Source organism: Gorilla gorilla, chromosome 4 (genome assembly GCF_029281585.2).
Source record: "Gorilla gorilla gorilla isolate KB3781 chromosome 4, NHGRI_mGorGor1-v2.1_pri, whole genome shotgun sequence".
Taxonomy (NCBI): Eukaryota; Metazoa; Chordata; class Mammalia; order Primates; family Hominidae; genus Gorilla; species Gorilla gorilla.
The window spans coordinates 35444400-35516488 of record NC_073228.2 but is presented as its reverse complement, the minus strand read 5'-3'; the positions used below and the strand labels follow the sequence as shown (position 1 = coordinate 35516488).

General features: G+C 44.8%; 1 protein-coding gene across 1 annotated transcript; it reads left to right on the top strand.

Annotated features, from left to right (window-relative positions):
- The first annotated feature begins 46007 nt into the window (after positions 1 to 46007).
- On the top strand, positions 46008 to 48268 carry NOG (noggin). Its single transcript, XM_019026567.4, has one exon. The coding sequence runs from the start codon at positions 46882 to 46884 to the stop codon at positions 47578 to 47580; it is 699 nt and encodes a 232-aa protein (XP_018882112.2). The 5' UTR covers positions 46008 to 46881; the 3' UTR covers positions 47581 to 48268.
- Positions 48269 to 72089: the final 23821 nt, after the last annotated feature.

Here is a 72089-nt window from a genome sequence, read left to right as displayed (position 1 = left end):
TCAGGATCCTAAGCCAAAGCCAATGAGCTTTCACACATGGAGATAAGCTGAAAGAACCCATGCTTTATTTGGGGCATGGCCTATGGAGACTCCAAGAAACTTAAAATTTTTTCTCATTTGTCACCAGAAAAATGTGGCCCAAGGTCACCCAGCTCATTAGCAGCAGAGCCAAGACTTAAACTCAGGCCTTCTGACACCTTCTTATCCAAAATTATTTTTACTACCCCAGAAGAAGGTGTGTGGTAGAGGCCAACATAACATGAAGAAGGGAGCAGACAGCATACAGTCATCATCCTCATGGACTGGATGGTCACTGGGATTCTGAGATAAGTAAAGGACAAAGAGAGGCACATACATGCATTCCCTGGATTCTGGGGAAACCTGTGTGTCAGGCTAAAGGGGGCAGAGAAGTGAGTGTTTTGAGTTGTATGTAAGCCAGGCATAAGTGTCTCTCTTGAAGGGCAAGGGAAGTGGGGTGCTGAAGAAGAAACAGTACAGACCTGGGGTCAAGAATATAGGTATGAACCCTGGGCCAGCTGTTTGCTAGTTCTATGACCAGTGGCAAGTTATTTAACCTCTCTGGGTCTCAGTTTTGTAATCTGTTCAGTCAGTCGATTGAACCACAATCAGACTTCTGAACAAGGTTCCTCAGTCCAGCACCAATTAGGTGGACTGTCATAAAAGAAGACCTGGGCCCATCAGATTTTTTCTGTCTAGTATTTGAACAATAGAAATACCAGGAGAGTAAAGCATTTAGCAACAGAGAGCCAGAGATCATGAGACAGAAAGAAACCAGAGGGACCATGATGCATCACAAACAAAGTGAAATCATGAGTCAGAAATGATGGGCCAGGTGTGGTGGCTCACACTTGTAACCCAGCACTTTGGGAGGCTGAGGCAGGCGGATCATGAGGTCAGGAGAGAGGGACCATCCTGGCCAACATGGGGAAACCCCATCTCTACTAAAAATACAAAAAATTAGCAGGGTGCGATGACACGTGCCTGTAATCCCAACTACTCGGGAGGCTGAGGCAGGAGAATCACTTGAACCTGGGACGTGGAGGTTGCAGTGAGTGGCGATCACACCACTGCACTCCAACCCAGGTGACAGAGCGAGACTCAGTCTAAAAAACAAAAAGAAATGATGAAGTTGAGGCCAGGTGTGGTGGCTCAAGTCTATAATCCCAGCACTTTGGGAGGCGGATGTGGGTAGATCACTTGAGTCCAGGAGTTAGAGATCAGCCTAGACAACATGGCAAAACCCCGTATCTACTAAAAAGACAAAAATTAGCTGGGTGTGGTAGCACGTGCCCATAGTCCCAGGTATTTGGGGGGCTGAGGCAGGATGATCACCTGAGCCTTGGGAGGTCGAGGCTGCAAGGAGCCGTGATCACACCACTGCACTCCAGCCTGGGCAACAGAGTGAGACCCTGTCTCAAAAATACAAAATAAAAGATGAGGTCAAGAACATAAAGGACAGAGGCTGAGGAAATCAGTCAGTACGAAGAGAAGACCAAGCCATTGGGAAGAGATGAGTCATCAAAATGGTGGACAACCAGAGTCAAGATCCAAGACCAACTCCTGAGACCAACATTCCTGGAACCAGCCAGGATCCAAATGACGTTGAATTCCACTTCTGTCTCTGTATGGCTCAGATTCTGCTGGACTTCTTCATCTTACCAAGGCCAGCTAAATAGCTTTCCCTGAGTTCCCATGCACATGTAAACTTATGACAAACCTATGAGTAACTTAGATGAATCTCTGTTTGCATCCAAACAAGTCTGATTAAGTCAACCTGTTTGCTTTATTTAACATATAACCTGGATTTCCTAGGATCAGCTCAATTCCATTAATTTGTCCTAATTCTTGAAGGGCAAGCATTAAAACTATGAAAAAATGTGATTTAATTTTCACACTTTTTTATGACTTTTGCTGTAAGTAAATTCACAAATAAGAATGGCCTGGGTTTGGGCTTAGGTAATATGGTTCTCTAAATGATGTACCAAGCAGTTGGCTAGGCTCTGTGGGGTGAAAGGATGGGGAGAAAGTGCATACAGCTAGACAAATCTCCCTCCTTCCACTCAAAAATGCTTTCAGTTGAGATCACTCAACAGAACCCTAGCAAAAAAAAATCATAAAAAGAACCAATGTAAGCTCCATAAGGGCAGAGATCATGTTTGTCTTATTTGTTATTTATCACCAGTACCTGGCATCAAGCATGAACTTAAACAGCACTCCAAAAATATTAACTGAAGGAAAAAAAGAAGGAAGAAAGAAAGGGAGAGAAGGAGGAAAGAAGTGTAGAAGCCATGAAAATTTGCCTCTCAGATCTACTACTACCAAGTGCATAATTGACTGATGGCTCCAGCTGCCGAGCTCCAAATGCAGCACTGTGTGTAGAGACCACACATCTCACAGCTGCTCTCAGTCAAAGGGGAAGCATGGCAGTGATACTTGGGCATATAGTTCCTGCAAAACATGGGACTCTTTTAATATGGACTTTGGTTCAAGGACTTTCCTTTGGCCTAGCTGAAACTTTTTTAGAAGTGCATTGCTGTCTGAGACTCTATGTATCCAACCCTCTCTCCTCTCCCTTCAAAGGTGTCAGACCTGCATCATGGTCTAATGGCTCTTCCAGTCTCCTCTGGCTCCCTAACCTTCCGTTACTTACAGTAAATTCTCCCAGTAGGTCTAAACCTGTCTTGGCATCTGCATCTCAGAGTACCTAGCCAATATAAGGTGGGAAGGATTAAGAGAAGGAGGGGGGTTGCTGAGTGTGGCTTTGTTTGAAACTAGCCCATCTCAAAGTTCCTGAGCTTGGAGTTGGGAGGAAGGTTTTTTGGTTCTGTCCCTGTTGTATGGCTAAAGAAAGAATGACCTGCTTGATACATACACCCAGATATACCCTCTGCCCTCATCTATATGCTCTGTGACCATGTAGGCTGACCTTTCTGGCCTGTGTCTTCTGGGCTTTTCTACTGGCTGGCTTCAGGTTGGGTTTGGCTCATGGAAGGCACTAATAGGAGATTGTCCATCAGGGAGAGATTGTGAGCAGGACATTTCTTCGTCACCTTTCCCTGCTTCACCCCTGTGTATCTGCCAATATTCACATTTTCTCGTGACTACAGCTCCCACCAAATGATTGCCTTTGTATTGTTCCAGGTGAGATTTCAGCAACCGCTTGGTAGAAAAGAGAGTTGATCGTATTGTTAGGTTAATTACATTAATGGTCAATTAATGGCCTCCCTATGGCTATCTTTTGCCTGTGACTTCATAGTCCTTTCCTACTCTGTATGTTGCCTTGGCTATGTGGGAAAACAGCTCCACAAAACAAAAACAAAAACACTTGCATGTTTCTACTTCTACCATGAGATGGTGATAGCCTCACAATATGACTGAAAGAGACTGCTGGAGGATCATAAGGAGAGTCCGGTTTTCTCAACCAAGGCTTCATGTACCAGCCTATAGCTAGCCAAGTCCCAAGCATATGAGAATGCTCAACCAAGAACAGCAGAGCCACCTTCCAGACCCACAGGTGACTACAGAACAAAAGTGACCCCAACTGAGACCACAAGGACTATTTGGTAAACCCTCAATTCATGAGCGATAAGAAATATATATTGTTGGCTGAGTGTAGTGGCTCATGCCTGTAATTCCAGCACTTTGGGAGGCCAAGGAGGGTGGATCCCTTGAGGCCAGGAGTTCAAGACCCGCCTGGCCAACATGATGAAACCCCGTCTCTACTAAAAATATGAAAATTAGCTGGTGTGTGGTGGAAACACCTGTAATTCCAACTAGTTGGGAGGCTGAGGCACAAGAATCACTTGAATCCAGGAGGCAGAAGTTGCAGTGAGCCTAAATCATACCACTGCACTCCAGCCTGAGCAACAGAGAGGGACTCTGCCTTAAAAAAAAAAAAAAAAAGTAAAGAACTATGTATTGTTTTAAGCACTGAGCTTTGGGGTGACTTTCTACCAACATCATTGTGGCAGCAGGTAACCGATACAACATTTCAATTAGTTTTCATTTCAGGGAGAAAGTAAAGCCTGCCCAGCCAAGTTGGCTTTGTGGTAAGGAGGAAAGGGAACCTGGTAAGGGAGGAGTTGGCAAGAAGTCCCTGTTTTATGACATTAAGGGACAAGTTTCCACTCCCTCAAAGAAAGACCAACAGCCCAAAGACCTGGTCCTGATAAACTTCCTCGGCCCAAACCAGATCTAAGTCAAGTATTAGGGGGCCTAAGAAAGTCACTCTCTAGGGAGGAGACAGGAACACAACTTTGAGGCTCCTGGGCAGAGATGCACTGAAGGTCAAGTTTCAAATGAGGTTGTTCTGAGAATTCTGTCAATGCAAGAGCAATACCCATGGGACTAGGCACTGGTAAGAAAAGCCAGAGTGGATACAGATTCTACCCCACTGGCTGAGGATCTCAGACAAACCTTTCCACGTGGTCAGTAGGCTGAGGAGGGGGAAAAGCCTTGTGTATTAGTCCATTCTCACACTGCTATGAAGACATACCTAAGACATAAATTAAGAGGTTTAATTGGCTCACAGGTCTACAGGCTGTACAGAAAGCATGGCTGGGAAGGCCTCAGTAAACTTACAATCACGGTGGAAGGCAAAGGGGAAGCAGGCACATCTTCACATGGCAGCAGGAGAGAGAGAGAATGAAGGAGGAAGTGCTACTCATTTTAAATAACCAGGTCCCATGAGAACTCTATCACGAGAACAGCAAAGGGGAAGTCCATTCCCATGATTTAATCGTCTTCCACCAGGTCCCTCCTCCAACACCAGCGATTACAATTTCACATGAGATTTGGGTGGAGACACAGAGCCAAATCATGTCACCCTGGGACTGAAAATCTCTGAGCAGAATTAGATCCAGAGAAGTGGCTACAGATCAAATCCAACCATAGGCATGGATAAGACAGGAATGATCACACCTCCCTGTGAGTTTTCCTGGAGATGCCCTCTCTCCCAGAGATGGTAATTTATCATCTATAAATACTACTGGGAAGTATATTCAGAGATTTAAAAAAATAAGGCTAGAAAAGAAGTTCTCACTAAAGTCAAGAGGGACTATATATGCATCTAGCTGGAAGGGTAAAGCCACAAGTTAAGGCTCTCTGTTGCTTCAAATAGCCTTTAAATGTGGTGTCTTAAACAACACCATTTTATTATATCTCATGTGTTTGTGGGTCAGGAATTTGGGCAGGGCACAGCTGGCTGGTTATTCTGTTCCACATAGTGTCAACAAAGAATTCACCTGGGTGGATGGACAGAAGACAGCTTCACTCTCACTTCTAACATCTGCACTGGGATTGCCAGAAGGCTAGGCTCAGCCTGCAGTATCAGGCAGGGTAACCAAACTTCTTATGCAGCCGCTTAGGGATCTCACGGAGAGTGTCTCAAGAGGTTTAGTTCAAAGCTTCAAGGCTTCATATGATCATGCTTTTGAAATTCCAGAATGTCACTTCCACACCTGTTCTTTCTGCCAAGCAAGTCACTTAGACCAGCTCAGATTCAGGAAATAGGAAATAAGATTCCACTGCTCAATGGGAGGAGGAACGAAGAATTTGCAGCCACCTTTTGTCTACCTCACCATATCAATCAACAGTCAACACAATTAGTTTTAACATTCCAGAGGATGCACACAACAATCCCGAAAACTGAGAGAAAATATTAGCATTGCAATATATATTTATTTTCTCTTAAAAATGAATTAATTGAGCTTTATGTTATTTAATGTCTAAGTTGTCACTTGTGGTCTTCCTTGGTCCATATGACAGAGGAAACGTAGCACAAACAGCATGCAAGGTGTATTGAGGGTTCAGTGGGGCTCTCAAAATACAGATGACTGACAGCCATTCCTTTCCTGGTTTGCCTGATTTCAGTGCATTTCTATGTGTATTGCAGTTTACATGTACCCAGTTAAGTAGATTAATGTTTTATATTACCTAATTTTAACCAAACTCATCACAAAATCAACAAACGGTTTTTAAAAGAATTTTTGCAAAGAAAGTATGGACGAAGGATAATACTGATAACACAAGCACAAGTGACAACAAAAAAAGGGAAAAAGACAATCCTGCTTTTCCTACTTCTAGTGAGCTCTCCATCAACTAAATCATCAAATATGATAAGAAAATTGTCCAACAAATCAAATTATTAAGACTATTTGAGGCTGGGCGTGGTGGCTTACTCCTGTAATATCAGCACTTTGGGAGGCCATAGCGGGCAGATCACTTAAGACCAGGAGTTCGAGACCAGCTTGGCCAACATGGCAAAACTTGTCTCCGCTAAAAATACAAAAAATAGTGGGTGTGGTGATACACACCTGTAGTCCCAGCTACTCCAGAGGCTGAAGCAAGATAATTGCTTGAACCTGGGAAGCAGAGCTTCCAGTGAGCCACGATCACACCACTGCACTCCAGCCTGGATGAAAAAGAGAGACTCTATCACAAATAAAATAAAATAAAATCTACTTGAAAAATGGGCGGCTACAAATCCACTTGCATTTACAATTAACCTTACTCTAAAGGTTGATTGTGTAGCTGCTGATGTGTATTTGGCTAGTACAGTTAGGGAGACTTTTAAAAGACTATTTCATTTTTATCTCATGCTTTAAAATTTCTTGCTTCTGAATATATTTTATAATTGCATAATTTATTGACACAACAGCTTTTATTTATATATATTATTCACCAGTACATCAATAAATGAACAAATATTGTGGGTACCTCATCAAAATTACTTTACCAATGAAAGGTATGATCAAAAATATTTGAAAACCACTGTTGGAAATAGCAGACAGATAGCAAAGGCAGTGGCCAAAAGGGCAGGTGAGGAAGGCATAGAGCACATGAATTGTGACCTGGAAATATCATTTCCTGGTGGGAACATCTGAATGTCTGTGAGTGTCCATAGCTCCTGATTGGTAATGAGTCATGGCCCCCAGTGCCTCCCCAGCCAGTCATGTGTTACCATAATTTCTATTGTAGTCTCCTTCTCAACTCTTTTCAGCCCCAACCCCAGAATAAGAGCTCCAAGCCAAGGATTAGGGACAGCTAATCTCTACATCATAAGCATCTATTGCAGAGCCCTTTCCACAAAGATACTCTGTCATTTACCTAGCCCTTGGATGCAAATGTCCATTGGGGCCACCCAATTCAAGTCATTCTCATTAGCACCGCCTAAAGGGGTTGCTTTTAAATGAAGCTTTCCACAATGAAGAAACGTTGAAAAACCCCCAAACGAAGCATGAACAGAAAAACTATTTCCCCATGGTTAAAAGGGATCACTAAATTGATACAATATCTCTGGAGGGATGTTGGACAGTATGTATCAACATGTAAACTGTGCAGACCTTTGGCCTGTAATCTCACTTCTAGGAATTTACACCAAAGAGATAATTGGACAAGTGCAAAATGATGTGCAGCAGATAAGGAAGATTACATTACATGAACATTTAACAAATATGAACTCAAAAATATATGACGGCAACATAGAGAGGAAAAGAAATCATTTAAGTAGGCTGGGCACAGTGGCATGTGCCTGTAATCCCAGTTACTCAAGAGGCTGAGGCAGGAGGATTGCTTGAGCCCAGGAGTTTTAGACGAGATTGGGCAACATAGTGAGACCCAGGCTCAAAGTTTTGAAAATAGTAATAGTAAAAATAAATAAAAGGGACAAAGAGAAATCATTTAAGTAGTGTGTGTGTCATTCTGAAATACTTCCACCCAATAAGCCTAAGTCCAAGGCAAGCTTGATGTGGGAGACAATGAATCTCTTGATCTCTCAAACTGGCCTCAGTTCCCAACTGCCTCTCATAGAATAAGTATCTCTTCCTGCTGCGTGTGAGGCTAGTGTTTAAAGATACATGACCTATAACATAATCCCTACGTGCAAGCCAAGCAGAAAATCAATATGTTCCAATGCTCGAGGAGACACAGGATAAAGTGACCTTCTGAAAAATGCTGTGCTGGTCCCCAGTGTGGCATAACCTAAGGAACTCCACTGTGTTTACAGAGAGGCTTATCACAGCACTGCTATCAAAACCGAGCGAAAATTTGGGAACCCTCTAAGTGTGCATCAGTAGTTCAGTACGGTTTCTTGATGTGCAATACTTCCATTTAATGGAATATTATGCAGCCATTAAAAATGATAGTGTAGTTCCGTATTTGTTAGAATGTAAAGATTAACACAGCATGTCATCAACTAATAAAAAGATTATGTAAATGGACACACAGTATGATCCCATTTTTATTAAATTATAGCCATATATCTCTATGTATGAATAATCTATGTAAATATATCCTTAGAAAAATGCCTAGGTGAAGCTCAGCAAAATCTTAGTAGTAGAAATCTCTGGGTAATCGTATTTTGAGTGATTTGAGGGTTTTTTTCTGATTTAAAAAAAAAATCAATAAACATTTAAAATAAACAATAAAGCTACCTTTAAAACTCATTCTATGGTTAGTTCCACTCTCATATAAGCAAATGGTTCCCAACCTTCTCCCCCACTGACCCTTGGTTATTGCTGCCTGGGGTTTGGCCATTCAATCATTTCAGAACTCACCAGAGAGAATACAAAAACTATGATACACATTTGCCAAATTTGATTCTATAGCTGTATGTTCCTTTGTCTTTTCTCTCTTTTGTCTTCACCAAATTAGTCTGTTGGATATTTTTCACTTCAAGAGGGAACAAATCTGTTGTAACTTACTTAGTGCAACTCAGGATAGCACCATATCTGCTCCTCTCTAGCACTCCCACATGATTCTCAGAAATAATAACCCATCAGAAGGTGCTTGGAGTGGTGAGCTACTGGTGAACATCCAGCTACATCTGCACCTCCATCTCCAGGAGACTTTGTCCCTTAGGGCTCAGCTTAGGTGCTGCCTCCTTCTGGAAGTCTCTGATCTCCCTTCACTCCTGAGTTAGCTGCCTTTTCCCATGTTCCCCCGGTGCCAGTGTTCCTTCCTAGCATTGTAGTCTAATCCTAGTACTGTATCATATCACTGTGTATTATTGTTGCCTGTTTATTTGTTTGTTCTTCCAATTGGACTGTGAAATCCTTGAGGGCAAGAGATTTCACCTTCTTCATTTTAATATCCCCAGCCCTGGCACAAGCTTAGCACACAGTGGGCATTTAATATATATATGTATGCTGAACAAATTAATGAGAAGGAATAAAGGTGGGACCACAGACCATTATCATGCATGGGTTTCATAAAATGACTGTTCATAATTTCTTTCCCAGTTTCTGTCTTCTCCCCCTCAGAAACACAGTTTTGATTTGCCTGAGGATGGGCCACAAGCCATGACCTTTATTTGAGATAGAACTCTCAGACTAATTTAGGATTAAAGAAGAAGGATGAGGAGACTATATTGGTCCGTCAAAGCGGGAAATCACGATGAACCTGGCTCCAGGCATGCCTAGGTCCAGGAATTCAAGCACAATCCTCAAGAACCTCTCTCACCTTTTTCCCCATTGCTTGGTACTGATGCTTTTTCCGCATATTGCCTTATTCTCTCCTATTCTGCAAATAGGTCATCACCAAATTGTAAAAAAGATGGCCACCTGCCATCCCCAATTCATATCCTCCTAGCTCTCTGTCATAAAAGGCACCACTTTCTCCTTCAAATCCAAAGTCCCTAAGAAAAAGAGGAAAAAAGGCTTGGTGTGGTAGCTCACGGCTGTAATCATAGCATTTTGGGAGACCAAGGTGGGAAGATTACTTGAGGCCAGGAGTTCAAGACCAGCCTGGGCAACATAGCAAGATCCTCTCTCTACAAAAAATTTAAAAATTAGCCAGGTGTGGTGGCACACCTGTAGTCTCAGCTACTCAGGAGGCTAAGGTAGGAGCACGGCTTGAGCCCAAGAGTTCGAGGCTGCAGTGAGCTATCATTGTACCACTACACTCCAGACTGGACGACAGAGAGACTATCTCAAAAAAAGAAAAAAAGTTCCAGGAGAAGATTCTGATGGGTCTGACTGCGGTTAAATGTCCATTCCTGACAGTGAAACGCAGTCCTGTGATTGGCAGGTCATGACCATGTCCCACCCTTACACTCAGGAGCATGAGAAACTGATTGGCTGTACCACCGAGTCCCATGATTGGGAAGTGGGAACAATGTCTTAAAGCAGGGTATGGGGGTTGCTGGACAGAAAAAAATAATAGATGTCTCTCCGAAACACTCTGGGAAAGTAACCCATACAAGAATTCCCATTGCTGCCTGGAAAATTCAGTCTCAATCTTTGCGGTAGGGGGAAAAAAAAATCATGTGACCGATCAGTCTCTCCTTCTGCCTGCTCATAACCCTCTTCAAAGATGATTTTGTTTCTCTCTTATTCATGTCCCTACCAAAATGACGCTGGGTGGTCAAACTTTCAAGACCCCTCAGAACCTGCAGCCAGACTCTGACAAGCAAACCCAGGCCCCACCCTTGGCTCATGAAGCCTCCTACCACAGGGCCTCAGTTAGCTACTGGCTGTGCTGTGCCAGTCCCAATCAAATGCAAGCCCGAGGGCCATTCCCAAGGCCAGCACCACGCTGCTCCAGGGGGTACCTCCTGCCAAGGTGTTATCGGCAGGCCTCTGTTCCCAAACGCCACATTGGGAAGACTGGTACGTCTTGTCTCAGCCTGGCTTTGACAGGCTGGGCCCCTGGCCTAGCTGGTGGCTGCAGATCAACGGCACTTTGTCAGCCCAACACACCTCCAAGAAGCTGAAGTGCATACTGAATGGAGGCGTCTGCAGACCTTCTGGCCTCGGCAGCCCCTCTGCGTGTTTGGGTAAAGAAATATGCAGCTTGAGCTGTGGTCATTGCTGCCTGAGCCGCTGAGCTGCAATCAACATCAACACCACAAGGACACAATATTTTCTCCCGATTTACAACACGTTCATTTATTTTGGAATTTCTGTGCCAGCTGAGGCTACAGGGCGGTGACAGTGGAAAAATTGTCCTGGGGCCAAGCAAAAGAGAGTGTTGCAACCAAGCTCCTGTTCTGAAAAAGGGTGCTCGAAAGCAGCAAAAAGCAAGCAGGGCTAAGAGAATGACCTTCCACAAATAGCAGCCCACAGGACATGGGTGCCAGTCTGAGAAACAACTAATTTGGAGGTCCACTATTGCTCCTACACCAGGGTCTGAAGATGGGCCACTGGAATCCAGGGTTCCTAAGAAACTACTGAACCCCTTGGAGTTTCCATTATACAAGATGATCTGCTTTCTTTCTCAAAGCTCCCCAGGGAGTCAGAGATCCTGTGACTTCGAAGCTCCCCCTCAAACTCCCCCAAAGTAGCCTTTATTGGAAAACACCACAAACAAGTGAAAATGATAGGATTTGGAGTGAGAAAAACTTGCATTTGAATTGTTCACACTGCTACTTACTTACTGAGTGTTCTTAACTCTCTCAGCTTCAGTTTCCACATCTGTTTTTAAAGTGGACATAATAATATCTAACTATCAAAGTTGTTACAGGAAATAGAGTAATTTACCGAAGTACACAGTACAATGCCCAACTCTTTGTGGGCACTCTGTACATGAAACTTCCGACTCCTTTGTTTTCTTGTTTTTTACTGGGTCATTTAGATGTTCTCTACTAGGCTTTATTGTGTACATATAAAATAGATCAGGATGCTGCCAGTATGGAAAGTCTATTTGTTGGGCTCCCTGGGACTGAAAACTTCTCTCGATTTAAGGATACTCCATGAAAGGAGGAAGTGATAGAGAAGGGAGGCAATGAAAGGGAGGGGATGGATGTGCAATTACCAGTATTCCCAACGAGAGGCCCTAGGAGGGGCCCACTCCAGTCATAATTACAAGAGGACTCAACAGACAGGCTAGTCTGTTCCAGATACAAGAAGGAACCTTCAACTGTCATCTGGAACCGGCTTCCACGAGATAATCTACTTCTCCAAGACAATAACAAGCTGTACAACTTAAGGCAAAAAGAAAGGGAACCCCAAGTGCATTCTTCTTATCCTACTGAGAAGAAATCTGATGTCTGCCCATGGGAAGTGACCACTCGAGGTGTCACAACTAGCATGAAGCAGAGCAGTGTTCTGGAACCAAGTCTGACCGATTGCAATCTGGTTGTCTCATAAAAAAAAAGAATTTTAACAAGGGTAACAAAACACAATCAATTCACATTTTATGTTCTATAAAGTCACCTGAATTAGCAAGTACTGAATCATTGCACCTAAACAAAATACAAGATTAGGTTCCTGCAAGCCTCTGGTCACAAGATCTCCATCATCCCATCAATTTATAATGTTGTTTTATGAGTGTTTCTGTTTAAAGACACCATGATGGTTAATTTTATGTGTCAACTTGACTGGGCTAAAAAATGCCCATATAGGTGGTAAAATATTAAATCTGGGTGTGTCTGTGTGGATATTTCTGGAAGAGATTAGCATTTGAATTGGTAGACTGAGTAAAGATTATTGTTCTCACCAATGTGGGTGGACATTACCAGTCTGTTGAGGGCTCAAATAGAACAAAAAGGCAGAGGAAGGGCAAATTTAGTCTCTCTGCTTGAGCTGAGACAGCCATCTTTTCATATTGTCAGCCATCAATCCTCCTGATTTTCAGACTTTTAGACTCAGATCAAGACTAACACCATCATCCCGACTCCACCCCCAACCCCCAATTCTCAGGCCTTCTGCCTTCTGAATCAGACTCACCACTGGGTTTCCTGGTTGTTCAGCTTGCAGATGGCAGATCATGGGACTTCTCGGTCTCCATAACTGCATGATCCAATTCCTATAATAAATCTTTATAGGATTATAAATATAAATATATATATATACACACACACATGAACACACACATACATATGTGAAGAATAGGATTTATCTGAAGGACAGGAGATATATATATTATATATATATGTATTCCAACATATGTATATTATCCAATATATAATATTTGTTTTATTTCTCTGGAGAACCCTGACGAATACAGATTTTGTTCGGTACTGAGAATGGTTCTAGAGGAACAAAATTTTAAGGATAAGTTTTCTGAATTGGTTCTGGGGTTTCTGAAATGGACTCTCCAATCTGATTAGATTTAAAGACACTGATGACTATGTTTCCAATGTAAAATGAGCACTGATAATCCATGGAGTGAATTATTTAGAAACACAAAAAAGTCTGCATGGGATACTTCTAATCACCTATTTACAAGAAGCAAGGTGCAGAGCTTCCAGATAGCTGAACACATGGAGGTTCCTGGAGGGTGGCATGCCCAGGGAGGGCATGGAAGCTCCACGCCTTTTCCCCTATACCTTGCCCTACACATCTCTTCATCTGTATCCTTTGCAATGTTCTTTATAATGAACCAGTAAACTCTTTAGGAACAAAGCCATCAAGAAAAAAGAGAGAAATTGAAAGCAGCCCTACTATATAGTTAGACCATCAAGACAGAATTGAATTCATTGCCATCAGAGTCTGATTATCTGAATCTAAGTGAGACTTTATCCCAAGGGGAGTCTGACAAACTTTCAGGTTTCTGATCATAAGACTGCTATCTCCAAGGGAGTAATAAAGTTTACAAAACAGAATAAGATCTCAGAGACTTTTAATCTCCTCAAGATTAGGAATGCAAGGGAAGCTTCATTTAGAAAGGCCTGAAGCTTTGAAGCAATTGTGATTCCTCATATATTATTCAAATAAAATAAGTACCAAGTTTTAAAAAATACAAAAGAAGAAGTAAGGTGCTAGTAACTCTATATGTGATACTTTCAAACATTTTTTGAAAGCCAAGGAGTATAATGATCTTGGTGGGTTGCTCCTAATGTCACTGGGCAAAGTGGTGAAAGAAAAGTATGAGCTTAAGGATATGAATTCAAAGCCCAAGCATTGCATAAATGACCTAAGAGCTTCTGGGTATGCCCTGAAAGAAAGTCTTATCTCCTGTAGCCATAGGGCTGAAATTTCTGAAAATCAAATGCAGAACCTCATCTTGCAATTTGCTGAATTACAATGCAAGTTGAACTCCCAGCATCACAGGGTGTCCACTGTTAAAGTGATGGCATTCATTGGGGGAAAAAATGGAATCCTTTAAGTTGAAATGGGGATATGTGGGAAGACCTTGATGAACATGGGGACATTAAGTCCCTAAATGAGTCTTCTTTGCCAGTAGAAAGGTTCTCCTCACCAGCAGTGGAAGTGGTCTGTCCACTCCCAATAGCTACAGCCTTTCCATCTCTATCTGAGGGGTTAATCCTGCGTTACCTTAGGAAATGATAATAACCTCTCCTGAGGCAGCTACCATGCAAGATGATGCTAGCTCTCCTCAGAACCTTTCCCCATCACTCTTCTTTTCTTCTAGACCTATAACCAGACTCATGTCCCAGCAGGGGACATACTTTGCCCCTAAAGGCAAAGTATGAAGCTGTGAGGAGGTGTGCTACACTCCAAAGGAACTACAGTCATGCCCCACATAACATTTTGGTCAACCATGGACCACATATACAATGGTGGTCCCATAAGATTATGATAAAGCTGAAGAATTTCTATCACCTAGTGACACCTTAATGTTGCCATCTTAATGTCTTGACATCATAGAGCAATGCATTGCTCACATGTCTGTGGTGATGCTGGGGTAAACAAGTCTACTGTGCTGCCAGTTGTATAAAAGTATAGCATATAACAATCATGTACAGTACATCATAGTTAATAATGATAGTAAACAATTATGTTACTGGTTTATGTATTTATTATACTAAACTTTTTATCATTATTTTAGAGTGTGCCCCTTCTACTTATAAAAAAGATAGTTAACTGTAAAACAACCTCAGGTAGATCTTTCAGAAGTATTCCAGAAGAAGTCATTGTTATCACAGATGACAGCTCCATGTGTGTTATTGCCCCTGAAGGCCTTCCAATCGGACAAGATGCAGAGATGGAAGACAGCAATATTGATGATCCTGACCCTGAGAAGGCCTAGGCTAATGTGTGTATATGTGTCTTAGTTTTTAATTAAAAAGCTTAAAAAGTAAAAAAAAATAAAAATATTTAAAAATTTTAAAAATAGAAAAGACCTTATATAATAAGGATATAAAAAAAGAACTGTTTTTGTACGGTTGTAAAATGTTTGTGCTTTAAGTTAAGAGTTATTAAAGACTGGGCACAGTGGCTTACGCCTGTAATCCCAGCACTTTGGGAAGCAGAGGCAGGTAGATCACCTAAGGTCAAGAGTTCAAGACCAGCCTGGCAAAACCTCCTCTCTACTAAAAACACAAAAATTAGCTGGTCATGGTGGCAGGTGCCTGTAATCCCAGCTACTCAGGAGGCTGAGGCAGGAGGTACTTGATCCCAGGAGGCAGAGGTTTCAATGAACTGGGATCATGCCACTGCACTCCAGCTTGAGTGACAGGGCAAGACTCTGTCTCAAAAAAAAAAAAAAAGAAAGAAAAAAGTTATTAGAAATGTGTCAAAAAGTTGAAAGAAAACTAAAAGTTTACAAAGTAAAAAAGTTATAATAAGCTAAATTAATTTATTATTGAAGAAAAAAGTATAAATTTAGTGTAACGTAAGTTTACAGTGTTTATAAAGTCCATAGTAGTGTATAGTAAATGTCCTTGGCCTTCACATTCATTTACTACTCACTCACAGACTCATCCAGAGCCATTTCTAGTCCTGCAAGCTCTACTTATGGTAAGGGCCCTATACAGGTGTACCTTTTTTTTGTCTTTTCTACCATATTTTACTGTACTTTTTGTTTAGATATGTTTAGACACATGAGTACTTAACATCGTGTTATAATTGCCTACAGTTTTCAGGACAGTAACATGCTGTACAGGTGTGTAGTCTAGGAGCAATAGGCTGTACCATATAGAATTTTGTGTAAATACACTCTACGATGTTCACACAATGACAAAATCTCCTAAAATGCATTTCTCAGAACGTGTCCCCATCATTAAGCAACACATAACTGTACTTGAGTTTTCCAATTTATGCAATCAGAAATCTGGGGAACATGTGTAAGAATGGGTATTAAGGGTGTGGGATAATGATGGAAGAAACAAAGTTAGATGAAGCTGAATTGATTGATATGAACTCACCAAGCAGTGATTCTGCATTTAATGTTGCAGCTCAAGAAGTTAGAAAGAGCTCTAATAATTTGGTTGGTTGGCTGAAACCTGGATCAAAAGATGGGCTACCATGAGCAAATTGGAAATTTCCAGCCTCCTGTGGTTTAATGTAGAGGAAGGGATTCAAAGAATTAGGGAGACTGGAATGTTAGAGTAGATTTGTCATTTAAGACCTGCTTACCCACACCAGTAGAGTCCAGAAGACATAAATTTCACCAATACTTTGAGAAGTAAATTTCTGAGGGGAGCCCCAGCATCCTTGAAGAGCTTCATGATCACTATTCTCTGAGACCAGACCTTACAGTAGGAACTGTAGCCATTCAGTTGGAAAATCTAAATGCAATTTGTGTAATTGGATCCAAGTGTGGCACTCAACTGCCAAAGGCAAGATGGACATAGTTACCAACATGGATAGCAGAGTAGATGCAACAATCAGGATAGTCTGACTCATGCAGACCCATGGTATTCGCTGGTTCATCATGGTGTTCCTAGAAGTGAAATAAATAAGAAGCCTACAATGCTCTTACTTGATCCATATAAGCAGAAAGGCTCTAGGTCAAGTGAACAAAAGTGTAACTCAGTGTAACTCAAATCATAAAAACAAAGTCACAGCCCCTCAATCAATTCCCAGACTTGAGCTAGTTTACAAACACAAAACTTCTTGAGTGAAGAGGAGGTAGAGACCCGTCAAAGAAAAGCCTAGTTCACCACTGAACACACACACTGTTAATCTTACTCCCAGCCTTCCCACAGTGGGCTCACAGCCTTTTATCAGGGTAACTGTGCACTGGGGGAAAGGAAATGATCAGTTCTTTTGGGAGCGATTAGACACTGGCTCTGAACTGACACTGATTCCAGGAAACCCAAAACATCACTGTGATTCTCCAGTTAGAGTAGGAGCTTATGGAGGTCAGGCTATTAATGGAGTTTTAGCTCAGGTTCATCTTACAGTGGGTCCAGTGAGTCCATTGGGCCCCAAAATCCATCCTGTTGTTATATCCACAGTTTCAGATGCATAATGGGAATAGACACACTTAGCACCTGGCAGAATCCCTACATTGGTTCCCTGACCTCTGCAGTGAGGGCTAGTATCATGGGAATGAACAAATGGAGGCCACTAAAACTGCTTCTACCTAGGAAAATAGTAAATCAAATGCAATACTACATCCTTGGAAGTATTGTAGAGATTAGTACTAACATCAAGGACTTGACAGATGCAGGAATAGTGATTCCCACCACATCTCCATTTCACCCTCCCTACTCAGCCTGTGCAGAAGACAGATGATCTTGGAGAAAGATAGTGGATTACTGTAAGCTTAACCAAGTGGTGACTTCAGTTGCAGGTGCTGTGCCAGATGTGGTTTTACTCCTTGAGCAAATTCAAATTAACACATCCCCTATTACCTGGCAGTTATTGATCTGGCAAATGCCTCTCTCTCTATCCCTGTCTATAAGGACCACCAAAAGTAGTTTCCTTTCAGCTGGCAAGGCCAGCAGTACACCTTCACTGTTCTATCTCAGGTGTATCAACTCTGCAGCCCTATGACATAACTTAGTTCTCGGGGATCTTGATCACCTTTCCCTTCCACAAGATATCACGCTGACCCATTATATTGATGACATTATGTTGATTGGCTCTAGTGAACAAGAAGTAGCAACTACTCTAGTTTATTGGTAAGAAATTTTTGCAGCAGAGTTTGGGAAATAAATTCAAAAAACTTCAGGGCCTTCCACCCCAGTGAAATTTCTTGGGGTCCAGTTATGTGGGGCATGTCAAGATACCCCTTCCAAAGTGAAGGATAAGGTGTTGTATCTGGCCCCTCCTACAGACAAGAAAGAGCATGCCTAGTGGGCCTCTTTGAATGTTGAAGGCAACATATTCCTCATTTGGATGTGTTACTCTGGCCCATTTACTAGTGACCTGAAAAATTTCTAGTTTTGAGTGGAACTCAGAGCAAGAGAAGGCTCTGCAACAGGTCCAGATTGCTGGGCAAACTGCTCTGACACTTGAGGGTATATGATCCAGCAGATCCAATGGTGCTTAAAAGTATCAGTGGCAGATAGGAATGCTGTTTGGAGCCTTTAGCAAGCCCTCATTGGTGAATTGAAGTGCAGGCTTCTAGGATTTTGGAGCAAAGCTCAGCCATTATCCACAGATAACTACTCACCTTTTAAGAGATAGTTCTTGACCTACTACTGAGCCTTAGTAGAAAGTGAGTGCTTAACCATGGGCCACCAAGTTACCATATAACCTGAGTTGCCCATCATGAACTGCGTGTTAGCTGATCCACAAAACCATAAAGTTGGGCATGCACTGCAATACTTCACCATCAAATGGAGGTAATACATACATGATCAGGCCTGAGAAGGCCTTGAAGGAACGGGTAGTTTACATGAAGGAATTCCCCAAATGCTCATGATCCCCACTCCTGCTACACTCCTGTCTCTCTACCAGGCTGCCCCTACAGCCTCATGAGGAGTTCCCTATAATCTGTTGACTGGGGAAGAAAAAACTTGGGCCTGCTTTACAGCTGGTTCTGCACAATATGCAAACACCACTCAAAAGCTGTCAACTTTGGGTGGTGCTTGCATGTTGTGCAGACCATACAGCAGCACTACAGTCCATCTTTGGGACACACCTGAAGGACTGTGATGAAGGGAAATTCTGCCAGTGCACCTAGTTGTGCACTTTACTTGGAAGGAGAAATGGCCTTACACGCAGTAATATACTCATTCGTGGACTATAGCCAATGGTTTGGCTGTATAGTCAGGGACTTGGAAGAAACATGATTGAAAAATTGGTGACGAAAAAATTGGGGGAAGAGGTATGTAGATAGACCTCTCTGAAAGAGCAAAACATGAGGATATTTGTATCCCACATGAATGCACACCAAAGGGTGGGCTTAGCAAAGGAGGATTTAAATAATCAAGTAGATAGGATGACCCATTCTGTGATACCAGCCACCTCTGTCATTGCCCAATAGGCTTATGACCAAAATAGCCATGGTGGTAGAGATGGAGCTTATGCATGGGCTCAGCAACATAGACTTCCACTCATCAAGGCTGACCTGCCTGTGGCCATCACTGTTGTTCAATCTGGCAGAAATAGAGGCTAACACGGAACCCCAAGATATGGCACTATTTCCTGGAGTGATCAGCGAGCTATCCAGCATCAGGTTGATTACACTGGACTGCTTCCATCATGGAAGAGGCAGGTTTTTGTCCTTACTGGAATAAACACTTACTCTGGTTACGACTTTGTCTTCTCTGCATGCAATTCTTCTGCCAAAACTACCATCTGTGGGCTTACAGAATGCCTTACACACTGTCATAGTATTCCACACAGCATTGCTTCTTATCAAGGATTCCACACAGCATTGCTTCTGATCAAAGAATTTACTTCACAGCAAAAGAAGTTTGGCAATGGGCCTAGGCTCATGGAATTCACTGGTCTTACCATCTTTCCCACCATCTTAAGCAGTTTGCTTGATTGAACAAGGGAATGACATTTTGAAGACTCAATTACAGTGCCAACCAGGTAGTAGTACTTTGCAGGGATAGAACAACGTTCTTCAGAAAGCTGTCTATGCTTTGAATCAATGTCTGATATATGGTGCTGTTAGTTGATAGCCAGGATTCATGAGTCCAAGAATCAAGGAGTGAAAATGGGAGTAGCACCACTCACTATTACCCAGAGTGACTACCTAACAAAATTTTTGCTTCCCGTTCCCACACCTTTTATGCCTTGCTGGCCTAGAGGTCTTAGTTCCAGAGACAGGAATACTTTCACCAGGAGACACAACAGTGATTCCATTGAACTTGAAGTTGAAACTGCCTGCCACCTGGCCACTTTGGGCTCCTCATGCCTCTGAGTCAACAGGCAAAGAAAGTAGTTATGGTGTTGGCTGAATGGTGAATTTGCTCTCTCTGCTTGTACTGAGACATCCATCTTCTCTTGCCCTTGGTCATCATCACTCCTGGTTCTCCAGCTTTCAGGCAGACTCAGACTCGGGCCTTCAGTCTCAGACTGAATTACAGCAGATCATGGGACTCCTTGGCTTTCATAACTACATGAGTCAATTCCTATACTAAATCTCTATCTATCTATCTATCTGTCTATCTATCTATCTATCTATCTATCTATCTATCTATCTATCTATCTAAGCTAGCTAGCTTGCTATCCTATTGGTTCCATTTCTCTGGAGAACATTGACCAATACAGACACCTTGTTTAATATATTGTTGACTCATTAACATTGAGCTCATGGCCAAAAACACTATAATTCATGCCTGAATGAAGTTTATCTAACAGATTTGTTTTCTTTGCAAGGTACATCACACTTTCCTGTGCCTTCAGCATTATGCCTGAAGGCCATTTCAAACAGCAAAATCACCAACAACAGCTAATGCAAAAAAACGTGGTAATAGATAGACCATGAAAGAAACACTTGTTTACAATACGAGCACTGAAACAAGAACATAAAGTATCACCTAGTTCGACCTCAGTTGAAACACGCATATCAGACAACTCAATTTTTTGCCATTCTGCATAGGTCAGTGAGTGGCCACAAAAGCACTGTGGGTGTTGTCTTTGGGACTGCAAATAAATTTTAGCAATGGGAAATTCACAAATAGGAAATCTGCAAATAATGAGGATAGACTGTAACTTGTCATCCATACCAAGACACTTTTATGACTGAAGAGTTGCTATTAACAATTACACCAGGACAACTGGCATAAACTGGACTTTCTCAAGCAAATGGGGATGTATGACACCCTAATTTTAGCTTTTGAGATTCCTTTAAGAATCTGATGAAAGCCATGAGCACACACATTTTTTATAGACAATTCCAAGGGATTCATAGACCCCAAGTTTCCTTAGGCTACACATGTCAGCCTTAAAGAACAGTTTTAAAAAATAATATACAAACTGAAATATGGTAAAAGTATGCCTAAAACTTGAGGCCAACATAATGATGGAGCAAGTTTATGCAGAGAACTCAAGGCATTCATGGACAAGGCCACTATCAACATAAAGTTGTCTATCAGGGCCATTGCCTGCTCATCTTGGATACAAATATGTACTAAATTTGAATTCATACACAAAGAATCTCATCAGAGAAGGGAATGAAAACAGACTAGGAAGAATCCTGAAAGCCTGGCATGGACGTGTTCAGAGCCTACCCCATTATCCTATTGCCAAATGCCCCCATCTTAGCACTCATGCCCACTATCCGTATCAGACATGGGGAATGTCTACAGCAAAAGAGGGGCCGTCTAGGAAACAGTTTGGACTCCCTTAGTAGGGAGCTCAAGGAGAATGCCCTCCATTGCCTGGGATCAAGAACTAAAGACCACCAAAAAGTTAACTGACACTCCCACCACCCCATACCTCACCTCCATGAGGGAAAAGAAGGAATCTATGGCCACTCATAGGAGCCACAGATAGCACTGAAAACTTACAATTCCAGTGTGATTAAACACTGTAGGTTGATGGGGCCTGAGTGCCATTATCTTTAATCCTTCACCACACTCCTGCCCCCAGTGCTCACCTCCTCACTTGGGAGAGCACAGCTGCCCAGATGTGTGTTTCCCATTAACTCTGCTGCCTCTAGTCTGGGATAAAGAAGACATTTTCATGCCAAATTAAAAACGACTTGGAAATGGGCATTGTGTTGGGAGAATTGGCCTTTTGAAAGGGATATAAAAATGAGGGAAGCTGATTTCATCACCCGCCTGCAGACAGGCCATCAAAGCATCCTGCCCCTGTGAAGCAGGCAGGCCACCTCTGCTCTTTCCCCTTTACAGACTGTGTTAGCATCTCCATTATTTACCCCCAGGGTGGGATAAAGGCACAGTGCAAAGGCTAAGATCTTTAAACTGCCTTGAGTGCCCATTAAGCACATTAATAACATCCACCGTAGTAAGACTTACCAATATAATTTCCGACTTCAAGCCGGGCGTGAAAAAAAACGGAAGTCAGCTGAGTTTATCAACCGAGGAGACCACCTTAAATTAGAAGAGATTACTTAGTGATGGGGAAAGGAAAGAGTTAGCATGGAAGACCTCAGAACAACCTTGGCCACTATTTGGTTAGTATTTCCCCTCCCCCACACCCATGTCATTCAAGGGAGTGGGCTGCACCAATTTGACACTAAGAGCATTTAATCAGTGATGCTGGTGTTGCAGTTTGGCCTGGGAGGGCAGGGTCCCAACACTACAAGAAGTCATATTAGGATCAATTTTAAAAGAAAGGCAATGATTTGAAAAATGGATCTTGGGATTTGTCTCAGTGCTGTAGTTGCCTGCTCTAAATGTGTGTGGTGGGGGATAGAGGTGGTGTCAGGGGAAGGAGGTTGTTTAAAATAATAAAAGACACCACTTCCTGAAGGATTGGGTTCCAGGCAATTCACGTGTCTGAACTAACCTTTACTTCACAGCTCTCCAAAACAGGTAATACTGGGTCCATTCCACAGATGAGAAGACTGAAGCTTAGAGACGTCGAGTGGCTTATGCTGGGACCCGCAAGCTGGAATAGACACTAAGACCTTCTGGGCTCTGAATGAAAGATGTGCTTTTAACTTCTCCTCTATACCACCAGAGCCACTTGATCTCATGTGGGTAAGTGTGACTATGGAAAGAGGGAGGAAGTTTGGAGACAGATCTGTTTATTTACTGGTTTGGAACAGAAGATATTTCAGAGAAGTCTGATCCACATGCCCAGGGTATGGGGCCTCAGGCCTCAGGCCTCAGGCCTCAGGCCTCGGGGCTGTGTGGGGTCAGAGGAGGGCCTAGCTGGCTGCCCCCATCTCCCCTCCTCTCACAGCCCAAAGCCACAGGACCCAGCCTGCCTGTCTCCTCTCTTGCCTTCCTCATTAGCTGGGATTGGGACCAATTTGTGGATGCCTTTGGTGCCCTTAGGCAGTGTTTGAGTCATCCTCCCTGATGCTAAAGAGAAAAGAAAGGAGGAGACAGCCATCCCCCAGGAGATTGGAGACACCGGGAGAGGGAAGCAGTGATGGATGGAGGTCAAGAGGGAGAGGCCAGTGTTCGGAGGTCATTCCCAGTCTGGCTTTCTTTAACCTCACTCTTCCCTGGGGACCTGCTCCCCCATGAGATCACGTCCCACCACAGACTTCAAAAAAATGGGCTTGCTCAGGGATCAGCCCTCACTATTTTGAGAACTGTGAACTGAAGGGACCCATACCCTTCCAGCCCCCTGGGGCTTCCTAGAGCTCCAAGGACAGAATCCAGGTAGAACTCAGCAGGATTAAGGCCAGCAAGAAGTATAGGTCTTCCTATACTAGCTCAGATGATGCAATGTATTTGCTTCAGAACTTGACAAATACCCTTGGGTCTCTGAAACTGGAGTAGGAGCCAAGCCAGGAATGCACCATTGAATTAGCCTTAGGGATTCAGCCTGGTGCAGAAATATAGCTCCACCATTTCTAGTGGTGGGACATTGGAGAAGCTGCCTCACCTCTCTGAGACATAATTCCATGACTTCTTATAAGAATGGAATTAAAGTGGTTACAGGGGCTTGTAAGCAATTACATACCAAAATGTTAGTTGTTGTTGTTGTTGTCATCAAAAATAAAATCATGTGAAGGATAACCATCTCAAATGCCTCACTATATTGGGTTGTAAACCTGGGAGTAGCACCCTGCACCATCATTTTATGTAAACCTCACAAGAATCCTGAACCATTTATTATCTATTCTACAGATGGGGAAATTGAGGCAGAGCTACGTTAAGTACTTTACTCACTGTCATTAAACCAGGCACATGGCAAAGTTGAAACTGAAACACATTGTATCTGGCTGCAATAATGATACATAATTATCCCATATGCCAAAAAAAAAAAAGGAGGGGAAGGGAATGGGGAATCTATGCGAACTGTGCAATGAAGACAGCAGGACCACGAAGACAGAGGGAGCCAGACGAAAACACTAAATGGGCTCCTCCAATAAGTAAAGCACAATGCCAGGTATTAACATAGCTATTAATAACATAGCTATGCTATAACATAGCATCATGTCATTAAAGCAGTGAGCAAAATGTCAGGGACTGGCATGTGATCTCCAACTCAAGGTCAAAGAGAATACTCACACTATTGGGTTGTAAGTATGAGCACTATTCATGCATTCACTCCATTATGTCTTAAGCTCCTACCATGTGCCAAGCCCAACAGCTAAAAGTTAACCTTATCGTCTTGGGCAATTACACACCATTCTGTCATCCTCTTTCCAAATGTCTCACAGTATTACAAAAGCATCCCCAGGAGCTCCTTGCTACTCCTCAAATTTCTCAAAAGCTTATCTGAAGCCCAAAGAAACATGGTTTAGAAACTCAATCCAAGACCCTTTCTCCCAAAGCACTCACATATCAGGGTCCGTTAATATCTATGCATAGACTTAAATACTATCCAAGCTGCTCTGTGTATTTGTATCGAAGCAGTAGTCCTCCTACCAAAGATCCATCAAATCTGCAGTTGTCAAAATGACATACCTTTTTATAAAACTTTTCCATACCACACTGGGACACTGAGGCATGCTCTCTTCATAGCAACCCCGTGAAGTGTGAAGACTATATGACAAAATCCTGTTCAGTGGGTTAGGGACCTGAGGTTCTTGGAATTCTAGGTAGTGAATACAGGTGCCACAGCTCCAGATGCTACAGCTAGTAAATGGCAAACACCAGCTGGAAGCCAGTCTTCTAATACTTCCTTCTAATTCTAGTGCCTTTCTCCTGAAGTAGGCTACCTGTCAAAGGCCAAAGGCACCTTTTATGAACTATCTTCTTACGGGTGAAAAATCATCATGTGCTATGTTCAAAAAGATAGGCTTGCTTAGGGATCAGCCCTCACTATTTGGGGAACTGTGAACCGAAGGTACCCATGCCCTTCCAGCCCCCAGAGGCTTCCTAGAGCTCCAAGGACAGAATCCAGATAGAATTCAGCAGGATTAAGGCCAGCAAGGAGGATAGGTCTTCTTGTACCAGCTCAGATGATGTAATCCATTTGCTTCAGAACTTGACAGATACCCATGAGTCTCTGAAGTCTAATTTGTTTATTTTGTTTATTACTATTTCAGCTCCACTTCTGCTGGGAAGGGTTGTTTAAGGGAAACTTAACAAAGGTAAACTCTCAGGACAGTCTTGGTTTGTCACTCTTACTCACTTGAGGACCTATCACTGATCATATCCCACTGAATATGGTCGACTGGAGTTAGCATAATGAATAGCAAAAAATGCCCAGTGTAGTATGAGTAGGTAAAGGGCACTCTTCTGGTCGGTGTGCAAATTGGAACTTTTTAAAGGGAAATTGGCAGTACCAAAATTACAAATGCACAAACCCTCAGATCCAACAATTCACTTCCAAGACTCTATTCTAAAGAAATATTCACATGAGTGAGCAGAAGACATGTGTCAAAGCTGTTCTACTGCAGCTCTATCTATTATAACAATAAAAAGAAAAAAAACGTAGAGAGCCAAATGCTTCTTATCAGGAAAACTGTTTTTTAAAAAATCATGCTCCTTTCTCCGCCATCGTGGTATATGCTTGACTCCGCTTCTCATCAAGTCTTCTCACAAGACTTTCAGGACTAAACGTTTCCTGGCCAAGAAACAAAAGCAGAATCGTCTCATTCTCCAGTGGATTTGGATGAAAACTGGTAATAAAATCAGGTACAACTCCAAAAGGAGACATTGGAGAAGAAGGAAGCTGGGTCTATAAGGAATTGCACATGAAATGCCACACATATTTATGCTGTGTCAAAGTCAATACCATCTTATCATATCAAGCTGAAAATGTCACTATCTGGACAGTTGGACATGTTTTATCAGGAATACATTTTTTTCTCTTGTGAATCTGTTATGAACGCATTGGTTGGCTGGGTTCAGTAATAAATATGTGAGACCTTTCGTTTCAATAAATAAGTAAATAATCATGATGCCTCCATGCTATGGAAAAGCATTCAACCATTACAAAGAGTGTGCTACTCTGCTTGTAATCCTATGGACAAACACTCATGTGGTTAAATGTGTTAAAAATAAAGCAAGTTGAAAAAAAATAACATCGATAATAGGATCAAACATTTTTGTTTAAAAAAAGAAGATGAAAAAGAAACAAAGGAAAACTCAAATTGGGACCTACCCCTTGGGCCTCAAATAGAGTGCAGGCTGTTCTGGACCTAGGCTTTTGGGGAAGGTGGGGCAAGGAGAGGGAGCTGTAAGGTGCTACATTTGACTACTCTTTTCTGAATATCATTAAAATTTAATTTTGAAATTTCTGTTCTTAATGATGTCCTAAGAGGCTTATAAAAAATGCCTACAAGTGCAGAACCATATCAAGCATAATTATCCTGGCCAGCCCCACTGACTGAATTGCCCCAACACTGTACCCTCTAGGGATGGTCATCCACTTTATATATGAGTAGATATTGTGTATTGTATGACTGTTGTATATACGTACCATAAGGGAAGAACATACACCACCACATCATTAACACTGGTTACTCAAGGGAGAGATGAGGGAGACTTTCATATTTTTACTTTTATATTCCTGCATTTACTTTTTTAGTGTATTACTTTGTGATTTTTAAATTTTTTAAATGAAAGAAACATTCATTTAGGCATAATATAAGAAAATATGAAAAAACAAGCCAACAAAATACATCAGATGAGTCATTGTCTCCACGTTGGAAAAATCAAACTGGACTTCTCTCTATCAAACTCTAACCAAACCAAATCCCATTTAATAGCAATATGGCATATCAGCCAGGCTCGGTGGTGCACACCTGCAATCCCAGCTATTTGGTATTCGGGAGGCTGAGGCAGAATGATAGTTTTGAGCCCAGGAGTTCAAGACCAACCTATGCAACATAGCAAGACCCCATCTCATTAAAAGTACATGTGTATATGGCTGTCAATATCTTACAAAGAAAGTTAATAGGGAAGGGAAGTGAGGAATTAGTCTATTTTGTTTATAACCTGGAACAGTGCCTGGCCTATATTAGGTATTCCATAAAATATTATTGAATGTGGAATGAATCGAGAGGAACTCAGGGTATACAAAGAAAAGTGATTTTACTTGATTTAAGCAATTGACATTAGGAAACTGATCTGTGGCCAAATATCAATACCCCTGAGTGCAAGTAACACTGGTCTGTAATTAGCATATCAAATGTTTACGTACCTGTAACTACTCCTAAATTGCTTTTATGCATTCACTCTCCAAATATCTATTAAAGCTCCAAGAATCAGTCCCTGCCCTTAAGGGGTTTCCATCAAGCTGTGTGAGTAAACCTATAAATCCAGTGTCAGAAAAATACTAGTTAGCAGAAATAGTCCTGGACAAAGATAGAGTCCTGGCTAAGACTTCATCTGCCATAACTAACTGTGTGACCTTTGGCCTCTCACCTTCCTGAGCTGTCAAAATGGCAGGGCTTGAGCCAGATAGATATGTCTCAAATATCTAATCTCATTATACTCCTGAGAACAGGTTCTCCAAAATCTGGGAACCCTAGACCCCAGTTGGAGAGACCTTCCACTAAACATCACTCTCAGGTCCTTTCAGCTCACAAGTGCTGATTCCAGGCATGTTGACTTTTGTCTTTAAAGTGTCCTAAGACCAGCAAGTCCCACTCTACTAAGAGCTTCAAAACTTCCAAGTGAGCACTGATTCTAGATTAAAAAGGTTTTCTTACCAAGCTAGCATTCTCTCTGTTTGTCATTGAACTAATGTCATGAATTTAGGTTGGTATTGAGATAATCAAGATATATATTATCCTATATTGCTCCATTTCCTTTTATTGCCTATGGGTAAGAGTGCAGCCTCAGAGGTGAGATAGCCCTCCATGATACTAGGTAAGTTACTAAAACTCTGTAATTCTGTTTCCTTGTCAGTAAAATGGGAATAATAACAGTTCCTACTACATAGAATTGTTATGCAGATTAAATAAGAATTTAATTACTCTTGAATTAATTAACATGGGTTGAATATTTATTAGATAGTAAATGTTCAGTAAGTTCTAGCTTTAATTATGGTGATTACTTCTGCTAGGTTATAAGCTTCTTGAAATCATGAACCACGCATATCTCAAACTTTATTAAGCAATTAGTACTTACCACAAGTTTGTTATTATTCATTTATATAATAGTTATGTTTAGTAATAAGAATAACAAAAAAGAAACATACTGAAAGTAAGATTATTGCATTTGATTCTGGTTTCTTTATGTTACGCTTCTTTATTTCCTTCAAGTTGATTAGTTGCACTTAATGCAGTTTTCCTTCTTTCTCCTAATTTGACATTAAATTTTTTCTTGAAAAATAAAGATAAATAAATAACAGGCTGGACACGGTGGCTCATGCTTGTAATTCCAGCACTTTGGGGGGCTGAGGTGGGTGGATCGCCTGAGGTCAGAAGTTCAAGACCAGCTTGGCCAGAATGGCAAAACCCCATCTCCACTAAAAAAAAAACAAAAAAATTAGCCGGGCATGGTGACGGGCACCTGTAATACCCACCTACTAGGGAGGCTGAGGCAGGATAATCGCTTGAACTCGGGAGGCCGAGGTTGCAGTGGGCCAAGATTGCACCATTGCACTCCAGCCTGGGTGACAGAGCAAGACTCTGTCTCATAAATAAATAAATAATAAAAAGGTTTTTCTGAAGATTCATGTGAAGATTAGGATCACAGCCTATTTTATTTTTTATTTTTGAGATGGGGTCTCCCTCTGTTGTGTAGGCTGGAGTGCAGTGGCACCGTGATGGCTCACTGCAGCCTTGACCTCCCGGGCTCAAGGGATCCTCCCACTTCAGCTTCCCCAGTAGCTAGGACTACTACATACTTGTGCCATGACACCCAACTAATTTTTTTTTTTGGTAGGGACAGGATCTCTCCATGTTGCTCAGCTGGTCTCAAACTCCTGGGCTCAAGCAATCCTCCCACTTCAGCTTCCCAAATTGCTGGGATTACAAATCCCACTGTGCCCAGCCCAAGGAGCACAGCCTTGAGATTTAGACTCAGTTCCAATCCCAGCACCATCTCTTATGAACTAGGCGACACTGAGCAAGTTACTGAATCTTTGTTAGCCTCAGTTTCCTCTTACATCAAATAGGTATAATAATGGGATCCAGCTTGCATTCAATGCATGGGCAGAAATGGTAGTTTCCCTAAACAGTGAAGGAGGATCATGAAAAAAGGACTATAGACGTAGTATGGGAGACTGAAATTTGAGGTCCGACAAAGCAAGGGTGACTTTGAGAACACCCTCTCAGGAACTGTAGTTCCTGTTTCCTCCAGGGGTTGGGGGCTGGGAGTGGTGGTGGGGTAGGAGGCTGTGGAAGTGGGCAAAGCTCTAGCTTCCCCAGGCTGACCCCTGCTCTGATTATGTTGCATTTCTCTCTTGGGTCCAGCCCTGTGCACAGCTCCAATGGGCTTCATTGCCCTGAGCTGGCATGTTGCAAGATTGAATCACAAATCAATACTGCTCTTGTTATGAATTCCAATCTGCATTCAAAAAGTTGCAGGCCCTCCCAGGTCCCAAACCAAAGCCCTCCCAGGTCCTACCCCCAACCCCTGGCTCTCCCAGCTCGCTTAATACCACAAAAAGCTGCTGCTTTTGCATAAATATGAGGAAATTAAGTTCCTGAAAGATCTACCAAGAAGCAGCTAATGGAATAATGGCTTGGGTAAGCTTAGGTTAAAAAGAAGGAGCATTCAAGAATTAAACAGCCATCGTCATCAGTGAAGGAAAGTCACCTAGAAGTAGACCAAAAAAGGTTTTATTTCCCAATAGTTTTATAATCTGACTTGGTGTCCTGGACTAGGAAACTGAGCTGAAAGCCCAGGGGTGTGCAGAAGCATTATGACCAAGTCACCAGCTCTAAGCTCTGAGAGCCCCAAAACCCGAATTAGGGCTGACTATCCCAACAGCCCTCACCCACCCACACATCTACCCTCACAATTTCATGTTGCATCTAACTCACCCTGCAAAGCAACGGGTGTGTTGGGACCCAGCCAGTTGGGAGCCTTTGTAAAGACAAGATCCTTTTGCTTTGTGTTTGTTTTAATTTTGCCAAGCAGCTCAGATCTAACATGAAAAGTGCAATAAACTAAGAGTATCAGTGTCCACTGAAAATATCACTTCACAAGTGAAAATATATCCAAACAGCCAGTTGTAGTTTGAGAGGCTCTCCCTCCTCAAAAATGCAGCTGTCACCAAAAATACATTTGAAATCTCTCTCTTCCTCACTCTCTCTCTCTCCTTTCCCTTCCTTCCTTCTTCCAGCTCTCCCTCTGTCTTGCAATTTAACTTTAATTGCCCTGTCAGCTCTAAAGGCTGCTAATTGACGCCTTTTATTCTGGGTTAAAACTCCTCAGGAAGAAAAGAGCTCGCCGGGCCCCCAGATTCGACCGATTTGGCACGCTTGTCTCCCTGCGAATTGAAGCTGGGTGCTGCTAGTGCTGGGGGCAGGCGTGGGGGAGTCGCGGAGGCGGGGAGGGGGGCTGGGCAGAGGTTGGAACGTCTATTTTTAGTGAGGGTTTTATAGAGTGGATCCCTGTGGCTTGGCTCCACACTGAAATATTGTCCTCGTCTCAATGACATAAACACAGGGCAACTTGGAGATCTTGGCGCCAGCTCTGGCCGGAGCCTGTGAATGGGCAGAATGGTGGGATGGGAGCAAGAACCCTACTGTAATTACAAATAAATCCACCACCCACCCCCACCCCCTGGCTCTCCCAGCTCGCTTAATACCACAAAAAGCCGCTGCTTTTGCGTAAATACGAGGAACTTAAGTTACTGAAAGATCTACCAAGAGGCAGCTAATAGAATAATGACTTGGGTAAGCTTAGGTTTAAAAGAAGGGGCATTCAGGAATTAATTAAACAGCCATCGTCATCAGTGAAAACCAGAGACGGAGGCAAAGCATGGACTCCGTCTTGAGCTCCTGGAGTAAATCCAGTGTGTTGCTTCCCTCTGAAATTATCAAGCATTCAGGCTGGCCCTGGTATGGGAGAAATTGGAACTGATAAATTGGAACCAATTAGCAACAAAGTCTCAATATGATTCTTTGGAATGTCCCCGGCCAGGCTGGATGAAGCTGTCACCCAGGGCAGCCTCAGACATGGAGCCACACTTTCCAAAGCATATTTAAATATAGCCTCGCTTCCCTCGAAATGTAATCCCAACCCTCATTTTATCCTTGGAAGCTTGGGGGCTGGAGTGCAGGGTGAGGTGGGATTTTCATAAGACCCATCCCCCACTCCCACAACCCTGTAAATAAATAAAAGATTACACCAAATTCCATTTGAAGTTGTCAGTCCCGGAATGGAACTTTTATCCCATTATGAATTTCATGGGTGAGACCGGTCAGACTTTGAATGTGGCTAACACCTCCATTGAAAGGCCCTAATTGCAGTTGTAGGCACTGACTGTTTGCAGACACCGCACTGTACACACCTTCACATTCCTCTGAAGAAAGAGCATCCTATGAGAGCCGGCCAGGGCCTCCCCTCAAGTCAGTAGGACTGTCAAGGTTTCACTTAAACTTTAAACCAAAGTTGCCCTATTGAAGGGCCAGGTGCTAATTTGGGATTCTGAGGTTCGGCAGCTTTGCCTTGGCTGACAGGGCTGTTACTATACCCAGGGGGCTGGCTGGAGTCGTGCTTCAGCCTCAGAGGCTACCAGGAAGGGAGTCTTTCAGTCCAAATGGACCCTTGAAGGACCGCTTTTATTTTCAGATGAACTTCCTCTGAGCCTGAAAGCATCCAGGGCTTGGCTGAGCGACAAAAGAATGGAGAAATGCGTTTTGCACACAGCTACTGGCCTACCAGAGGCAAGAAAGCTGCCTGTTAAGAGTCCCAAGGGAAGGGAGACTCTCCCTTCACTTCGGGACTCCTGGTGGGGAACAAGCCATGGAAAGATGGCCTATGAGGGAGAACTTTTTACAAAGTTCTGCTCCTCCCTCAATGGACACCACTAAAAGTTTTAACTTTTGTGTTGTGGTAAAATATACATAAAGTAAAATTCACTATTTTAACCATTTGTAAGTGTACAGTTGAGTGGCATTAAGTACATTCTCATTGTTATGCAGTCATCACCACCATCCATCACCAGAACTTTTTCATTATCCCAACTGATACACTGTGACTGTGTCCCCACCCAAATCTCATCCTGAGTTGTGACTTCCATATTTCCCATGTGTCATGGTAGGGACCTGGTGGGAGGTAATTGAATCATGGGAGCAGGTCTTTCCTGTGCTGTTCTTGTGATAGTGAATAAGTCTCTCAAGATCTGATGACTTTATAAATGGAAGCTCCCCTACACAAGCTCTGTTGCCTGCCGCCATGTAAGACATGACTTTGCTCCTTGTTCGCCTTCAGCCATGATTGTAAGGCCTCCCCAGCCATGTGGAACTGTGCATCAATTAAACCTCTTTCCTTCATAAATTACCCAGTCTCAGACATGTCTTTATTAGCAACGTGAGAACACACTAATACACCAACTAAAACTCCATATCCATTACACAGTAACTTCCCATTTCCCCTCCTCCTAGCCCTTGGCAACCATCATTCTACTTTCCATCTCTATGAATCTGACCACTCTAGGTACCTCATATAAGTGAAATTATACAGTATTTGTCCTTTTGTGACTTATGCTTGTTACACTTAGCATAAGGTCTTCAAGATTTACCCATGTTGAGGCCATCAGAATTTCTTTTCTTGTTAAAGCTGAATAATACCCCATTATATGGATATACCACATTTTATTTATCCATTCATCAATGAACACATGGGCCACTTCCACCTTTTAGCTATTGTGAATAATGCTGCTATGAAAAAAAAGATGTATAAATATCTGAGTCCCTGTTTTAGTTATGTGAAGGATATACCCAGCAGTGGAATTGATGGTTTATATGCTATTTCCATTTTTAATTTTGTGTGGGAGTGCCATACTGTTTTCCACTGAGGCTGCATTATTTTACATTCCCACCAGCAGCACACAGGGTTTGCGTCTCTCCACATCCTCATCACATTTGTTATTTTCCTTCCCTTTTTTTGATATCAACTATTCTAATGGGTATGAGTGCTATCACATTGTGGTTTTTGAACACCAAAGATTTGTATTTATTTTATGTTTTCTTTGATCTCTTTCCTTTTTCAAAGAAATAATATGGTATAGATACACGTAAGTATCCACCAAGTACTTTACATTCTGTCCCTCTCCCCAGAGGCAAGCACTGTCCCCAAGTTGGTGTGTATGATTGCAATTCATGTATAAATTTACCAGGCCTATTTGCATTCATTAATAATTTATATTACTATTTTGTGGGTCACATTGGATTCCACTTTTGTGTCCTTCTCCACCCCCATCACTACCTTCCACATCTATAAGTTGTACAAAGAATACCAAAAGCAGAATTCCAGATGAAACCAAAAAAGGCCACATGGAATAAATCAGGAGCTTTGGAGTTAGTCAGAGAGCTAAACCTCAGCTGTGTTACTTCCTACTTGTGTGACCTTGGTCAGGTCACTTGACCTCTCTGAGCTTTAGTGTCCTTGATTATAAACTGAGATGTCTGGAGGACTGAATAAGACAACAAATATAATGCACTATATCAGCACATAGTAAGAGTTCAGTAATTGGGAAGGTGGAGGGGGAAGAGAAGAAAGAGGTTAACATTAATTTTCTTGGGCCAGGTGCAATGGTTCACACCTGTATTCCCAGCATTTTGGGAGGCCAAAGCAGGCAGATCGCTTGAGTCCAGGAGTTCGAGACCAATCTGGGAAACATAGCAAAACCCCTTCTCTACAAAAAAATTCAAAAATTAGCCTGGCGTGGTGGTGCCACCTATAATCCCAGCTACCCGGGAAACTGAAATGGGAGGATCACTTGAGCCTGGGAAGTTGAGGCTGCAGTGAGCCATGATCATGACACTGCACTCCAGCCTGGCCAACACAGCAAGACCCTGTCTCAAAATAAATAAATAAATTAATTAATTAATTAAATGTTCTTGTTGAGTTGTTGCCTCTCCACAGCCATTTCTCATCCATGATCCACTGATTATTTTTGCCTGCATCTTCATGCTGCCCCGAGGTAGGACAGAACATGTGCAAAAGTATAAGACAAAAAAAATGCAGCCCTGTTTGACTTTTACAAAAATGTTGATGTAAGTAATGGAGAGTGAGTGTCCCCCTCTCCCCTTCCACCTCCCACCCAGAAGGCACTGGAGAGTGGAGGAAAGTAAGAAAGGCGGGAGGCCTGACCCACTCTGCCAAGTCACTCTACTTGGGAGAGAACATTCAGCACAGGCCCTGAGCCTGGCTAGAGAAACTGTAATCTAATATCTTAATCCATTTCTTCTTCAAAGCATTGCCCTTTGTGCCAGGTGGACAGAGCCCGAATAACATGGAGCTGTCCCTGAGAAGCTCTTGCATTGGGCTGCGTCATTCAGGCTGGGAAAAGAATACTCAAAGGTGCACCTTTGACCTGGTTATCTGGACAATTGTGACTGGGGAATGACAGTTTAGAGGACCTAAAAGATGTTTAGGGAATTGCACCCAGTCGGTGTTGACAGTGAACCCAGCCATTGATCCAGCCACCCCCAGTGAGTGCTGACCATGCCAGATGGTGAGCAAGGCTCTTTGGCTACACAAAGAGGAATTGGACACCAAGGAGAGCTGTCTTCAGAGAGATTAGTGCTATTCTGCCCTTTTGGAAATGGCTTCTGAGTCCACCTCTCCAAGAACATGGCAGGGACTGGGAGCCGTGGGGTGGAAGGGAAGAAAAACAGTTCCAGCAAAAACTAGATCCTGGGGTCCCAAGGATGGGAGTGGGAGCCTGCACCATCTTCCTTTCGGAGGACATGGGCTGAGGTTAGCCTGACATCTCACAGCAGCTGCTGCCTCTCCAGAACGAGCTGGGATCATTCAACTACTCCCCACCCCACCCCAACAACAGCCCAAGCTGCAGCTTCCTGGGATATAGCCAACCATCCCTCACCCTCTCCCCTGCCCTGAATTGCTTCTGCTGCCAAAATCAGCTGACTTCAAGATACAGAGCTGCTAATTTGTGAGGATTCAGGCTGCTGAGGGTGTTGGTACAACAACCAGGCCATCTCTAGTTCAACATGGATAAGACATTGGTGTGTACCAGTTAAATTGTAAAGCATCTATTTGGGTCAAACTGGTCTTTTTATTTTCCAGACACCTATGAGGAATCTGATTAAACTTTTTTCTGTAAATAGACAGACTCAGCCAAGAAGAAGGATGTGATTTATAGGAGAAGATCAAACATCATAAGCTGTTAATTAAGAAATGGGCATTGTTTTGACCACCATCGCTTCCATCTACCCGCTACCAAGATCCAATATGGTAACCAGAAGTAATTAAACAAGTTCAGATGTTCGCTTATTTACTAGGCACCTACTGTATAATAAACACAAGGCCAGGCACTGGGAATAAGAAGTTGAACTCCCATAAAGAGCTCGTTGTCCAGCAGGCAGGACAGCCATCAGCCTGAATGCAGTCACTAATGGATGAGCTAGAGGAAGGAATGAGAAGGGGTAGGACTGAGAGGAGGGAGCAATTTATCTTCCCAGACAGAATCAAGAATGGAGGAAGCAATGTTTAAGCAGGATCTAGAGGGTGGCAAGTGATTTTGCAAAAGGGAGAAAGTGAGTAAACAGCACACGTAACAGTGAGGAGGTGCAGGCTATGTGTAGAGACCTCCAAGCTAAATATACAGCAAACAGCAAAGAGTAGAACAAGGTAATAGGAGAAAGGTAGATTGTGGTCAGGTTGGAAATGGCATCAAATGTCATAACTTTATCTTGAGAGTAACCAGAAGAATCCTTAAAGGTTTCTGAATAATTACAATTCCTGTCCTATACAGCAGTTTATTTTAGCCTGTTTCTTCTTCAGGAATACTAAGACTTCGGGAGAAATGAGGGCACCTCACTAAACTTCAGCAGGAAGCTATCTGTCTTGGGTGGGCCAGTACCATCTGCAAGCCTTACTTCTCAGTGGTGACCTTAGGGTAAATTTGGTGAGAGATAAAGACCCCATCTAGGATCTCATACCTGTGAGATGAAGAATAGCTGCTACAAATGACAAGTCAGAGATCTCACCAAACCCCTACCCTGCAACCAATGACAGCCCTGAAGTCCCTAGAAAATGTACAAGTGCCCCCAAGACTTGCTTTGCTGTCAAAATATTTAGAAGAAGCATATTTAAATCACAGACGGAACAATAGGACTAGCTCAGAAGTAAACGTTCACACTGTTGAAGAAGCTTAAACCATAAACATTTAGTCTAAAATGTAGCTGCCTCTCCTTCTGGGCTAGGGTTTGAAAGAAAAGCAGAGTTCTATAAAATGTGATCTGCCAGGATTTTCTTACCCCCGTGGCATGATCATTACGATGTCTCTTATTATATTTAAAGCCTTATCCGAGGTGACTCAAATCCTTGAGGAGGTGCGGGAAGCAGCTTTGCATTTTTCTCAACGTATTCTGCTGAACCACTGCAGTAATTCACTTTTGAAACAATGCAAAGGGAAAATGAGATTGGAATCACAACCTTGCCTCATTACTGGCCCGCCTCCTCCCTGCCACCTCCAGGCACTTTAAGGGCCCTTCTCCCAGCATTTTAGGGATTATCTTTGTGAGTTTAATCAAGCTTTACATTAACCAGTTAACATGGTTAAGCTTTTGTGTGAGAAAAGAGACATTTGTCTGAAATTGTAGTGCACTGAATTCATTTTGTAGGGAAGGGACAAAGAGGCCCAAGCCTGGCTACCAGCTCTAACTTTACCCATTCTCTCTATCATGAGTGAAAAAAAATTTTTTTCTTTAAATTTATAAGCATACCAACAACTTATAAAACTAATTTTTTTCCAAAACTCCAACGAATAATGAATCATATCTCAAAAAAGTCCTGTGTTGAAACACAAGGCATGCTAGTAAAGGACTAGCCACTGCTTTATTTATTTTTATTCGTATTTTAATTAATAAATTTACTTATGATCTTAACCTATTATGCCAAAGAACAGATTGTAAAACATTTGTGGTTGCCCAGTGGGTTACAGGAAAAGTAAGAACCCCTTTTAGAACTTTAAGGTGGTTTTTTGTGTAACTTTGAAGCCTTCCTTTCATACGTTGTAGGTATGTTTTGTGAATTAAAATAAAAAAGCAATTTTTTTTCCTTAATTGAGGGCATTTTTAAATGAAACTGAGTAAAGACACTAAGATGAAACCTTAGATATAAGAAAAATAAAAAAAACAGTTGGGGGTTTCAGAGACATTGTTTAAGAGTGAGGTGGAGAAGCTTGATCAAAAGCCTTGTTTTACTACAGTCATGCTCCATTATGGGAGGTGGGGATGAGGATGGGGTCGGGGGAGTGGAAGGAATATGAAACGAGCCCTCTCTTCTACTCAACCAGGTTGCCAAAAGTCACTGCCCACAAGTAAACCTCCCTGGCCTGCTGGTACTGATGATCTCCGGAGTCAAACGTGGATTCAAAGCAAGACATCAGATGCATTAAGAAGCCCGCTTTGGGCTCATGGCTCTGAGCTAACAAGCCTCTCTCTGCCGCCATATATGAACCTTGAGTCAAGAGCAGAGCACTGAGACACCCCATCATTTCTCTGGCCCTCAATCTCTCTATCTATAAAATGGGCAGGTAGTTGTCCCTACCTCCCCATTTTACCAAAGGATAAATTCCTTTGGTACTTATTTAGGGACCTCATCCTCCAAACCCTCAACTTAGGTAACTTATTTCCAATCATTTGCTTCCACACCAAACTCATTCCAGACTGCATAGATTTTTTTCAATCAAGCATGAGAGTGGTTTTTGGTTCATTTTAGTTTTATTTCCCAGCCCAGCAGTGGGTTTTCACTTTATTTGGAAAGCAATCTGATTTCTCTGTAGATGCCTGAGACAGGAAATCAAAGTGTCATGAAACAGTGTCTGTCACTTACTTATATGTGTGTGCACACGCACACACACATGCACACGCACATATGCATAGGAAAGTTCCACAAATGTGCTTCTTCACTTTACCATCATAGGTGAGCACTGCACCATTTAACTCAACAAAAAATGAAGATCACCTAAGAATAAGAATCGTGCCTACCCTGCGCCTGCTGCTGGCTTCAAAAATCTTTTAACATTTAGAACTTTAAGCACCATTTTCAGTTTTACTAATGCCTAATAGTAACTTTGGGGCAAACTGTTTCTTCTAAATTCACTGACTTTAATCTTTTACTGATTTTTTCCTTAAATACAAAAATACTGATTGCCATCTTTTTTTAAATCAGATTTACATAAAGTAAAAAGTGAGCTTCTCTCTCTTCGTCACCTCACACTTTAAGGGTAATAACCCCATTCTTTAAGGATAATCATTACAATTAATGACTTACAAACATTTTTTAACATATTTCCTCGTACGTAAAATAATCCCTGCATAGATATTAAAATCAAGGGCTCTAGAGTTGAAATCCTAGATTTCAAACTTGATGTAACACATAATGAATTTTTGTTTTCACTTCTTTTTTTTTCTTTTTTCTTTTTTTCTTTTTTTCTTTTTTTCTTTTTTTTTTTTTTTTTGACAGAGTCTCGCTCTGTCACCCAGGCTGGAGTTCAGTGGTGTGATCTCGGCTCACTGCAAGCTCCACCTCCCAGGTTCACGCCATTCTCCTGCCTCAGCCTCCCGAGTAGCTGGGACCACAGGCACCCGCCACCACACCTGGCTGATTTTTGGTATTTTTAGTAGAGACGGGGTTTCACGGTGTTAGCCAGGATGGTCTCGATCTCCTGACCTCGTGATCCACCCACTTCGGCCTCCCAAAGTGCTGGGATTACAGGCGTGAGCCACCGCGCCCAGCTACTTCTTAATAGGGACTGTCTTGAAATATTTAAGACCTATAATCGCCATATTTAGATGGTTTCTAAGATTTGTTTCAAATATTTCTAAGCTCAAGTCTAAATTCAAATCCTATTTAAAACAGCTTAAGACCCTTCAGTGGTCCACCATGCAAGGCCTCTGGTCTTCCAGTCTATTCCTCAAGCCCTAACTCTGGGCACTGCCAACCCACCCCCAGAATTTGGATTATGTCACACCTCCTCCCCACTACCCCAAATGTCATCCAGTCAGTGGCCTCTCCTCACCCATTTGTTCTGTAACCACCTCTTGATTTTTCAGGTCTTTCAACCTGGACATCAAGCCAGGCATGGTGGCTCACGCCTGTAATCCCAGCACTTTAGGAGGCTGAGGCAGGAGGATCTCTTGAGGTTAGGAGTTCGAGACCAACCTGGCCAACATGGTGAAACCCTGTCTCTACCAAAAATACAAAAATTAGACAGATGTGGTGGTGCATGCCTGTAATCCCAGCTACTTGGGAGGCTGAGGCAGGAGAATCACCTGAACCTGGGAGGCAGAGGCTGCAGTGAGCCAAGATGATGCCACTGCACTCCAGCCTGGATGACAGAATGAGACTCTTTCTGAAAAAAAAAAAAGAAATTAAAAAATCAACTTGGACATCAAATCTTTTAGGGAGCCGTTTCGGATCCCCCAGCCCAACATTTCTATGCCTCTTCATGGCAGCTGACATCCTGAATTGTAATCTTTATTTTTTTCCCCAACCATCTGTGACCTCCTCAAGAGATGAGACTCCATCTTATCTCTTGTTGAGCAATGTGTCTATAATTGGGGTACATGCCTGGTGATGAGATAAATGAAAAAGACTGATGGATGACAGTAGGTGGTCACAGCAAGTCATATCCAAGGCTGCACCATGACTTGGATGGTGAGGAGACGGAGTAGGGGCTAGGAAAAAAGTCAGAGACATGAAGGTTTTGTGTTAGGTGGATTCGGTAGCTGGAACCCGTGATTCATCCCACCCACCTGAAATGGGGTCATTTTTTACCTTATTTTTCACTCCATTGAGCTTCTGTCTGCTTGTTATCTTGAGCCTTTGACGGGATAAGGGAGACTAGACCTTATTATCTCAATACACATCTATCTGAGGCAGTGGGATGAGAGGATGTGGGGGAAATGCGAGTGTACATTGAGATGGGTGTTTGTGTGTTTTTGGCAGGAGGAGGCAGCGTATCAATTTCCAATGGCAGGTCGCTAAAGGGAACCGCCTTCAGAAACCTTTAAGCCCAGATAGGAACAGAAGAGGCAGAAGTATGGGTATGTCTGTGGTTTGTGTGTGTGTGTGTGTGTCCACGTGTGGTGTGTGTGGTGTGGTGTGTGTGTGTGTGCGTGTGGTGTGTGTGGTTTGTGTGTGGTGTGTGTATGTCTGTGTGTGTGGTATGTGTGGTGTGTTGTTGGGGAGCAGTGCATAGCGAGTGTGTGTGATATGTGTGTATATGCATGTGTGTGCACGTGCACTCGTGTGTTTGTATTGAATAACTACATATGTATTGGGGCCGGGAAGGTAGGCTCTTCAGTACAGGTAGGCTTTCAGTATCTGAAAATTGTGTGCCTGTGCAAACCTATGACAGTGTATGGTGGGGAGCGGGAAGCAAGTCCTAGAGCATTTAGAGTTTGTGTTTCTATTCGATGACAGTTATCTGTTCACATCATAGCCCCCCCATCATTTTGGAGATTCTTGTCCCACACTCGCAATACTGTATGTGTAGTATTCCATTCATTCCCCTTTTGAAATACTGGGTCACATATGGTAAAAGTCTGTAACTCAGAACCAAGTGTTGTTGGTCTTTAAATTTTATTTAGAATGTGTGTGTGTGTGTGTGTCTGTGTGTGTGTGTGTCTGTGTGTGAAGCAGTGGCTAGAGAGAGAAGGATTGTACAAGGATTTCCTTTCCATAGGAAAACGTTGGGTCCATCCTAGACCCAGACTTCAGCCAAGGAAATGCAACATGAAGCCCAGGAGAGCTGAGGGCAGGAAAGCGGAGAAGATATGCCTGCTGGCGTCGCCCCCACCCACCCCCAGGCCCCCCACATCAGGGCAGGCTAAACATGCCGAGGCTTCTGTCTCCAGGGCTGGAGAGAGGCGCCCTCGTTAAAACTCAGATAAACAGTTTATCAGGAGATGAATGAGCCACCGGGCTCCAGAGACGTCTCCCCTTCCCCAGTGCGGAGCCAGATGGGGAGGGGGCTACAGGCGGAGCAGGAGCCAGACTGAGGAAGGGAAGGGGCTGTCGGGGCTGGAATAAGCTCGCTGAAGCTCCTTTCCTCCTTTGGTCTTAAACTTTGTCTCTATTTTGGGAAATGTATTTCACATGTATTTGCCCACGTTCCCACCCCAGACCACGTTTTAGAGTGATTTCCCACTCTCTCCCTCCTCTCTCTCTCCTATTTTCCCTCTTTTGCCCAGCATGCCCATTTTAGTTACTTCTCACCAGAATCTAATCACCAATGGGACACACACACACACAATTATAATGCCCTGTGAAGCTGAACTGGGTTCTTTCTACCCTCACTGTGAGTTCTGAACTGGCCAGGGCTCCCCAGCACCCAGGAGGCTACATGGAGTTCACCACCCTCTGACCTCAGTGCCACCTCTACTGTCACCTTCTGGCAGTCAAGAGAGATATGTGGCAAGCCTCATGGCTGACTTGGTCTCCCTTTGCTAAGTTAAGTCAAGCCCAAGAATGCCATTGTGGGGTCTCATTAAGAGAAAGCCCATCAGATTCTACATTTATGGGTCCCAAGAGATTGTCAGAAACAGAGGGTAGAGAATTTCAATGCCTGGGATGACGCCAGATGTAAAAGATGGCAGTTCTCATGCATTCTCCAAGGACATCTCATGGTCCTTGAAAGGTAGAGTGTCTCACCCAAGGTCGCACAGCTGGTAGATTGCAAGTTTTCTGACCTCAAGCCCCATGCCCTTTAGGCGTCACCCACAGTTGCCTTAGGTCTATGTTTCCAGGGCCAAAGAAGCAAGAAGATTGTCAAGTTGTTCTTCGAATCATGATAGAAATAAGAGAAGATACATAAAAGCACCCTCAGGCTCCTCTTGCCTTTGACCTGGAGTTGCCCCAGCGACTGTTTAAAGGAGTGCTTCCATTTACCTTGCCCAGAGAATTTTGCAGGGACAGAAACCTGGGATGGGGCTACCCAGGGACGGGCCTCCATTTATGTTGTTCATTAGACTCTTCCTATGTAGCCTCCTGAGGCCTAAGTCCCCAGCCAAGCCCCACTACAGTCCAAACACCGCCCACAGCGAGAGTCAAGCTGACAGCCGTACTTCCGTTGGCCCATCTTCCGCCCACAGCTTCCTTTGGAAGAAATACAACCCTCTTTGTCCAGTTTTGTCACGCTCCCTCTTCAACAGAACCACAGAAGCATCAAAATGGGTTGACTACAGAATCTCCTAAGAAACTACAGTCCTCCCTCCCTCAAACTCCTGAAGCCTGGCAGCCCTCAAGTTGCACAGATGGAGTGGACAGAAAGCAAGTCCAAAGGTGTTGGAGTTGATTTCAGCAGCATCCTCACCCCTTCGACCCTCTTCCGCTCAAACCTGAGATGGTTGGCCAATTGAGGGCAGTGGGGTTCTCTGAAGAAGTAACGTGTTGTAAAACCATTGCCCGATATAGGCTCCGCCCCAGGCACCTTACTAGGCTAGGCATTCCTTACCTCTTTTACATGGCATGATTCTGAGAGGTGTGTATCATCCCCATCTTACAGATGAGAGAATGGAAACGGGGTGGTTAAGATGACTGTTTTAAAAAGGTAACACAGCCGGTGAGGGGCACAGCCAGAATTCCAACTTAAATCCACCCGGTCCAAAAGTCGTATAGCTTCCCTGTCTGGGACATTTCTTCTTCCACCTCTCATATCCCCAGATTTTCTGGCTGTCCCTCATACAAGTGTGGTTCCCTTCTTCATGTAGATGTATATCCTATCTCTCAAATCTCTTCCTCTCCATACTCAGATAAATACATCCTTCTTCATGAAGCTCAGCTAAAATTCAGCTCTACCATTAAGGTCTTAGTACTTCCTAGTCTCTGATACCAACATCCCCAGGTTCACTCAGTACCTAAGCGCATGGGCTACTCCAGTGTGGCACAGAGTTAGGAGTTGCAAGCTTCCCAAATGTGGCATTTCAGAACTTCACATTGAAGAGGGGTAGATATGGTTTGAAAACAGTATAGCTAACATAATAATTGCTTGGGCTTCTTTTTGGTTATAATAATGTATTTAAAAAACTTTAAACAACATTCAAAGAAGAGCATGATATTGTTATATTTATCAAAAGGGGACATGGATTTTAAAAAGAAAAGGTTATAAAAAACTAGTCCACACTGTTATGGGAATTTATAAATTTTTCTGATGTCCTTTTACTATTTCTTCTTGTGCTTGTCATATCTCCCCTAACTGTACTACAAAAGTCTTGCAGGATGGAGACTGACTGAATTTTTTCTTCTTTGTATTTTTCCTGATGGTCTTCACCCAGTAGATACTCCATAAACAGGTCACCCAATCTGTTCTCAAGCATGATTTGTTTCTGGTTCCTGAGGGACCTTTTTTGCTGTTCAGTCAAATCTGCTCAGCCCAACTAAATAAAGGATCTGGGTTGGTTTTCAAGCAAAAATAGGTGATTTGAAGGAGAGAAGAGGGGGATTAAAAGAACAGAAACCAGCACGATATAATGTCATTAATTGGAACCTGCCATCTCAGGAGGGCGGAGCTAGAGTTTAGCCCTTGAACTCCACTAAATATTTTCTTAGTTAATTCATTCACATCAGTGACAAAATTGCTCTGGAACATGTAATCTTCATAAGGAAACAAACTAGTGCTGAATCCCCATAAAGCACATAAAAAAGAAAGAGGTATGCTTAGGAGCCTACTATGTGCTAGGTTCTTTTTTGCGGGGGGAGGAGTTGGGGAGGTGGGAACAGAGTCTCACTCTGTTATTCAGGCTGGAGTACAGTGGTGCAATCTCAACTCACTGCAACCTTTGCCTCCCAGGTTCAAGTGATTCTCGTGCCTCGGCCTCCCGAGTACCTGGGATTACAGGAGCCTGCCACCACGCCCAGCTAATTTTTTTTTTTTTTTTTTTTTTTTTTTTTTTTTTGTATTTTTAGTAGAGACAGGGTTTCAGCATGTTGGGCAGGCTGGTTTCCAACTCCTGACCTCAAGTGATCCGCCTGCCTCAGCCTCCCAAAGTGCTGGTATTACAGGCATGAGCCACCGTGCCCAGCCTGTACCAGGTTCTAATCACACATTATTTCAAAGTCAGCCCAATTCAAACAACCAATGGGTTGTTGTTAACTCCAGTATCCATCAAAGCAAGATCTCCTTTTGCGCAGTCCCTTGATAGTCTAATTCTAGTTGTCTAGACTTTAAAATTGAGGGAAACGCTTTCAGCGGAAACTGCCCACCCCTTTTAATAGAGGTTTTGCAGAAAGACTGTAGTATGCAACAAAGTGTTTTCTTCCTTAGACAGATGATAAACTTTGGGAGTTGGGGTGGGGCAGGTTGAAAGGAAAAACCAGATCTTTGGGGAAAGAAAGTTAAGCGATTTAAGTTGTCACAATGGGACCTCTTAACTCCCACTCCATGGAAGACTGGCAAATACTTGAGTCATCCACTCCAAGTCTCTCTTCTCCAGCTTTTTCCAGATTCCAATCACATTCACCACAAAGAAAACTGAGTTTGCATTTTAAAGCTGAGATTGAGTTCCTCGTCCAAGGGGAAATTAACCGGAGGTGTCCCTTCAGTACCCATCTCCCATCAAAGAGAAACTGCTTCTGAACAAGAGAAAGCATCGTGGAGGTTTATTTAAAATTACAGAAAGGTAGGGCTGGAAGAGAAATCTATTAATAGTTACGTCACTAATGCGAAAAGTGAGAAAAATGACTTGTCCGAGTTATATCAGGGTGGACCCCGGGCAAGACTCAGGTGCCTCTGCTGTCAGCTCACCTTTCAAGTTTCTGGTCCCCACTCGCACCCACTGAGACCAGAGACCGATTTACCTGAGGCAGAAGGTGCTGCACGCATTCTTGTGAAATTTGAGGGGACTGAGAAGGAATCTCAGGAAGTTTGTTTACACTGGGGGCCTGGAGAGCTTCGGGAAAATAGCCAGAACCAAAACGGACCCGTCAGCAGACGCAGACACACACAAAGTGACAGGGACACAGAAGCAGAAGCTGAACTGGGCAGAGCGGGCAGCGGCCGACCCACCTCGCACGGCCGCCCCCGCCAGCGCCAGGTGCAGGGCTCACAGCGGGCCAGCAGAGGGCGCGCCGCCCCCAGGGAGCCGAGCGGCGGCCGCGCGGAGCCGGGCGGGCTAGGGGAGCCGCAGGCGAGCCAGTCGCGCCCCTGAGGCTAGGCCACTCAGGGTGCAGGACCCAGCCAAGGAGGAGGAGGATGGTGAGGAGCGGAACCCCCTCGTGGGCCCGAGGGGCAGACAGACAGGAGTGCTTCCTAAGAATTACATCACGCTGCGCAACGCTGCGGCTCTCGGACTCCCTGGTGCAAAGGGGGGTGGGGTAGGGGCTGTGTGTGTGTGTGTGTGTGTGTGTGTGTGTGTGTGTGTGTGTTGGGGGGAGGGGACTTAGAGCAAGAGCCCGGGAGAGAGGAAGACGCGCTCGGGGAAAACGCTCCATGCACATGGAGAAATTTCTTGCTCCGAACTGCATGCACCGAGAAACGAGCCCCCAGCACTTCCCCGCTGCTCCCCTCCCAGTGCAAAGCACCCAGCTAGTGAGAAACCCTCCAGCCCCACCTCAAGCACCGCCCCCCCCAAACACCGGCTCTGCACCCTCCAGCCCGGCTCCAGCGCCGCCGCGAGCTTTCCCCAGGACTGGCCCTGGCGGGGCGCCTAGAGCCCCAGTTGCATTGCTCCAGGAGAAAGGAGGGGGGCGGTGCATTTTGCAGGAGGAGGAGAAGGGGGGTGGGTGGTGGGGGAGAGAGAAAATTGCGCGGAGACCTGCCAAGCGCCACCGCTGCCGCCACCGCCGCTGCCGCCGCCGCCGCCGCCGCCGCCGCCGCCTGTGAGCTCCGGCGGGCAGCCGGACTGTCGGCTTCCCGGGGCATCTGGGTCCGGCGGGGCACAGCCCTGGGCGCTGCCGAAGCCGCCGCCGCCGCCTCCGCGGCGAGTACAGGCGGCTTCCCCCGGAGCCTGTGCAGCTCCAGCTCCTCGGGGGTGGAGAAGTGGGGGGTGGGGTTGTTGTTTGGGGGGAAGAAGGGGGAGGGGGCAACGCCGAGAGAGTCAGTGGTTTCCATGGTGATGGAGCTGAAAGTGCAGGAAATTTAAAGGCTTGGACCCTGCGAGACAGACAAACCGGTGCCAACGTGCGCGGACGCCGCCGCCGCCGCCGCCGCTGGAGTCCGCCGGGCAGAGCCGGCCGCGGAGCCCGGAGCAGGCGGAGGGAAGTGCCCCTAGAACCAGCTCAGCCAGCGGCGCTTGCACAGAGCGGCAGGACGAAGAGCAGCGAGAGGAGGAGGGGAGAGCGGCTCGTCCACGCGCCCTGCGCCGCCGCCGGCCCGGGAAGGCAGCGAGGAGCCGGCGCCTCCCGCGCCCCGCGGTCGCCCTGGAGTAATTTCGGATGCCCAGCCGCGGCCGCCTTCCCCAGTAGACCCGGGAGAGGAGTTGCGGCCAACTTGTGTGCCTTTCTTCCGCCCCGGTGGGAGCCGGCGCTGCGCGAAGGGCTCTCCCGGCGGCTCATGCTGCCGGCCCTGCGCCTGCCCCGCCTCGGGTGAGCCGCCTCCGGAGAGACGGGGGAGCGCGGCGGCGCCGCGGGCTCGGCGTGCTCTCCTCCGGGGACGCGGGACGAAGCAGCAGCCCCGGGCGCGCGCCGGAGGCATGGAGCGCTGCCCCAGCCTAGGGGTCACCCTCTACGCCCTGGTGGTGGTCCTGGGGCTGCGGGCGACACCGGCCGGCGGCCAGCACTATCTCCACATCCGCCCGGCGCCCAGCGACAACCTGCCCCTGGTGGACCTCATCGAACACCCAGACCCTATCTTTGACCCCAAGGAAAAGGATCTGAACGAGACGCTGCTGCGCTCGCTGCTCGGGGGCCACTACGACCCGGGCTTCATGGCCACCTCGCCCCCCGAGGACCGGCCCGGCGGGGGCGGGGGTGCAGCTGGGGGCGCGGAGGACCTGGCGGAGCTGGACCAGCTGCTGCGGCAGCGGCCGTCGGGGGCCATGCCGAGCGAGATCAAAGGGCTAGAGTTCTCCGAGGGCTTGGCCCAGGGCAAGAAGCAGCGCCTAAGCAAGAAGCTGCGGAGGAAGTTACAGATGTGGCTGTGGTCGCAGACATTCTGCCCCGTGCTGTACGCGTGGAACGACCTGGGCAGCCGCTTTTGGCCGCGCTACGTGAAGGTGGGCAGCTGCTTCAGTAAGCGCTCGTGCTCCGTGCCCGAGGGCATGGTGTGCAAGCCGTCCAAGTCCGTGCACCTCACGGTGCTGCGGTGGCGCTGTCAGCGGCGCGGGGGCCAGCGCTGCGGCTGGATTCCCATCCAGTACCCCATCATTTCCGAGTGCAAGTGCTCGTGCTAGAACTCGGGGGCCCCCTGCCCGCACCCGGACACTTGATCGATCCCCACCGACGCCCCCTGCACCGCCTCCAACCAGTTCCACCACCCTCTAGCGAGGGTTTTCAATGAACTTTTTTTTTTTTTTTTTTTTTTTTCCTGGGCTACAGAGACCTAGCTTTCTGGTTCATGTAATGCACTGTTTAACTGTGTAGGAATGTATATGTGTGTGTATATACGGTCCCAGTTTTAATTTACTTATTAAAAGGTCAGTATTATACGTTAAAAGTTACCGGCTTCTACTGTATTTTTAAAAAAAAAGTAAGCAAAAGAAAAAAAAAGAACAGAGAAAAGAGAGACTTATTCTGGTTGTTGCTAATAATGTTAACCTGCTATTTATATTCCAGTGCCCTTCGCATGGCGAAGCAGGGGGGAAAAGTTATTTTTTTCTTAAAGTACAAAGAGACGGGGGAACTTTTGTAGAGGACTTTTTAAAAGCTATTTTCCATTCTTCGGAAAGTGTTTTGGTTTTCCTTGGACCTCGAAGAAGCTATAGAGTTCAATGTTATTTTACAGTTATTGTAAATATAGAGAACAAATGGAATGACTAATCATTGTAAATTAAGAGTATCTGCTATTTATTCTTTATAATATCCCGTGTAGTAAATGAGAAAGAAGTGCAGAGCAGGATTAAAGAAAACCACTAAAACCGACTGCGCTCCACACTGATTTTCTGTGTTGGTGATTGATGGGGGTGGGAGGGCGTGGGAGGGGGCGGGTAGGGGATGCTGCTGTGCCTCCTACTCCGTTGGGGAAGGGGCTCATCCCCTTGGACTCCCCTCCTGTGGTATGATGGAGGTGACTTAGTTTTTTGAGGGCGTTTTGGGGGGGCGATATTCTCTAACCCCTCACTAAAACATCACGTGGCCTCCGCCTAGTCTCCTAGCTTTTCCCCCTATGTCACCAAAGCTCGGGCCTGTAGTGACCTCGACACCCAGCCGGCCCCCTGGAGCTGACCCCAGGCTGGGCCGAGGGGCGGGGGGAGGGTGGGCGGCCGCTTTGTCCTGCCTGACAGGCCCTTCACAATGGGGACACGTGTCTTTCACACCTACCCTGGGGGCGGAGTGCCGCTGAAACTTGACCCCTTGAGGAATGGGGAGGGGGGAGATCAGAGCGCGCCCACCCAGATCCCGCCACCCCTCCCGCCTCGTACCCCCCACCTCAATATCCAGCCCATGTTAACCCTTTGCATGCCCGGAAGCTACGGTGGTACGAGCTGAGGCAATCCCTTGGAATCAACAAGGCTCACAGCCTCCGAGATCTTGCAGGTCCGAGCCCCGAAATCCCAGGCCCTCGGCCGGAGGTGCTGGGGATATCAGGGAGATTTGACACTGGCCTCCCCTCTCCCCGGGGACCTAAGGGAGACTAAGGGCCATGGTTTCGGAGGGGTCCGAATCTGGGTGAAAATCACCACCTCTGGCATCTGCTTTTGGGAAGAGGTTATGCCTGTGCTCGGGCACTTTCTCCCCTTGAGGGATGGGGAGGAGGGAGAAATCGGAACCGGAATCTTTGCGCTTTAAGATTAGATAGGGGCAGAAGGCACGTAACCCATTAAAGGGACGTGCAAAACATCACTCCCACCCCACCCCTTAAAAAGCCAACTCCTTGGGACCGACGCCTGACTCTCGCATGCGTCCCTCCGCCTCAGTCCCCAGTGGCGCCCGTCCTCACAGCTCCACGTGGGCCAGCTTCCTGACACTGCTCAGCGCTCTCTTTATTTATCTTGGACTCCAAAGTCGCTCTCCTTTGCTCCCTCCCCACCTCCCTGCCACCTCTCCGCGCCTCCCTCCCGGCGTTCCTCCCACCCCCCCCCCACCCCCCCCCCAACCCCCCAAGTCCGGAGTCCCGGCGAATCTATGCTAATTATTTCAAACCTGCGCCTGGTCCCCAGCGCAGTCTCAATGCCCCCGGCCCCGCCCGCCCTGTCCCTCCAGCCCGGCGCTTTCTTCCCTCCCGACGCAGCCTCGATGGCTCCTCATTTCAATAGCCTGGCCCCGGAGCCGAGCCCCCTCCCCGGCGCTGCCTCCGTCAGCCGTGGGACAGACGTTAGGGTATTCATTAACTGAGAGCCGAGGAATAACGGCATTATTCCCCCCAGAGAGGGCACCCTGCCCCCGCGACTATCTGAGGCTTCATTGTAAAAGGATTAAAAGTTAAAGACCTCCATCTTATGATTCTTTCATTTAATCTTCCTGGCGCCTGGGAGACATGCTCGATGGATGATGGCTTTTAAAATATTCCTAATGTCGGCTACCTTAAGACTCCAAGCTGGGCAAACAAACGTAATTTATTTCCAGAAGAAAGGGGATATTGAGATGTTTAAGTTTATGAACTGCCGTCCCCATGTATATTTGTTAAGTTCTGACAAATACCCAAATAACGTTAAAATCAGCCATTCATCACTTATGAATTTATGCAAAACTTTCTGTGCCCCGGGCCAATATTTTTTTAGACAGAGTTTCACTTGCGAGGGGCGGAGGTGGTGGGGAGTGGGGAAGAGGAGGGGTCTTATGCGAAGGGGGCGAAAGCAAGAATTTTCATGCCTGGTAAACACGCGAATTATGCGAAGAGAGTTATTCCCAGCTGGGCGGGCAGCCAAAACTCGGAGAGCGCGCCGAGGCCAGCGCCCCCACCCCCACGTTGGCAATGTCATTGGATTACAATGCGAGGTCTTCCCCTCCGCGACGCCCCCTCCTCCCTCCGCGGGCCCGCCCGCCCGCCCGCGCCCCTCCTCCCCACCCCTGCCCACTTGGAAAACCCGCCCGCAGCCGGCGAGCTTCTCGGCTTTCAGAGCAGGAGCCGGTGTGAGCTGGGAGGACGCGGGTTGCAGACGTGACCGGCGACAGACAGACCACCGGATGCACAGAACCAGAGAGCAGGCCCGAAGCCGCTGCGGCCGCGGGAGAGGACCCAGCGGGACCCAGGCAGTCCCAGAAGCTAACGAAGGAAGTGCTGGTCCTGGAACATTGTGCCTAATGCGCAGCTGGTTACCTCTCCATTATTATTAATGCCGATAATACTAATAATAGCATCAACGCGGAAAGGAGGAGAGAGCTCTGGGTAAAGAGGCAAGAAAACTGTCCTCTTCGGTCATCCAGTGCCTATCTCCTGTAAGGAGGACAATTGATCTGGTGACTTCTGCGGTTCTGACACCTGTGTCTATGAATTTATGCGGCTGCTGGGGAGCTGTGCCTCCCCAGAGTGGAGATTTATAACTATTACAGATACATACGTGTCAACTTTTTCAAATACTGGAAGAGAATGGCAAGGTTTCCACCAACCCATTCCTCCCACTAGAATTTCGAGAATTCACTCGTCAACCTCCTATTTGCAAGCCTCCCCTTTATTCCTTCCTTCCACTTTCAATGTCCCCCCCACCAAACACACACTGCACACAATCTCTCTCTCTCTCTCTCTCTCTCTCTCTCTCTCTCTCTCTCTCTCTCTCTCTGCACACAAGAGCAAACTGAGGCCCAATGACCAAACTGAGAGGGAAAGCCAGCCCTCTCAATGGAGGGTCCTCTGGCCCCCAGAGTCTGGGAAGGGGATTTAGTTCTCTGTTGAGATGGAGAAGGCCGGGGGTCCATTATCAGTCTTGCTTCTGAGACTCCCTGGGAAAGGGGGTTGAAGTTTGGTGGCAGCTGCAAGAAGAAGCTGGCTGCGTATTAAGAGCTCTTAGCTGTGCTCGATGGGGACTACAGGGGGAGGGCCCAGCCCATATTGGTATTTTGAAGGGGGTGATTCATCCTTTTTCTTTAATGCTCTTGGAATGTCAGAGCTAGAGGGGAACTTGGATTCCAATGCCCACCGCTCAATTTACCGATGAGAAGACTAAGACCTCAGCAGCCACTTGCTGAAGATCACACAGATTAATACAGTTGAGATTGGCTAGGTGGTGCCTCTCTAGTGAGCCTCATCATGGTTCTCTTTTTCTTGTTCTCTTTTTTCTTTGCTTTTTTTTTTAATTGATGGGAGCGAGTTCTCCCTAAAGTTGACATTATAACACCTGATCATCAGCAAGCGGATCAATCCTTCTATTGTACCTGTTTAGCAGGTGTTTATTAATGGTTTGTGATGTGCCAAGCGGTGTGTTAGGCCTTTACACTCATTTTCAACTAAGGCCTCTAGTGTCCAAATAAGGAAACTGAAGCTCAGAGAGTTTAAGCATCTTCCCCAAAGCCTCATAGTAAGTGATACGGTTACAGTTCAAAATCCAAGCTGACACCACCAAAGCCTATGCTTCTTCCAAATAATCTTCCTTCCTTTAAGGACTTGAACACCGATCTTGGGAGACAAAATGCATGCCACGCTGTGAGCTGGTAAGTCTCAAGTCAAGCTCTGTAGGGGTTCATGCCTGGTAAGTCACACAAAAAAATACTTGCACACCCTGTTATGTGCCAGCACCTCCCACTTCCTCCCCCACACCCCCACAAGGAAGTTACAATGCAATAGAGGAGATAAGAAATGAAGAACTGGTGGCTGGGTGCAGTGGCACACACCTGCAATCTCAGCAATATGGGAAGCTGAGGCAGGAGGATTGCTTGAGGCCAGAGTTCAAAATCAGCCTGGGCAACTTCATGTCTACAAAAAATTTAAAAACTAGCCAGGCATGGTGGCACATTCCTGTAGTCCTAGCTACTCAGGAGACTGAAGCAGGAGGATCTCTTGAGTCCAGGAATTCAAGGCTGCAGTGAGCTGTGACCTGACTGTACTCCAGCCTGGGCAACAGAGTGAGGCCCTGTCTCTTAAAAAAATAAATAAATAAATAAGAACTGGGTAAGAGATAAAAGAGGAGGTAAAGCATCAAATAAACCTGGGCCGGAAAAAGGAGGGCTCACAGCCAGAGAAGGCATTTGACAAAAGCCTCAAAGAACAGACTGAATGAAATAATGAAATAATGAAAGCAGTATATATTAATATCAGTGAAGACATGGTGCTGGAAAAGTATGTGTGTGTTTGGGAAATAGCTCAAACAAACTTTAGCATAGGATGGATCCATGCTGAGAAGAGCAAGCAATAAGATTTGAAAAGCAGGTTGAAGCCAAATTATGGAGGATGTTGAATGCCAACTAAGGGAATAGTGACAGGAAGCCATTGAGAGTTCTTAAATAGGGCAGGGACCCCCATTAGGGCACTGCTGCAAAATGAATTATTTATTCACTCAATAAATATTTTTGAGCACTGTTCTGGTTATCCATTGGTGTATAACGTGCTACCCCAAAATGAATAATCTTTAAAAACCATTTTATTTTATTCATGATTCTGTGAGCGAGCAATTTGGGAAGGGATCTGCTGGGCAGTTCATCTCTTATACTCATTATGTCAGCTGAGAGCTGGAGGATCCACTTCCAAAATGGCTTCTAGCACCCAGCTGCCAACTAGGAGCTCAGAAGGAATATTGGCCAGAGCCTCTACAAGGGACTTCTCCATGTGGCTTGGATTTTCCCACAGTCTGGTGGCTCAGGCTAATTGGACCTACATGGTAGCTCATGGCCCTGAGAGAAAGTGTTCCAAGAGGCCTGAAGGGAAGCTGCAGGGCTTCTTGTGACATAGACTCCAAAAGTCCCAAAATATTGTTTCCACTTCAGCCTACTGGTTAAGCAAGTCTCTAAGACCAGCCCAGATTCAAGAGGAAGGAAATTAGACATCACCTCTCAATGGGAGGAGTAGCAAATAATTGGCACCCATCTTTAATCTATCTTATGGTGGGCACTTCTGAAGTCCAGGTTCTATACTGTATGTCTAGGACACACAAACGAAACGATGCAGTGATTTTCCATTTAAATTTGGTGCTGGTGTCCTGAATAGATTGGAGATGGGAATAGTGGCTGCCAGGAGATTAGTCAAGGAGAGCCTTGCTATGGTCAAGAAAGAGTCAAGGCCAGACGTGGTGGCTCATGCCTGCAATCCCAGCACTTTGGGAGGCCGAGGCGGGTGGATCACTTGAGGTCAGGAGTTCGAGACCAGCCTGGCCAACATGATGAAACTCCGTCTCTACTAAAAATAAAAATAAAAAAATAAAAAAATAAATTACCTGGCAGTGGTAGTGCACACCTGTAATCCCAGCTACTCGGGGGGCTGAGATGGGAGAATCACTTGAACCCAGGAGGCAAAGGTTGCAGTGAGCCAAGATCGCGCCACTGCACTCCAGCCTGGGTGACAGAGTGAGATCCTGTCTCAAAAAAAGAGTCAAATAAGAGTCTATACCTGAGGAGCATCAATACCAACAAATACAGAGATCACTTCTCAGAAGACTAGAGAGGACCTGGTCACTGACTGGGTGCGAGGCTGAGGAACAGATTTTAAAGGACCCCTGATGCTTCAGGCCTGCAATGGACCATGCACAGAAGAGGAATTTCAGATGTAGGAGTTCTGTCCCTCCTTTACCCCCAACCCACACATACACAGGACATTGAGACTAAGAGATAGCTAGACCCTCGTGTGGCCATTCATACAAGTCCCTGACATAGTGCTTGACATAGTAAGTCTTCACTAAATACTAGGTAAAGAAATATGGACTGATTTGGGGGTCCACAGGCTGTCATGCTAGGTCATTGAGCAAAGGATGAGGTGGGAAGACTTTCTGGATTAAAACTATATAAAAACGAACAAACAAACAAACAAAACTATTAGAAAGGTAAAACTCCAGAATGGAAGTCCATGTAAGAGATTGCATCTAATCCTGAAGGACAGATAATCAGGAAGAAGAGATAAAAGGACAAAACTGACAGATGATTTAAAGGAAAACAGAAGTTGGATCCAGCTTGCATTTTTGTATGAAGCAATAATTTGCTGCAGCTGAAAAGAAATGGCCCCCTTTGAATAGAGTGTTCCCTCTTTGTTTTGCCACAGCCTCCACCTCTCTCTATTGCATACTTCAGTCATTATATCACCTACCATGACCTTTGTAGACATTTACAATTGGGACTTCTGGATTAGATATAGTGAGGAGACTGCAAATTTTTATTCTTTTGAAATAAGAGAAAAGGGGGCCCCAAAAGAAACCATATACAGAATTTAAAAAATAGATTTAAATTTTGAGGGAAAGAGGATAGAATCACAATATTTGAGCTGGGGTGTCCTTAAAGTTCTTTACCCATTAATTTGACTGCAGAAACTAAGGCTTATCAAGGCCAATTGACTTGTCTCAGTTTTATTTACTTTGGAACAGAAATGGCACCAGAAGCAATGTTTCCAGATTTTCAGTTCAACCCTCCCTTTATAGTTGTTGTAGGTTTAAACAGCATTAGAATTTAAAAAGCACTTTCATGTGCATAATTTTATGTAAAATGAGGCATGAGAACTCCCAAGGATAGGAAATAGGCTTGTCTAATATCCCCAGAGCCTAGCACAGGTCCTGGCCCATAGCAGCACTTAACAAACATTAACTGCAGGAATAAATGCACATAGGTTCATTTTACAGATAAGAAAACTGAAGCTCAGAGAAGTTCAGTTAAGGACAGATGGTCACAGAGTTCATTCCTGTTGCTGGAGGCAGGAGGAGCTGGTGCCATCAGCACTGGGAGATCCAGCAGCTGCTATTTCTCTATGGTCAGGGTTGAGCTCCAGAAACCAACCACACATCTGCAGATTGCCCAGTAAGTCTGTGCAACAAAAGGAAGATGGTGGGAGTCTACACCTGCCAAACAAAACAGGCCTTATAGTCGCTGTTTTTGTCAGCGTCTTCCCACCCAGTGTTGTAAAGGACTCCTGACTGGTGTTCAACTTATTCAATTGAGGGGAAAAAAAATTGTTAAGCAAGGAGACCTCCCCTCATTTTGCAGATGCAGAGACTTGCAAAACAGGAAGCCTAAGGGACTCGCCCAAGATCAAACAGCTCGTCGGTGGTGGAGCCAAGATTCAGACAGCTCTAGCTCTAGCACTCTGCTGGGCTGTTGGGAGAGGCAGGGGGTTTAGTGCTCCCTGAGTTCATAATCCCAGCCACTCTCCCTGATTCCCTGCTCACCCCAGCTCCAATCCATTCTCCACGCTGTAGCCCGAGTGACCTTAAGACACACATGTGGTCTTGTCACTCCCCTGCTTAAAACCTCTCAATGGCTTCCCATTGCTTTGAAAATAAAGGCCAGGATCCTTACCAAGTTGAGGCCCTCTCTCCCCTGGCTCTGGGCTCAGCCTTCTTTTCAGGTCCCCTCACACGCCAGGTTCCTCACTGCTTCAGGGCCTTTGCACATGCCCCACCTTCAGTCTGGGGTAATTCCTCTGCCACCAGCTCCCCTAAATGTCACCCTGTCCTTCAGATCAGTCTTAGGGGAAGCATATTGGGTCCCCTCTGATGCATGATCTCTCAGCTCTCTGTGCTTTTTCTTCATAGGCCGTATTATGGTTTGTAGTTGGAATGCACAATTTACAATTATTTGTGTGCCTTCTCTCTCCGAATACATGGATCACCTGTCTCCATTGTACTCATTATGATATCCCTGATCACTGGTGCTGTTTGGGGCACATGTAGACAATATAGAGAGAGAGATAAATGAATACACTGTATAAAAGAAAAAATATTAATTAATTACCTTCCTGGTATAAGCCAGGTTCTATCTGGGGCTCCAAGCATACCAAGAGTTCAGAGTCCAGCTGCTGTTAAATAGTGATCCAGAGGGAATTTAAGAATGTGCCCACATGTGAAATGCAGGGCAGGGAGCAGAAGACCCTAAAGTGACTATCAGTTCTGGGGATTACAGGAACTCCCAGGTTACTGAACCCGAAACCCCCTGTCTCCTTCAATAGGCGGAGAGGGAGAGCTGAGTTGCCAGATAAACCCTTTTAGCCAATCAAGAAACCTCCCAGTTAGAGAGAGTCCAAGCTTTCCCATCAGAAGCTAGATAGCACCGAATGATTCCATAGAGAAAATTCTAAGAAGACTCCAGGGAATGGGCGGAAGAATCACCTGCCCCCACATCTGAAATCCTTTAAAAATGGGAGAAATTGCCTTATCTGCTGGACAGTTAAAACTTGATCTTTCCTGCCCAGGGAATAATAAAATTAAGCAATGACTAACTCACGTCTAATGCTTTACAGTTGACAAACCACTTTCACATCTGTTATCTCTTTCAAACCCACACAACAGCTCATGGCTAGAATTTGGATTATCATTTGAAAGATAAGGAAACTGAGACATGAAGAGTAACTTGCCCGTGAGGCAAAAACCTTTCTGCGGAGAGGGAGCTTGATAATATGGAGGAAAACAAAACAGAACACCTTGGACTTTGGAGTGAGAACCGCCTGGGTTTGAATCCTGGCTCTATTAACTGTGGACCTTGGTTAAGGCACCTGATCTCCTGAGACTGTTTCTCCATACCTAAAATGGGCATAATGACATCTATCTTACCAGGCTATTGGGATGTTCTAGTATCTTCCAAACGTGTAGCCCCTGCCCAGCCAATGATGGTTTCCTTCTCTCTCCCCAGTTCCAAGGCCTGTGCTGCGCTCTTCTCCATCGGAATGTATTGCTACCTTTTTTTCAGGTGACAAAAGGCTTTTAATTTAGCTCCAGTTATTTTTTTGGTGGCGATTGTTGTTGTTGTTGTTCTTTTAAATTATAAGACAAAGAATGGGTGAGGATGGGAAAACCAATGACCAAAGGCAAAGCTGAGAGAAAAGACAAAAAGTTAAATCAGGATGGGAGGAAATTGGGAAAACAGAGAGTTGGTTTTACATGAGCAAAGGCAGGAATCCAGCCTAGGGAAACTAGCCCTAATTTGCTCTAAATCTAAAAATTCTTCATTTCTAGTGATTGGCTCTTTACTGGAAATTATGCAGAAGTGACTCCCTCCCAGAAACAGTCTTGACTGGTGTCATTCCAGCCTCACTTCAAGGGCAGAGACCTGGTTGTCAGTGAGATCATCACAGCCACAGAGGACCAAGGGCCCCAAGAGAGTCAACATGCAATGTCAGCAATGCAGTGCCTTAAAGGACATCTGTCTACTCATGACTACCACAGTGGAGAATGAGGAAATTGAGACCCATAGAGGAAAAGTGACCTAGTCAATATCAAACCTCAAGTTAGAGACCAAGGGTAATGGAGAAACTTTGATGAGAGTATGGGCTGCTGGTAACTAACTTGTGGACTCAAGGGCCTCACACCCTCAAGGTCGGACAACTTCCCCAAAATGTCACATTCTGAGACAGGTTAACCAAGGGCTTGGGCCTCTGCTGCTGTCTCCTCTTTCAAAGGCAAGCACCATGGATAGGCCTGCTCTGCAGCTCCAACCCCTGGGGTCCCTAGGGTCATGCTCAGTGCAATTCTTCTTTCTGGCTGGACCCTTGGAGCTTGATGTCCCCCAGAGTTCTGGTCAGCCTCTTCCCATCTCTTTGCCTGAAAAGAAACTCAGGGCCTTCCACAGTGAGAGCCGTCACCACTGGATGGCCAGCACCCAAATCTCACCCCCAAGGCAGATGTCTCTCCTGAATTCCACACTTGCAGAGCCAACTGCCTCCTGGACTTCACCACATCAAATACGTTTTCAAAGTTGAATCCTAACCCTATCCCCAAACCTTCTGATCTGTTTTCAGTTTTCTTATTCTTGAGTAATGGCCCCACTGTTCACCCAGGTATACAGACCGAAAAAAATAAAAAATCTCTGGTCTTTCATCCTTGTCAGCATCCTTTTATCACAAACAAAGTATCCGCCAATAGCTCCTAAATTGTCTGTCAGTCCATCTTCTCATCCTCGCCCTCAGGCCTCTGTCCTCTTTTGCCTTGGCCTTTGCAATAGCCTGATAGTCCATGTCTTCACCTCCAGCCTTGCCCCAGCTTCAACATTGCCACTTGAGTGGCCATTTCCCTAACACAAACTCCAGACTTTCAGTGTCTCCCCTTTTCTATAAAACCCTGGCTAAGTTCCTTAGCATGGCACCAAAACCCTTTACAATCTATGACCCCAATTTACCTACCACTATAATCTGCCATTATTTTCTGCTCCACCCACCCCCACCAACAAGCCACACCAACTTACTCATGGCTGCCCAAACTTGCCAACCCTTTGATGCTTCTGAGCTTTTATTCACACTATTTGCTCTCCCTGAAAGACCTCCTGCCCCACCCTTGCTTGCCCCATCACCCCAAACCAGGGGAGACCTACTCATACTTCAGGGCCCAGCTTCATGGCACCTCCTCAACCCTTGGCCAGGGTGGAATTAATCAAGCAATGCTTTCCTCCCACAGTACTGGTCACTAATAATAATACGAATAGATATGAACTGCCCACATGTGATGAGCACTGTCCTCAGTACTTTATGTGCATTGTATCACTTAAACTTCAACAGTAATCCTATGTGGTATTACTCTTACTATGTAATAGATTCACAGAGATTGTGTGACTTACCCAAAGACTCCTAATTAGTTAATGGCAAAGCCAGGACTCAAAACCAGGATTCAAAATCCATGTTCTTTCCAACCTTGAATACTTTTTCCCATTATGGTGTGTCCAGCACTTATAACTTTGCACTACCTGTGTATGGAACCATATCTGGCTGCCTCTGGGTTTCAAAGCCCTTTGAGGCAGCTACTGTTTTTGATTCTAATTTGTAACCATATTATCCAAAATAGTGCCTGTAGATAGTAGGCGTTTAATAAATGTGTGGTAAATCAGGAACTCAGTGACTAGATATGAGAAGGGGCTCCAGTTTTTTCTTTTAAAATTAAATCCAAATACAATGGTTTGTTTGTTTCATGAACATCAGTTAATTTCAACTTTAACTTAAGGAGACCTTTTGAAGACATAGGTAACGTGGGGTTGTTAAAAGCAGGTACTTTGAAGTTGGACCTAAGCTCTAGGCTCTATCCCATCCCAGCTGTGTGACTGATAATATTAATTCCATTGTAAGCTCTAAAACCCTGAACAAACACAAGCCATTGTTATTAATAATACGTCCTTCTCCAAAGAGGACTCAAGCTGTTTCTTCTGAGACAGAGAGGGAAAGTGGAGGCAGATAACCCTGGAGATCACTGGACTCTTGTTTGGAAAAGCCTGTGAATACCAGGGAGGGATGCTTTTCCATAGTTACTACTGTCCCAGAAGGAGCAGGTTCAGCAAAAGCTGGAATAATGAGGAATTGTGACCTATTTGTACCCAGAGAAGCTGGGGGTGAAGTCATAGAAGAATAAAGCCAAGGGGACATGAGAGCAAAGTGGTTGCCATTTGTCCCAGTCATTGCTTCATTACAGGTAAGGAAATCAAGACCCAGAGAGGTGCACAGACTTGTCTGAAGTAACAAAGCTGGTTGGCACTGGAGCTGGGACCAGATTCAAGTAACACCCATGGAATGCCTGATAATCATCCTCCCAATATTAAAGTCAATTTCTTATCTTTTTTCTTTTTTTTTTTTTTTTTTTTAGACAGAGTCTCAGTCTGTCACCCAGGCTGGAGTGCAGTGGTGCAATCTCAGCTCACTGCAACCTCCACCTCCTAGTTTCAAGTAATTCACATGCCTCAGACACCCAAGTAGCTGCGATTACAGGCATGCACCACCACACTCAGCTAATTTTTTGTGTTTTTAGTAGAGGTTTTCATCACGTTGGCCAGGCTGGTCTCAAACTCCTGCCTCAGGTGATCCACTCACCTCAACCTCCCAAAGTGCTGGGATTACAGGTGTGAGCAACCGCGCCTGGCCTTAAAATCACTCTTTTAAAATGCTCTATATGATTCTCTTCTTTCTTGGTTCCCAAATGAAGCACTTCTTTAAAGAATGTGCCAATTAGACCTCCACTGTACCACAAATGTCAGAGAGACATCTGTCATCTCCAAAGCCCTGAAAGCTGTGAGAGGAGCCTAGAGGGCATTGAAAGAACCAGTACTCTGCAGGTTCCTAGGACCAACACCTTCTCCTTGCACGCCAGACGGTAGTTTGGCTGTCAAAGACAGGATGTTGTCACTCCTACCCTTAAACATTTCCAGGGATACAACCTTCCTGAGGCTGGGAAATCAGTCTAGTTTCTGAATCAGGCCAACATGATGAGTAGAAAGAGCCCATGGTGTGTGTGTGTGTGTGTGTGTGCGCGCGCACGCGCGCGCGTGTGTGTGTGTGTGTTTTGGGACAGCGTCTCACCCTGTCACCCAGGCTGGAGTACAGTGGGGCAATCTCAGCTCACTGCAATCTCTGCCTCCCAGGTTCAAGTGATTCTCCTGCCTCAGCTTCCCAAGTAGCTGGGATTACAGGCGCACACAACCACGCCCATCTAACTTTTGTATTTTCAGTAGAGACAAGGTTTCACCATGTTGGCCAGGCTGGTCTCAAACTCCTGACCTCAGGTGGTCCTCCCTCCTTGGCCTCCCAAAGTGCTGGAATTACAGGTGTGAGCCACCATGCCTGGTTTTGAAATAAGAGACATCTGGATTGACAGCCCACTCATAACCTAGCCATGATCTCATCAGTCCTTCTCCTCCCTGACAGTGGCAAAACCAAGGTACTGTGATCCTTTCATCCATCTGTTAAGCACTTACCCCACGGCAGGTATTGTATAGTGTCAACAAATTAGAAACCCCCTCCTTTCCAGCTGTTTGTCCATGGGCACAATCGATAATAGCAACTATCATTTATTGGGCACTTATGATGTGTCAGGCACTGAGCTAAGCATGTCTCAACTCACCCTTCACCATGCTGGTGGTGGTGCTACCAATTACAGATGAGGAAACTGAGACACAGCAGAGATCAAAGGTTACACAGCTAGTGATTGGTAGATTTGGGATGTACTCAAGCATTCTGACTTCACAGCCTATACCCTTAGCCTCCTTAACCTCCTCATCTATGCAATAGCGGTAACATTATTTATCTTACAAGGTTACTGCAAGGATAAAGGCAGGTAAGAAATGTAAGTGCCTGGCACAATGTCTGCCACATGTGGGCACTTAAGAAATGTATTCTCTGTCCCCTGTTGGGGCTGGGACCACGAATAAGAAACAAGAAGGGGAGAGACAGAGGCCAAGTTTCTGGGGCCTGTTCTGACTATGGAGTATCATATAGGGGCGGGTCACTAATATAGTATCTGGAAATGCTAATCCACCTTTGATAATGCCAATCTAATTGTTAAAATATCAGGCCTCCTCCTCAATGAACACCTTTCCTTTTTCTCTGGTTCTCATACACAAGTGTGCAAGCATGCAGGAGCACACACGTGTCCACATCAATATACACACTATAGCTTTTTTTTTCTTCTGCTGCTGTCTTTGCTTCCCTGAATTTGGTATCCATAGCAACACATCCCAGCAGCAATGAAGAGGTGACACAGTTGCTGTTTCCCTCACACCCCTATCTTGCTGATCAAGGCTGCCCATCTAACTTAAAAGTGTTGCTCAGAGGGCCGGGCTGGCCTTGCCCAAAGGCAAGAGGACATTTTCCCAAAAGAGAGGGGCAAAGGTAAAGAGGATGTAGAATCTCCACTTAAACAAACAAACAAACGCAACAAAACTCTTTCTAGGATGGAGACAGAGCAAAAGAATCAAAGCCCCTGAAGGTGCTACCTGAGTAGCTGGGATTACAGGAGTTGGCCACCACGCCTGGCTAATTTTTGTATTTTTAGTAGTGATGGGGTTTCACCATGTTGGTCAGGCTCGTCTCAAACTCCTGGCCTCAAGTGATCCACCCACCTTGGCCTTTTCCATGCATGGGTGCCACTGAGGAGCTCTTGCCCCAGTAGTATGCTATGACTAAGGGAAACCAGCTATTTCTAGCATTTTTGGCTGGTGGGCTTCCCTGGATAAAAAATCTGAGCCCAGTCCCTGTAAATCTGGAATCATAGAATCCGCTCCATGCACCAGCTATCAGATATTGACCCTCCCAGCTCATGTGATTCCTTCTTATGTAAGACAGGTCAGTAATAGTCATTCTTTTTATTTTGGTTTTGTTTCGTTTGGTTTCAATTCGTTTGGTTTTGGTGTGTTTGGGTTTCTCATTCTGTTGCCCAAGCTGGAGTCCAGTGGCGTGACCTAGGCTCAGTGTAACCTCCACCCCCGGGTTAACGTGATTTTCATGCCTCAGCCACCCAAGTAGCTGGGATTACAGGCCTGCACCACCACGCCTGGCTAAATTTTGTATTTTTGGTAGAGACGCGTTTTCGCCATATTGGCCAGGTTGGTCTCAAACTCCTGGCCTCAAGTAATCCACCTGCCTCGGCCTCCCAAATTGTTGGGATTACAGGAGGGAGCCACTGCACCCAGCCAATAATAGCCATTCCTTACAGTTATCCTGAGCATGTGGGTGCCCAAAGCACATTATACATAGCATCTCAATTGATCTCATCAACCAAAAGAGAGCCTTATTATCACTGCCATTTTTTTGAGATGAGGAAACTGAGTATCCAAGTGGTCCAAGATTATTCTTCCCAGAAAATACCAATCAGCTGTTCACAACCTCTTCATCTGATTTCAGATCTGGTTTCTTGACCACTGTGCTACAGTCAATCCTGTTCCAAAGCCATCACTTACATTTAACACCATATTACAATGGGGTAATATTATGCCAGTGAAATTGATGCAGGAACTATATCATTTAGAATTTGAGGGGACCTTAAAAATTGTGTAATGCAATTATCCTTCCTTCTCCATTTCACACTGGAGGAAGTCAAGACTTATCATGCACACAACATAGTTGCTACACAATACCTATCCACTGAAGTCCGAAGAGGGCAAGCGATATGCTCAAGACCACACAGCCAGTAAGACGGTGAGATTAAAACTCCAGTTTAAGTGCTGGAGCCACAGAGATACATCAGAAATGGTCCTTGATCTTAAGGTGGACAAGTATTGCTATGTGAACTGTTGGTCCAGCCCAGGAGCTTCAATAAGTTGAAGGATGAGTAAGAGTGAGCTGGGCAAAATGGGGAGACAGAGAAGAAAAGAGGCACTCCTAAAAGGGAGACTGGAATGACCATAGGCATGGAGATCTAAAATAGATTGGTGTGTACTGGGAATGCTGCACAATTCAAGGTCCCTGCAGCATAGAACAGGAGCCTGAGAATGGTGGACAAATAAAAACTAGAGTAGAAGTCAAGGGCCATGCAATGGAGGGCCTTGTAATCCATGTTCAGGATTTTGACTTTATCTGCAAGGCCACTGGAAGTTATTAAAGTGCTCTAGTTCATGGGAGAGGACTTCCACGTAGATCATTGAAGCGTTCATGTGAAGTCGTGAAAAAGCTCTGTATGTCATTGTAGAGGGTAAATCAGCAGCAGGGAAGAGACAAATAAGCAAAACTCTTCAATGCCTGGGTTCAAGATTGGGTGGTTCTTTATCATGGAAGGATTTAGATGGAGAGGTAGTAATTGATGCAAGAACTTGGGAGCTAAAATTGGCAGGACTTGGTTAGACTGACAGGACTTGATTAGATACAGAAGATAAACAGAAGGGAGGAGTCAAGGATAGCTCCAGTGTTCTTTCCATTGCATAATGACTACTGTCTGGAGCGTTCCCAGTCCAATACAAAGGTATCTAAATCTGTATAATTATCTTGAGGCTGCTTGGAGACCACAGACTTGGGACAAAAAGAACAGCCTGGTACCAGTCAAACGGCTCTGCTACCAATAGGAAAAGTGCTGTCAGGACTGTTATTTAATTTGGGGCCTTGATTCCCTCATCTGAAATAGAGAGTTGGCCTGGACCATCTCTCCAGTGTCTTCTAGCCCTATTACCTTCCTAATGCAATTGTTATGAAAATCAAATTCATTTGTTCATACAGCATTATCCATTAGGCACCTTCCATGTGCCTAGCTTTGTGCTAGACTCTGGGAGTTCAAAGGCAAATAGACCCAACCCCAGCTCTCATGGAGAGAAGAGGTGAAGATACAGACAAATATGCAATTGCAACATGAGCTGTAGGATTAGAAGGTGTTCAGAAGGGCTCTTCGCTCAGGTTGGTGGTAGAGTGGATCGGGAACTGAGAATACAAGATCTAAATTGATATTGAAGGATAAACAGTTGGTCTGGCAAAGAGAGAGGAGAGATGTTCCAGCAGTAACAACATTGTACAAAGGTCAAAAAGTAAGAGAGCACAGGATCAACTCAGGAAATTGAAAATAAGAACCATATGTGCAGGCACGCAGTAAACAGCAAAGTACTTTTTTATTATTATTGTCATCATGTTCATAAGGTAGAACCTAGTGAAATACACCAAAGACAGGACACACTTCATTTTTCTGATGACCAAGTTGTCCAAAACCATTGGATTCTGAACTTCTTTTGTCTGGATTGTGACAAAGATACAGAGAAATCTTTTCACTCACTGATTTTTTTTCCATTCTCCATGATTTTTCCTTAAAAGATTATCAGAGATGTGTACAGTATGGTTTAATCATCCTAATGTCTCTAGATTCTCAAGCAAACAAACAAAACAATGCTCTCTCCATTTTACAGATGAAGACGGTTAAACACAAATAAGTCCAAAGTGGGAGAGAAACTAGGATTTGAACCCCATCTCTCTGGCTCCAGGTCACCTGCACTTTTTCAGAACTCATATGGACTTTCTGATTGCACTTATCACAGAAACACACCCATCATCCTCACAGACTTCTGTGGTAGACGCACTTTCCGAAGACAGCGGTCCCTTTTCATAGATTACCTTCAAGGTAGTCTGCTACTTAAATCTCCTTAGTTAAGCCATCTTCAAATCACTTTGGCTGGAAGATAGGATCAGTTTATGTCTAAGACGGTTTCCTGTAGACAGCAAATCTTACCCATAATGGGTACATTTCCCAGGTTTAATCAAGGAAGGTGACATTTCCTGCCTCTAGGGTTCTGGCCTTTTAACCATTTTTGCATTAGTCAACGCTTGCTTAGAATTTGGAATTCAACTTATTTGTAGGGCTACACCACATGGTGGGATGAAAGGGGACTAGATCTGGACCCAGAAGATTAGGGTTAGAGCCTTTCTTGACTTTGCCCCTTACATCTGAGACCTGGGGGAAATTCACTCCACTGTGAGCATGTCTGGGTCCACACATACCTTAGTTTAAATTGCAGTGTTGCTCATGATTAGTTCTGTGACTATGTGCAAGTTATGCTTTATCTGAGCCTCAGTTCCTCATCCAGAAAAAAATAGGGTCAATCCTTGTACCCCTCATGATGTGATACTGCTCAACTGACATTTATTAAATAAATGATATCAGTCAACATAAATTGAATAGCTGCTTAACTGATATTGATTGAATAAACGAAAGCATTTAAAAGAGTTCTCTTCCCCCTTTCTCTTCCTCTCTGGCTTACTTTCCTTATCTGTAAACAGGGATAAAAAATCTCTCTCCTATATTCCTCCTCATGTGACTGCACTAATTCCATACAGTCATGTTTGCAAAAGTTCTTGTGATGTTTAAGAGTCTGTGATGACCCGGCCGGGCATGGGAGCTCATGCCTGTAATCCCAGCACTGTGGGAGTCCTAGACAGGAGGATCACTTGAGCCCAGGAGTTCAAGGTTGCCGTGAGCTATGATTGCACCACTGCACTCCAGCCTGGGAGACAGAGTGAGACCCTGTCTCTAAGCAAAAATGTCTATGATGGTCTAAGATAGAATTTACACTACCTAAGGAATGACATATGTTATTTCTCATTCTTACAAGATTCCTACAGGGTAGGTATTATCATTATTTCCGGTTCCCAGATAAGGAAACCAGAGCTCAGACAGTTAAGTGGCTTTCGCAGGTTCAAGATAGTCTGTGCTGGAGCAGAGATTAGAAGCCAGATTGGTCTAACTCCAAATCCAATATTCTTCTCACTATAGCCTCTAATCCCATTGAGTCTAGAGGCTACAATCCTAGTCTCTGGAGCCAGGCTACCTGCAGTCCTATTTGGGATCTACTGCTGATTAGTGATATGTCCCTAGGGGAGAGTTAAATATCATCTCTATGCCTCAGTTTTCTCATTTGTGAAAGGAAAGAAATAATAATGTCCAGTTCATGGGTATAAGACTCTTTACCTCACTTTTAGTTTCTTCAACTAAAAAAATGAGAAAATAACAATAATTCTACTATGCCAGACTAGAGGCAAGGGGTAGACCCTACCTAATCCTTTTTTTTTTTTTTTTTTTTTTTTTGAGATGGAGTCTCGCTCTGTCACCCAGGCTGGAGTGCAGTGGTGTGATCTTGGCTCACTACAAGCTCTGCTTCCTGGGTTCACGACATTCTCCTGCTTCAGCCTCCCGAGTAGCTGGGACTACAGGCGCCCGCCACCATGCCTGGCTAATTTTTTGTATTTTTAGTAGAGATGGGGTTTCACTGTGTTAGCCAGGATGGTCTTGATCTCCTGACCTCGTGATCTGCCTGCCTCAGCCTCTCAAAGTGCTGGGATTACAGGCGTGAGCCACCGTGCCCGGCCTACTTAATCTTGGTTCTAACTCTACGATCTAGGATTCTCTTTACGTGAGAGTCACGTCTCACTTCCTCTGGGAAGCCGCCAAGATTATTCACAGAGGGCCTGTTTAGTGTCCCCAACATGTATATAGGGGCAACAGTTAAACATTCATTTGTATGTTGCTGAATTGCTAAATATTTTTCTTTAATTTTTTTTTCTTTGAGACGGAGACTAGCTTTGTTGCCCCAGGCTGGAGTGCAATGGTGCAATCTCAGCTCACCGCAACCTCCACCTCCTGGGTTCAAACAATTCTTCTGCCGCAGCCTCCTAAGTAGCTGGTACTACAGGCGCCCGCCACCATGCCCAGCTAATTTTTTTGTATTTTTAGTAGAGACAGGGTTTCACCTTATTGGCCAGGCTGGTCTTGAACTCCTGACCTCAGGTGATCCTCCCACATCTGCCTCCTAAAGTGCTGGGATTTCAGATGTGAGCCACAGCGCCCAGACTTTAAATGTCTTTTATGCTTTGACTACTACTAAGACTTCCGTGAAGAATCTAATAATAATAATAATCTAACAATAATCATTTCTTGAGTACCGGCCATATGCCTAAAACTTAACCCTATGAAGCAAGGTTTATTATTCCTGTTATGTAGAAGAGAAGATTGAGAGTCACAGAAGTTAATTTGCTCTAATAAATAATTTGCAGAATGAATGAATGAATGAACAAGGTACATCCTCAAAACCAGTGACGATCTGGAGAACAAAGCTTTTGTCTTTTAAGATCTTACCCGGCAGAATCTAGTATAGAATTGATTGCATAATGACATCAGACACAGACTTGGACAAAGTTACAGCCAAGATGTCAAATGAGTTTTCTGAGGCCTCCATCCAGCAGACACACATCATGAGCAGCCTAAGGGAGAACACATCAGGCCAGATTTGAATCTTGCCATTTCCAAATGTAGAGGCTGAGTGCTAACAGTTCTGTGAGTTCCAGATCTGCCAAGTAACAGCTTGATTTTTCATCTCTTTGGGGACACTTGATTCCTTGGATGATCTGATGAGCCAGAGCTGAAGTTTATTTTCAAGTTGAAATCTCACCACTGGTTTCTATTTCTTATGAAAATTGGATTCTCAAAGATCAGTTCCCCTTAACACCTGTGATTCTCAGTTTTCCATAAGCCAGATTTCAAAAAATAAAATACGGTCCTCAGAGTTCAATGACTCTTCTCATACTCTTTACAAATCTTTTGCCTTCTCTGCCACTTGGCACAATATCAAACAAGCCAAGGGAAAGAATGAAGGGGTGGGCACAGAAGCTTGGGGCACTGGGGAAAGCCAGCGTTCTTATTTCACCCCAGTGCTCCACAGACGTTTAATGGAGGTCTACCTGGTAAGGTTGCAGCCATTGTCTCATTTTCTGGAAGAGGAAACTGCAGCTTGAGGAGGCCTGTCAACATGATTAAGATACGGCCCCTACCCTGAAAGGGCCCCCAATTCAATAGAAGTGACAGACATAGAAGCCACAACCTATGACCCAATAAGAGTGGGTACAAAGTACTCAAGGTGTGTGGAGGACAGCACAATTATCTTAAAAAGGAAGGCCTCCCTTTGGGAAGCATTTTCAAGTGCAGTGAAGTCATGCCTGACAATGTCATTTGGCTTTGCCTCAAATCAGTTGTTTCATGATAATATGATTATATGCGTCCTGATTTCTTCAACAAATATGTAAAAAGACCCTGTGCTTGAAGATTTTGCTGTGTGATTTTAGACTAATGATTTCATACTTTTTTGCTTTTTGTTTTTTTGAGACAGAGTCTTGCTCTGTTTGCCCAGGCTGAATACAACGGTGTGATCTCAGCTCACTGCAACCTCCACCTCCCAGGTTCAAGCAATTACCCTGCCTTAGCCTCTCGAGTAGCTGGGATTACAAGTGCCCACCACCACATCTGGCTATTTTTTGTATTTTCAGTAGAGACGGGATTTGACCATGTTGGACAGGCTGGTCTCGAACTCCTGACCTCAGGTGATCTGCCTGCCTTGCCTCCCAAAGTGCTGAGATTACAGGCGTGAGCCACTTCGCCCCACCGATTTTATATGTTTAAGCTTCAGTCTCTTTATCAGCAGAATAGGAATAATATCATAATCCTTATTAGGATTATTCAAATTATTATTATTTCTCTAGCTACCCCCATACAGTTACTGTGGAACTCTAATGGTGAAATATGCATCTAAAAGCACTGAATCAGCAGCAATGTCCTATTTATTTGTGAAGGATTGTATTGTTGCCACCGTTGAAGACATCCCTTTATTTCTGAGTGACTAGACGTTCTATATTGATTCTTCAGTAAATTAAATCTTGTCCCAAATACTGATCACACCAAGAAGGTCTCCTTTTCCCTCACATGCTTTGGAGAAACAGAATTTCTCAACCTTGACGCTCTTGACATTTTGGGCCAGACAATTGTTTGTTGGAAGGCAGGGAGCAGGGGCTGTCCTGTATCTTGCAGGGTGTTTAGCAGAATTCCTGGCCTCTAACTCCTAGATGCCCATACCCACCCCTTAGTTGTAACAGCTACAATGTTTCTGGACATTGCTACATGTCCATGGGATTGGAATGCAAAATTGCAAAATTACCTTGTTGAGGATCACATCAGGATCACAACCTACCCATAGGAGGTATGCCAGGCTGGGGTTTCTGCTCACATTTCACAGATGAAAAAACCTGAGACCTAGAACAGGAAGGAATCCATCCAAGTTCACAAAAGGGCTTGAGAAACAAGAGTCCCAACTTGGCTTTCCAGAACACCTATGTATAGAACTGCAGTGCCCTCTGCTAAGGACCTGAAGGGAAGGAGTAAGTCAGAGGGACCAAAGACTGGCCCTGCTCTTTCCCAGTCCTGCCTGAAACCCTCCCAGCCCCCTCTCCACCACTGAGTGGCAGCCCCCCAGGAATGCCTGCTCCTCTTTCTCTCCCTCCCTCTGTCCTAACCTTGCTCCTTCCTTGTGCTTTGGGAGGGGGCTGCCCACTGAATGCTGGAATGGGCGTGGAACCATCATGCAGGAAGGACAACAAATGACAGTGAGGATAAAGCCCAGACTTAGCCCTCTCCAACTTTCCAACTTCAGGGGGATGTGCTGTCACCAAGAAGCAAACATTTGGGGGAAAAAAAATCCTCAAAGGAGATTCCTGTGTTGCCATGTAAGGAAAGGTCTTGGCCAGCTCTGGTCAACCTGGGAGAGTTGGGGTGGGGGTGAGCACAGAGAAGAGTATTGCGGTTCACTCCTAATCTCTGCCCCCAGATCTCCCCACTCCCCCTTTGCATCTTTCTTGGAAGGGCCCCTCAGAATCCACCAAAATAACCCCTCCCTCCTCCTTCACCTCCCTGTCCCATTCGCCTTGGCTGTCCCCCCTGCAGAAGGCCGGCATGCAGCCTGGTGCACGGGTTAGGGGTGTGTAACATTTTGTCTGAATAGGCCCCTATGTTCCCATAATTTATAGTGGTAAGTAATCTTATTTGCAAAGCAAGCCCTTACAGTTATAAAAAACAAGTTAATTGACTTGCATAAAAATCAAACATGTAAAAGTTTTCCATCTTAACACAAACAGCACACTGAGCCCATTTGTACAATAGCTATGATGCAGTGCGGCCCGCGTCTGGACTACCTAGGACCCGGCCTCTTTCATAACCCAAAATGGAATCTTAAACCCTGACAAGGCCACATACCGATGGGAGTTACTGAATTTAGAGTCAGTCACTCAACTAATTATACGACGTTTTATTTTTTTTCTTGTGTCAATAAACAAACTTGGGTCTGACTTCTGACACTGAGACCTAGAAGCCAATTAAGAGGCGTTCCCAATATATTACAGGGTCTACAAACAAGGATGGCTTTTCTTGGAAAAGTGAACATCATGTTTCTTTTAATGAGTGTGAAAATATATGAGTTTCTTAATCACTAGCAACTTAGATGGAGTCCAAGACAGGGAAATCACTGACTCCTGACTCTGGAATGAACAGGGGCTAGATTCTTGATGGGGTTTTTGCGATGGGATTCTCTGGTGAGTGACTGCAGGGAAGACAGCGTTCAGGTGTGGCATGACAGAGTTGGTGGCCAGAGGCTGCTTCAGAACCCCAAGAAAGGCAGGGAAGAAGCTTAGTGGTGGCAGGGTCTTCTGCAGAAAACAATGAGACCATACCCTAGTGACGTGGAGGGAAAATGGTAAACCTGCAGAGGCATCTGTTGCAAAGGGTGTCTTACAGTGCCACTCAATTATCCCCAAACCAAGAGCCCATTTCACAGGTAAGGGGAAGGGGGAGGAAAATTAATATTTATCAAGTTCCAATGATGTGCTGGGTGCCTTTGTTTTCTGTATCCTATTCAAGCCTCAGGTGATCTGCCAAAAAGATATAATTGTTCCTGTTATAGATGAGAAAATGGAAGCCTAGAGAAGTGGAATGACTTGGTCAAGGCCACTCAGCAAGTTCATGGCAGAGCCAAGGTCAGGGCTCATTCTATTCAGTCCTGTTCTTTGCACATTGCTCTGTGGGGAGCAGGCATAGTCATGGCTGGAGCTCTTAGGAACTCAGGATCAGGTGTGATCTGATGTGTCCACTCTTTCTGGAAAATGGCTCCACCTACCTATCAATATCTATTGAATCCCTACTATGTGCCAGGCACCACATGAGGAGCTATAGATCCCAGGACATGCAACACTGTTTCAGGGGAGACAGACTAGAAAATCAACAATAATAAGAATTTGATATATGTTCTGATGGACGCATTCAGCTGGATGGTGGGGGTTAAAGTGGAGGTGAGGTCGGGAAATACTTCTAAGAGTGAGTGAGCTTTCATCTATGACTTAAAATCCCAAGGTGGACAAGCAGGGAAAGAGCATCCAGGGGCAAGGACCAGCATGGGCAAAGGCACGAAGTGGGAGAGCAGAGTGAGTATGGCCCTTCGGGATCCCTTCATGGCTGGGAGAGCCAGCTCTTGGGGACAGGAGGAAGACTCGGGCCAAGGCTAGGCCTAAGACCAGGAGGGCTCACTGAGACAGGCAGGGGGACTTAGGGGAGTATTGTTTTCTGAGAAAGACATTGCTGCCCATACTTGGGCAGGGACAGACTGTTGACAATAATCAAACCTGAACTGAAAAGATAGGATGGCACCCGGTACC

Bases quoted from the DNA above. Each gene is read 5' to 3' on its own strand.
- NOG (XM_019026567.4), top strand. From the start codon at position 46,882: ATGGAGCGCTGCCCCAGCCTAGGGGTCACCCTCTACGCCCTGGTGGTG.